General features: G+C 45.9%; 1 protein-coding gene and 3 pseudogenes across 1 annotated transcript; 1 reads left to right on the top strand and 3 right to left on the bottom strand.

The window, feature by feature from the left end:
- Positions 1 to 4490: 4490 nt before the first annotated feature.
- Positions 4491 to 4611, bottom strand: LOC136654481 (5S ribosomal RNA; annotated as a pseudogene).
- A 16543-nt stretch (positions 4612 to 21154) lies between these two features.
- LOC136654554 (5S ribosomal RNA) lies at positions 21155 to 21271 on the top strand (annotated as a pseudogene).
- A 6554-nt stretch (positions 21272 to 27825) lies between these two features.
- On the bottom strand, positions 27826 to 27945 carry LOC136654821 (5S ribosomal RNA; annotated as a pseudogene).
- A 7602-nt stretch (positions 27946 to 35547) lies between these two features.
- HAP1 (huntingtin associated protein 1) lies at positions 35548 to 62099 on the bottom strand. Its single transcript, XM_066627524.1, has 15 exons — positions 61961 to 62099; positions 54942 to 55018; positions 53635 to 53751; positions 50904 to 51004; positions 48689 to 48797; positions 46441 to 46519; positions 46047 to 46177; positions 44924 to 44998; positions 44375 to 44512; positions 43630 to 43700; positions 42723 to 42950; positions 41071 to 41369; positions 39834 to 40047; positions 38474 to 38587; positions 35548 to 36243 (listed from the first exon to the last, which is right to left on the bottom strand). Exons 1-15 carry the CDS (start codon positions 62097 to 62099, stop codon positions 35778 to 35780), a joined length of 2358 nt encoding a protein of 785 aa, XP_066483621.1. The 3' UTR covers positions 35548 to 35777.
- Positions 62100 to 72089: the final 9990 nt, after the last annotated feature.

Below are 72089 nucleotides of genomic sequence, written 5' to 3'. Positions count from 1 at the left end.
GGGTTACTCCTAACCACCGTGATTTTAGCATGTCACCCCCCAAGTGTGCATCACCCCCTCCTGTGCACGTCACCCAGTGCAGCCTGCACCCCCCCTAGCGACACCACTGGGGAGGAGATGCATCTAATATTTGCAGGAGGTCTGGTCTAGAGGGTTGAGCCTCCATTTGCCTGAAGATAACATCCGCAGGTCGCCAGTTCGAGGCCACCGGCACCGTGCGACCTTGAAGCAGCTGACAGGCTGAGCCGAGTTATTCCATCTGCTCTGAGCATGGGAGGATGGAGGCCAGAATGTGCGGCTAGATCAAGAAAGAAACACCTGAATGTTGTGGTTCTTGAAAGATAGAACCTTCTTTCAATTGTAAAAATCCCTATGGGGATTTAAATAGCCTGCCTATGTAAACCACCTTGAATAAAGTCTGAGGAGAAATCTGAGGACTAAGAAAGGCGGTATATAAATACCTGCATTATTATTATTTTTTTTTTATGTGCACAGAAATACATGCCCCTGAGCACCGTGACATAATTGTACAGCCTGTCATTCATCATTTACCATCAGTGAAACCTCTTTTTCAATAGTTATACATGTTAACATATTATATACGAGGGGTGTCCAAACTTGCTGAATGTAAGAGCCACATATGATAAGCTTCAGATATCTGAGTCACAGTATTTAAGAATGATTTAAATTCTTAAATATATTTACTCATCATGAGCATTAAACATACGTTTTAATCCAATGAACTCTCAGTTTATACCTGGTCAATTATAAAGCTTCAACAATGCTTATTGTTTACCTGTTATGTTAACTGTGATGCAAAAGGGAGCTCAGTCAACATATTTCCGCAAGCTGCACATTATATGTCAGAGAGTTGTATGTGGCCTGTGAGCCGTGGTTCGGCCACCCCATCATACACTATAGAGCAGTTGTGTTTTTGCTAGTACAGCACTCTTTCCTCTTTTAAATCATACAACCAAACCCAAGCTTGACGGAGAGTTCCAATCTTGCTTAGTTGTCCACGTACAAAACTCTACTATTCTGCTTCCTCTCTAGGGCCCTCACAATTTAAGAACATAAGAATATAAGAACAGCCCCACTGGATCAGGCCAGAGGCCCATCTAGTCCAGCTTCCTGTATCTCACAGCGGCCCCACCAAATGCCCCAGGGAGCACACCAGATAACAAGAGACCTCATCCTGGTGCCCTCCCTTGCACCTGGCATTCTGACATAGCCCATTTCTAAAATCAGGAGGTTGCGCATACACATCATGGCTTGTACCCCATAATGGATTTTTCCTCCAGAAACTTGTCCAATCCCTTTTTAAAGGCATCCAGGCCAGATGCCGTCACCACATCCTGTGGCAAACAGGGCTGACTGTGTTTTGAGCTGTAACTATTCTCTCATGGGCATGAGCAGATCCATTGTGAGATTAAACAAAGGGAGTGTGTTTCTGAAAGCCAATTGCAGGGGAGCAAGTGTGAGAGACAAAGCATACCTCAATTCCTGCTTGCCAACTTCCTAGAGGCAACAGGTAGGCCATTGGTGAACCACTGTGGGAAACAGAATTTTGGACTATTCCAATATTGAGAATTCCTTCCCCCAAATCTGGACCATTATGCAGAGAAGAACGTGAGTGAAACTGCCCTGCCTGCTCTGGTGTCTCCAGCCATCCACATAGGGATGTCACATTTTACTACAGGTTTCATACATAAAAATCAAACATGCGTCAGCCACTCCTACCAGATATTATTGCTTAAATCAGTGGCCCAATTTTGGTATATGCATTTGGGGAGCAGGTGACAGGAGGGAGTGCAGGTGGGCCAGCTGGCAGGGGAGATCGGGTAAACTTATGAACCTTTCATTTGATAGAACAGATGGAGAAGGGGTGGTGAGTATTACCCAGTCTGGTCCACTCTATTAAACATTCTAAAATATTTGGGGGGTGGTTTAAGGAAACAATCCTTGGCAGCACTAAAAATAAAAATATGGGGGAGGGCAGAGTGGGGCAAAATGCATGTCAGAGAGATGAATTTTTTCCCACGTTAAATTTCTAGAAGAAAAATGACATATTTCGCTTTAATGCTGTCATTCTGCATGTAATTGGAAATGAACCCCTGGGGAACTGCTCTTTTTACATAGTAATGCTTTGATGTATGGAGTATTGATTGATGTTAATAAGGAAAAGAAACTCTGAGTATTTGAAAAGTGCCCTTTCCTTCAAGTAACCTCAGGGACCCAGGAATGGGAAGGAGGGAGCTACTTGTCTGGGAGTGCTTGTCCCCTTAGGCACATGATCCCCAGGAAAATGTCTACAGTGAGCTTACCTCCTCAGTTCAGAAGCTGGAGTAGGATAGGCTAATGTAAATGAATGCTGCAAACAGTAGAAGTCAGAAACATTTTCAAAGCAAAGAGCCAAACCACATCAACATTCAGACCCAGTGGACAACAAAGAGCCTGAGAATGCCCAGTATACAACTTAAGATATATATGTTATTATAAGATAGTATGTATCTCTTCCTGATCATTGATGTGACGATGACTAATAGCATAAATAGAATACTCTACTTGAAGAATACCTTGAATGGGATGTCTATGGCTGCATGTTTTAACATGTTCTTTCTCCCTCTTGAGGTTTACCATATGGGCCTGCAAAGGATAAGCTCTTACCTTTTTTGGACCCTATCAGCAGGCCATTTTGGTCAATGTTCAATTTTTACTGCAGCTTCTTTCTTTTCTTTTCCTTGCGTGACCCTTCAGGTATTTTGTAGCAAATGCTGCCTTGTTCCCCTCCCAGAAAAGTCATTCTAAATTCCATTTGACTTTTAAGGACAGTCTCTCACTACAAAGAAGATGGTGAAGGCTGACCCACAAGCACTTGCAAGTCTCTCTACTCCATTTAAAAATGTCCTCCCTGATCATCTCTCTCCCTTTTGATATGCCATCTTTGCTGCTGGGGGGGTCCATGTCTTCTCAATCACCTCAGGCAGCTCCCACAGGTCAAAAAAGGTTGCTTTGAGCATCTGTGGGGGGGGGGGGGAGCTACACACTCTATAGAGCCATTTAAAGATGTAAAGTTGCATCTTGCATTCTCAGTAACCAGATTTCTAGAGTTGTTTTCATGTTATTCTACTTCCCTGCCCCCTAGCCATTATCTTGTCAATGTTTTCATTGACAAATTACAGTAATGTGAACAAGATAAGTGTACTGATGAGCCATTGTGGTATATCTCACATTCAGGAGTGTTGTTGAGGAAGAACAAGTGAGGACTTCTTGCTGATACTCTTACTCCTGCTGCAGGAGAGCTCAGTTGCTGTCTTTCAAAGGATCTTAGCAGAAAAAGAGATCAGGCTCAGCAGGAGGGAAACGGAGACATTTGCCTAGGGGCATACATTATAGGCCTTCTAGGCCAGCAGTCTCCAAACAGGAGACCGCTGCACACAAAAAACTCCTTTCTCATCCTGAGCAGCTCTTACCATTCCACTGCTCTGTTGCTTTGTTCTCCAGCCATGTAAGCACCCTGGGCAGTGGCCCAGACATCTTGATCCAAAGCCTGCTGGGACGTTGGGCCATTGACATGATTACCCAGAGCATCCCTATACCCACACAGCTGGAGAACAATGCAGCAGAGCAGCGGAACAATTTGGGTGAACACTGGATAGGGTTTGGCGAGTCCTGTTCTAGGCCATCATCCTTCCCGAGGGCTGCCTGAGTTCCGACGTGTAGTTCATGTTACATTAAGGCTGCACTCCTATGCCGTTGTACCTGGGAGTAAGCCCTTACTGAACACAATGGGGGTTACTTCTGAGTAAACATGCAAAGGCTAGCACTGTAATACGTCATTCATATTTCTCTGTGATATTCTTTAATCCCGTTTTCCAACATTCATACTTTTTTTTTTTTAATCTACTGCAACCCTCTTGAAGAATTTGGGATGAAATGAGCTAGAATTTTAGCTGGGGCATAATCTGTTGCACAGCAGGGGTGAGTGGCAGGAGAATAAAACACTTGAAGGAAAAAAAAACTCAAAGTTGATTTTGTTGTTGTACAGTCTTAGTAGGGCACGGCTATGGCAGTTTGGTTATGGGGGGTGTCACGACAAGCTCCTGTACTTCAAGATATACCAGTATTCATTGTTTTTAAGGATAGTTGTTTTAGGACTTGTTCCAAGATTATGATCATATGAAGAAGGTGGTAAAGTTCATTCTGCACTCTTACAGAGCACTCTTCAGCACCAGCCAGTCTGCTGATGCTACTGTGCAAGTACAAGGGAAGGCAAGCAGATAACTGCCACCTTCCTGGTCATTCTGGGGATACGGTAACTCTCTTTTGAAAAGAGCCATGTTTACTTCTCTACTGAGCCATAGTCTTCCTTGCCATTGGCTATAGACTCCTGGCATACAGCTTTCAGGGAGGAGTTACAGAGTCATATGTGTGTAGTTCAGACCTGGGTATATGGTTGGCAACCTTCAGTCTCGAAAGACTATGGTAGAAGCCTACAGCACCCGGTATTCCCAGGCGGTCTCCCATCCAAGTACTAACCAGGCCTGACCCTGCTTAGCTTCCAAGATCAGAGGAGATCAGGCATGTGCAGGGTAACAGTTGCTAATAGGGGAATTGGAAGTACACATGAGTGTCTCTGTTCTCAATTGTGAACTGTTGGAGGGCCTGTTACTCACATCATTTAAACAATGCTCAGTATTAAATACAGAACTGGAAAACTACTAGGCGTCATTACAGGATCTTATTATGCCATGAAGTCCTTTCAGAGTCAGGAGTGGGTATGACAAACATAACAAGAGTCCTACACATTACATTTCTGCAAAACAACTTGCCGTTCCTAATTCTTTTCAAAGCATTTTGGTGATTGCTTATATTGCTGCCTACAAAAGTCTTTCTTTCTCTTCCACCTACTCTTTCAATCATAAAAGGCAAGACCGACTGAGTTGCCCAGAAGTTTCTCATCAGAGAGCTTTCAAAATAGGGACAATCCATAACTGCAAATAGGTGGAAATGATAAAAATGCCTAGGTAACCCAAACAAGGCAAAAAGGAGAATTTTCTGTGACCACTGTAGGAACATAGTGTACTGTTAAGAGAGTGTTGGCTATCTTGATTCATCATCATGAATTGACCTTTTATTTTGGTTTGCCTAATCTGAAACCTGTCGAATGAACAGGCCTTAACAAAGGGGCTTACAGTTTCTTAATTACTACAAATGTCTCTCTGCCATGGCCAGTGGGAGAGGCAGAGAAACAATTTGTTGCAGTTGGACTAGGGGTGGGAGAAAGTTAAAGACTTGGGGGGGGGGAAGACTCAGTGACTCTCTATGGAAATTAGACTGAAACCTAACATTGGCCATAATTCTCCATGGACAGATACTGCCTTCTCCTTCCACCTTTGCATTGAAACCCTATATACTTTGCACTAGTGGAAACAGAAAGCTGGGGCGGCAGATTAGATGGATTGGCTAAAACCAGACTGCAGCCATTGCTGTGCTTTGGTGATATCAGATAGGATGAGTGGTTGTAGCCCCTGCTTGCTTCACTGGTAGATTTGTAAATCCACAACTGGTCCTAGAAATGCCTTTAAGTCCTCAGCAACTCATTGCAAGGAATCAGTCCCTGCTCAATGGATTTTCTTGGAACTTACTATTGCTCAGGGAAGCCCTTTTGAAAGAATACACTACTAACTAGGGCTTCTCCAAGCTCCAGTTAGGGCTGCAAGCTTGAATTGGTTTAGTCAGCATATCACCTAAAGGCGTGTCATCCTGTGGATCCAACAGATGATTAACAGTGCAAGCCTATGCACATAAACTCAGAAGAAAGTCTCATTACACCTACTCCCAGGTTGGTGTTTATAGGATTGCAGCGTAAAGTAGGTCTCAAGAACTGGAACATCCTGGTCCAAATCTGCTCTCCTCCCCAAGGGCCACCATCTGCTCCTCCACTTGCCTGCTGAGAAAGGAAGAGGAGGCATTTAGAAAGTGGTGTCTAGGGCAACAGAACCAAAGTGGCCAGCTGGTCACTTTTGATGGTTTGGGGGTGGGGGTGGGAATGACCCCCATTCTCAGAATTCTCAGGTTTTCCAAGGGGCAAACTAGGAGATGCATTTATTACATGATTGCAGCCTAAGTGCGTTAAAATTTTATTGTTATTAAAAACAATTAGCAGTTCTATGGAGCCTGATCTGGTCAGGAGCAGCACAAAGGGGAGAATTCTAATCCAAACTGGACACCCCTATGACGCCTATTTCCATTTGCCTCAGGAGGAAGTCTCCCATTGGCATCACGTCAGTGCACAGGGAATTAGGATCAAAACTAGCATTTATAGCATCAGTAATTCAGTGGCTGCTGGAAACCATAGCCTCGAGTCTGATGTCTCCCATATTCTCGTATACAAATGTGTACATGTTAAATCAATCAGACTGAAAGGCAGGCAATTACTCAAAACAACTCAATTGAGTAGGACTACTGCCTGCCTTTAACCCTTTAATCACAACTGTTTTACACACATGTACACAGATTAAAATGGTGAACAGTTCACCAAAAGCTATTCCTGCACGATTAAAATGAATGACAGAGATTATATGATTTCATATTACAAGATGAAGAAACTAATAAGAAAGGACTTTAAAAAAATTAGTTTTAAAAAAACAGAAGGCATAACTGAAGCTGAAGAAGTGCTGTCTTTTGGCATTTTGAGGGCCCCAGAAAGCCTTCTGGGGTTCAGGGAGGCCACAGCACCCTCCCTGTCCCTTAAAAGGCCTTGAAAACAGGCCCAAAAATAATGGTGGTGGAGGAAAGGTCGCAGTGCCACCCCCCCTGCAGGTGTCACCCAGAGCATTTGCCCCCAACCTCCCCCAGGTATGTCAGTGCCCTCCTCTCCACATTTCTTCTTCCTTTTCCAATCCAGGGAGCACAAGGAGAAGCAGGAGCACTGGAGGCAAATAGACTACCTGAAGCAAGCACTTCAGTTGGCCCCATAGATGGGCCGGACCAGAACTTAAAGCAGGAGTGCGAGTAGGCTCAACATAGGTCTTCAAAACAAAACCAGGTTTACTACAAGGACAACTTTGATAGCGATACTTCTCAGTTAGTTGAATCATATAATCTAGCAGTCCCCCACTCAATGATTTAAGCACTCACACTCCCCATATAGAATGATTAGGAATTGACTCTTATAACCCTTAGGGCTGCTTAACTCTTCCCCCTTTCAGTTAGCCCTTTGGGAGGGAAATGCAAAACCAAACTGCCCTTCCCACCTTTTTTTTTCTTCCAAATTTAAAGGTTTTGGAGGGAAACTCAAAGTTATATTTCTGAGTGTGTCACCAAGAAAGCATAAAGGGGTTTCTAATTTCCACAGGATCGCGCCACAGCCTTCCCCCTGTCTCCTGGCTGCCCCCGCCCCTTAAAGGGGCAGAGGCCAGGACCCAAAGGCTGGGGTGTCATGACGCCGCAGTTTGAATACTACTGGTATAGTATTTTGGGGGGAAAATTGTATTTTGAAAAAAGGAAATGAAGCAGGTAAGATAGTACACCAGTTTAAAGAGCAAAAAGAGAGGTGTATAATCCCACTGCCAAGAAAAAAAAAATCTCATACTGAAAGACACAATTGGAACAGAGAGTGAGTTAAAAGAAATTACTTTTCACTTTATGCTATTAGAAAAGTATTCAAGTTTTTAAAGACCGTATCAAGTGTGCCTAAGTTAATTGAAACAGACAAAGATATACTCAACAAATGTGTATCTTAGGAGGCAGTAGCTGGAGCAATTAAAAACCTCAAATGTCTTAATTACATTTAATTAAAAAGCCAAGGAAGTCTCCTGGTCCTGATGGATTTGCTATTAATTATAAATTAATTATATGCATTACGGTATTAAAATTATATTAATTTATAATTATAAAAACATTGGGGGTATTATAAACCAAACCATTGATGGAAGTGATGCGTGAAATCCTTCAAATGCAAGAGATGTCAGGATTGTGGCAAGTAGTACACAGCCCCAATAGTTTGACATCACATAATCACATTATTTGTTACTAAAGTCACAGAGACCGAGGAAGGTTGAACGTTGACTGGGTTTCTACTGGTAGATCTCTGGGCAATTTGCAATGGATTAGCAAGGGCTTCCAACACCCAATTGTTTAATGATAATAAGTAAAATTGCAAGTGTAAAAATTCTCTGCCATGACTAATGTGTTAATCGCATCTCTCTGTAGCTCAGTGAGTGGCAGTTGTCTTTGACCAGGACTTTGTGCAGCCCTGCTGGCTGGTGTACGGTTTTGTGATTTTTAATAACAGATGTGGATGTGTACTTGTATATTAATTAAGTAGCCCTGGTGTATGGCTCCTTGAATTGCTATAGATAATTGACTCTGCTTCTGAGCCACCCTGGGAAACACAGGGATTCATCACAGGGGCTTGGTCACAAGTAAATGTGCAGAGAACTGCAGCCTGCCAATACAATCCTAGGCTTGTCGACTGAAAAATAAGTCCCCATTGAGTTCAGTGGGATCTACTCCCAAGTAAATATATATAGGATTGCAGCTAGGGATGGGCAAGTCAAGCACGGCTTGAGTTGAGTCACGAGTCTCCACCCCAACTTCACTTGAAAGTGAGTCTTAAGAGGCAGAATTTTGAGTCACCCAGAGCGTTTTCACAACTCAAAGACGCAAGTCACAAGTCTTTCCCTTTAAAAACCAACCACAGCTCCATGGAAAAGACAGAGCTGCTGCCAGAGTGTGTGTGTGTGTGTGTGTCAGAGTTCTCTTTAACTGCTCCCCTGTTGTCCCTATTCCATCTGTAAACAAGGCAGGAGGAGGTGGGATGGACTACATGAGAACAGAAGCAGCAAGAGGGAGGTGGGTTCCACACAGCAGCTGCAAGACTTACCAGAACAACCCAACCCTTTGCAGCTCTACTCAGAAGTATCCCATTTGCACCTGTCATTCAATGTGGCTTCCTCCTCACAAGTAACAACAGAGCTCACAGGAGCCATGAGGTTGGAAAGTGTGATTGCTACAAACCTCCACCCCCTTCTGACAGATTCCTGTTCTGAGCTTTGTCTAGAGAACTTATGCCCACTTTACACTAGTTAGTTCCCCCAGCTTAACCACAGCTAGATCTAGTAGATTGCAAAAATTACCACTGTACCCCAGCACCAGCAGGAAGGAGACTAGTAGGTGGCTTGCCTGTAGGGTCATTCCTCCCAAGCAGCAGGCCTTTCAGGTACAGCAGCACCACCTCAGCTCCCCACCACTCAGTAGTCTCTGTTGAAATTAATTCAAACGGGTGCACTGATTACCAGTTTGTTATCCATTCTCCAGTCAGGGTGCCAGTCGGTGAGTTAATGTGCCAGGAAGTTGTTTGTTTACCAGTCCATGAGTTAGTGTGCCAGGAAGTCCATTAGCCAGAGAGTCAGTCCATGTGTCAGGCCAGTAAGACAACAGTCAGTCCATTTAGCCAGCAAGTCTCCTCCCTCTCCCTCCAACTATAATCCACAAACCCTCCCTGCATCAGGTGCTGCTTATAACCCTGGAGACCTCATTGCCTCTAGTGGTTGTAGCCCTGCAGCACACCATCTGCTGAAAGCCCAGGTCTTAACCCTGTATTCCCCAGAGCAAAGGGCCACTGCTGACACCACATTCTATCTCCTTGCCTTATCTTCCATGATTTCAATACACACACACACACACACACACACACACACACACACACACACACACACACACACACACACACCGATTTCTCACCCCCTTTCTCCCTCTCCCTGGGCTTCTCCAGTCAATTGTAAGGCAAGAACCCCCCTTGGGCTCCTCCTTCTGCCCTACCTAATCCAAAGCAAAAAAATCAGATGTCCTAACCTTCGTACAATGATCATGGGTTCCTTCAGAGATGGACAAGAGTGCCTGCTTCCTACTCCCTCCCCCCGCCTCCTGCTTCATGCAAAACATAAACCCTTCCATACCACTGCTTGCCCAGTCTGAATGATGGTTTTATGAAGTCTTTCATGCTGCAAACAAAGTAAGCAAGCACATCCAGACAGACAGACTCAAGTCTGCATGTCTCAAGTCTGCATGTCTCAAGTCCCCAAGTCTCAAGTCTTGGGGATCAAGTGCCAAGTCACAGCCCAATCCTATCCACACTTTCCTGGGAGTAAGTCCCTTTGACTCTAATGGGACTTACTTCTGAGTAGACATGCATAGGATTGGGCTGTGAGTGGCCTCAAACTAGAGTCAGTGCCCAGATTATCAATGTAGGTGACTCAAGTGTACATGAGTCAGCAAAAAAAACACGTTTTTGCGACTCAGGCTTGAGTCACCTGACTCGAGTTCCCATTCCTGATGGCAGCCCAAGTTTAATAAGATCTCAAATTGCAGAAATAGTATATGATGCGACCTAGCAGAGTTTACTCCATGAAAATGTATGGTCCTTTTAAGTATAGTATATGGATTTTTTTGAAGAAAGACAGTTTATTAATGTACTGTATGATGAGATTACCTTACAGCTATAAAGATCTCAGATAAACCATTTTGATTTGAATATTTGTAGATAAATGTTACATAGTGAAATTAAAAAGAGAGAATGTTCAATTAAGAGAACCATCTAAGTTTGAAACCTTATTTTAAGAAGAAACAAGGAAGGTAGCATAAAAGATTGCATTCGAACTGTACTTGAAACATCATAGGTGAAAAATTATATGGTTTTATATGCACAAAGTGTAGGGTATAATATTGGTTCCAAGAAGTGGGAATATCTATGGAAGGAAGGTAACAATTTAATTTTCGTCATGTGACACATTACAAGAGACTCGTTATAAGTTAATGAGATACTTGTATATAATACTCCAGAAAGCACAGGTATTTAAAATTATCAGGAACTTACAGCCATTTATGCTGGAAATGTAAAATGGAAGTAGGAACATTTCATCGCCTGGCAGTCTGCCCAGAAATTTAGGACAGAACTTAGAAGTGTGGTTTATAGGATTTCAGGCTTTTTAATATTTGATTCGATTCAGAAGGTTGAAAAATTAAGTTATGCAAATACGGATTAAGAGAAATGGACTATGAATGTGGTTGTTTTAGCAAGAATTTTATATGGTCAATACTGGAAAATAAATGTCTTGCCTGACGCAGAACTGGAACCTTATGCTTGCATGGGTCATTCAATGCCATATGCTAGCAATCATCCTTGTGGGTTTCACTCCATAGGTTAGACCCATCAGTTTCCCTATTCTGCCACCCTTTCTGGCACCCAAATGCCACTGCCAAATGGTGTGGCCTTGATTGTCCTCATGGCAGGATCAGGCCTGGCCCCCACCACACCAGAGGCAGCAAATGGCCTTGAGGTCCCAATTTTTCATGTTTGTGTGCAGGTGATCCCTCTGCCTTCCACTGCGTCCTTCATGTCTTCCTGCCAGGTTTTCCAAAGGCTGGCATAACCTTGGAAGCAAGTGGAAGAGAAAGGGAGGAAGATGAGTAGAATGGAGTGGCTAGAGCAACTTCTTCTCCACCCCAGGGAAAGAGATGAATGAGGCAGCAGCTGCTCACACAATGTAGCACAGTGTAGCTAACAGAGCAAGTGGCTGGGCTGGCTGGCCGAGAGGGCAAGCAGCTGAGTTAGGCTGGCAGATTTCCAAAGGTAGCGGGCAGGCACAGGGCACTCCCTCACCAGTCACCCACCCCTTACCACCCTGTCACCTGAAGTGACCACACCACCTCATGATGGCAAGGCTTCCTCTGCATTAACCTCTTCCTGTCCCCCGCAGGTCAGCAAGCGAGGAGAGGTGATTGATGTACACAACCAAGTCCAGCCGGTGACTGTCGCAGTTGCCTGCACAAGCGCCATCCACATGGTCCCTAACGTGTTGGTCCTGGCTCGCCCTATCATCCCCCGCAAAGAGACCCAGCCAAAGCTTAAATCTTTGCTCCGCCATCATCCACCACCTAAGAGATTTGAGCTCACCAGGTGAGTAGATCCCCCGTATCTACTGAACAGACTGAGATGCTATAGTACTTTCCTAGGTGTCCAAAAGTGGACAGAGTCACCAGGTATCTTATTTACAAGCAGAAGCACATTGCCTTTAACAGGCACAAATGCGCAATGCGACGAGACGTTTCACCTGTTGAAATCTCCTTGTTAGACCCCTGTTCATGAACTGAAGGCTCTGCCATCTTTTTTTGTGCTTTCCATCCCTCCAGTTCAGCTTGTAAGCTACTTTCTGGCACAAAGATGGAGAAGGCTCTTGGAAGACAGGCAGGCACTGGTAGGAAGAAAGCAGTGTCCTGACACTGCAAACATCCTCCAGGGTTTGGTTCAAATTAAGCCCTGTTTCCTGCTCCACTTGGAATTCTCATCTCCAGCCTTTCCCAGCTGTGTCCACAATCCATGTGGTTTGCTTTCTTCCTTATTGGGATGACCACCGACATTAGCCCTATTCACATTCTGTTCAATTTGTGCGCAGTCTCTGTATAGTGTATACAGCACCCCCTCACGTGCTCCAGCCCTGCCCCCTGTTTGCTGTGCAACTGGACCAACCCATTAAGAAGCTGGAAGGTTGAGGCTAGGAAACTGGCAATGTGCGCTGCGTGCTGCTTCTGACTTGTCGTGTCACATCTCCCATGATCGGAGGTGTTGGGCTGAGAATATAAATGCAGATGGTGGTCCTTGCTAAATGAGATTTGCCAGCAGGTGGGTCTTTACTGGAAAATGTGTCCCTCAGTGGTTGGAATGGGGAGGGATTCTTAGAGTCCCAGCCCTTCTCCTCTCCTTCCCCTCTCCTCTGGCATATTTACTTCTGAACCTCCATCCTGTTTTGTAAGTTTCAAGAGAAGGATCTTAAGACTCCAAACCACTGAGCGGACATAGATGTGGCGATGGCTACAGTACACCGTGTGGTTTTGCAGCCTTTACCAGTTTTGTGTCTGCCTATCTTTAAGTCCCGATAGCCCATACTTCCTGACATCTGTTGTTTGTTCTGCCACGGTTCCTCTTTCCTCAAGATGCAGTTTTCCTTATGCCTTTTGTTGATCGCTTCAGCCCTTGTAAAGTCTTTCATTCTCACCAGACACACATGCTATGGCAACATTTGCTCGATGTGTAGTTTTAGGGACTGTGCTTACAAACTGCTAGCGCAGAAAAATCACATTTCTCTAAGAAATGCAAGTTATGATCTGAGTTAAAGGTTACCAGAGCAAATACCATTGACCAAAATGCAAGGTACGTCTTGAGGCTTCACAGTCCTTTCAACCAGAGGTGACTCTATTTTTCTTAGAAACCAACATGTGGGGAGACAATCCAAAGTGGAACTGCAGAACATAGAGGAGAATTCATTTTTCTACCATGTGCTTTTCCCCCCCTGACAGCTGCTCCAGTGAGCAGGAGTTTACGCCTGAAGTGGTGATTTCACTAATACTAAGTATAGAGTATTGAGCAGTCTTAAATTATCACCCACCTTGTGTTCAATAAGGCTGCAATCCTATACAAACTTACCTGGGAGTTGATCCCACTGAATTCAGTGGGGCTGACTTCTGAGCAGATATGTATAAGATTGCATTGTAAGTTTCAGACCTATGAACCATTCAGATCCATTCTGGCCTAATACATGTGCTCATTTTCTCTTCTCTCTCCCCCCCCCCCCACTCCACTTCTAGGCTTCTACCTCTGCGTTTTGTCAAGATCTCAGTCCACAACCTAGAAAAGAAGCAGCTGAGATTCAAGCTGGCAAGTGGCCGCACCTTCTACTTGCAACTCAGCCCTCAGCCTGGCCAACAAGAGGACCTCTTCCCATTGTGGGTCAAAGTGGTGCAAATGTTGCGGCCACCCTCCCAAACACCATCTAGCTTACCATCAAAGGAGGCCATCAAAGACATTGGGGAACGTGAGGAAGTCCCAGTCCGCAAGCCACAGGTGTAGTTCCCTTCTGCTGGTATTAGTAATTCATTGTTATCGACCTAGCACTTTACAGAACTGAAGCACATAGTTATACATATTTTAATCACATCTTCATGTTGGATTACTTCTGTGCAGTCTGTGGGGGGGGTTGCTTTTGAAAAGTGCTTGAAAATTGCAACTCATGCAGAGTGCAGCAGTTACGTGTTTAGTAGCAATCCTTGCAGCATCTGCCTTTTATTTTGACCTCTATTTGGTGCCAGTTTGTTTCCAAGCCCGAACAGAAGTGCCGTGTTCAAAGAGGCAAGGGCAACTAGGTAAGAACACATACAGTTCTTATATAGGATCAATCTTAGGTGCCCTTGACAGTGGGAAAGAAATGAGGATATTTTGTTGCTTGTGGCAGAAAATCCAAATGGTGGTCGTTAGTGTCAACCTAAGTAGAGTCTTGGGAAATGGGAGCAGACAAATGGGACGCCGGAACAAAGTGAAGTCTTTCATTTCCAGAAGTACCAGGGATGCCCAGGTTATCTGGAAAGGAAGCTGGGCTTTCTTTGAGCTAGACCCTCAGCTGTTGTCAGTGCCAGCGTCCAGCCTTGCAGCACAAATGAAATGAGAGCTCCTGATTAGGTGCCACACCTCAGATTAGAAAGCAGAGCATGCCTCTCTCACAGAGTGCCACCTCAGAAGCGTACCAATACCTTTGTTTTTAGAAACGGGCAGCCCAATCCATGACAACTTCTGGCATGGTGATGCAGCAGCACTAACGCAATTTCCATTGAATCCCACGGGGAGTTTCCACCTCAGGAGGTCTCCTCCGGGTAAGGGAACATTTGTTCGCTTGTCCTGGGGGAAGCTGCTGCAGGCCCAGTGGGTTCCACATTAGAGTTCTGCGCCAACTCAGAACTGCACCAACAAGATTGCTGGCACAGGTCCATTGCTGGCACAAGTACAAAATTATGCAGGGGATGGACAGAGTGGATAGAGAGATGCTCTTTACACTCTCACATAACACCAGAACCAGGGGACATCTGCTAAAATTGAGTGTTGGGAGAGTTAGAAAAGACAAAAGAAAATATTTCTTTACTCAGCGTGTGGTCGGTCTGTGGAACTCTTTGCCACAGGATGTGGTGATGGCGACTGGCCTGGACACCTTTAAAAGGGGATTGGACACGTTTCTGGAGGAAAAATCCATTACGGGGTACAAGCCGTGATGTGTATGCGCAACCTCCTGATTTTAGAAATGGGCTATGTCAGAATGCCAGATGCAAAGGAGGGCACCAGGATGCAGGTCTCTTGTTATCTGGTGTGCTCCCTGGGGCATTTGGTGGGCCGCTGTGAGATACAGGAAGCTGGACTAGATGGGCCTATGGCCTGATCCAGCGGGGCTGTTCTTATGTTCTTATGTTATGTTCTTATGTTGACCCATGAAGGTGGATTACGCCCAGGATGGGGTCAGGATTTGACATAAGCCACTACCACCGAACCCACCAATCATCCCCATGTCCATTGCCACCCCGTTCCGCCACCCCACCCTGTTCTGGCCCTTTTCCACCAGCCTCCCAGCCCCTGTGCAGCCTTACATGAGGTGACGAGTGTCCGTTGCCTGTCACCTGGCCACTCACCACTTCCACCAGCAGCCAGGCTGCACTCCCACAGAATCACATTTGCAAGAATCGCAAAGTACGCTATGCCAGCAGAACGTGCATTCCGCCGGCAGAGCATGCGCTTAGGAGTGGCCCTGAGTCCTATGAAACATGATAGATCTGGTAGTTTGGATAAGCAACACTCTGGGTTCCTTACTGGGTTGCCATCTGGGACTGTTGTAAAGAGTACGGAGATAATGCGCTCGCAGTGCTGAGAAAATTTGATATGTGCACACTGCACAATTTGTTACCAGAACTACTCTTTGGTGCTAACCATCCCATTATCTGTCTGCCCCAGAGCCTCGCATTGTTCAACTTAGAAGAAGATAAAGACGACAAAGTGAGCATCCGAAGTGTGTACTTGGCTTCGGATGAACTCAACACCGATCTTAGGGCCAGGCAGAGTGTGGCCTTGTCCTTCAACCGCCCACTGAGTACCCAACCCCTAGTCTGCTACCCGGCTATCACTGATGGAAGGTCATCTGACTTGGCCAGTGTCCCAGCCTCTGCCTCAGATGATGCGGGGATAGAAGACCCTCTGCTTGCACCTTCCAGACAGAAAAGTGACAGCAGTGTAAAAGAGGAGTCGTCTGAGGACATCTCTGCTTCAAGGAGGTATGCATGATGGACTTGAGGGTGGTGGGAAGAGTGGGCGGGGTAGGGGAACTTAGGTTTGCATGGCAGGGTTCCAGTTTTAACAACTCAAAGCATAAGACCAGTATAGACAAGGGTAGATGTGGAGTAGCAGTGTGGCGTAGTGGTGAGAGCATCTGGTTCTTCAAATCCCTACCTGGGATTCACAGGGCAACCTTGGCCAATCGGTCTCTTAGCCTAATGAATCAACCTGTGAGTTTAAACTGAGATGGGTAAGAAGAAACACATATGCTTCTTGGAGAAGACCAGGAGGTGGGGGGAAGAGAGAGAGATCACCTAGCAGGGGACCACACCCGTAGACAGTTCTTTGTGTCAACTTTACGTGCAAGAGAGCCCCAAGTAGAACTCTAATGTGGAAGACCTGCTGGTGATGAGAGACTGTGTTCCAGAGGACACTGCAGGAACAGGCCAAAACAGCGCAGCGCTCATTCAGATTCACTTAAGGTTAAATGCTGCCAATCTCTAAGCCTGCTGTTTCCTGTCATCCCAGCAACATCTCCTTCAGAAACCTGGGATTCATGAATAGTGGAGTTCAGATGAGCCTGTAAACAACTCAGGGCCCAATCCTATCCAACTTTCCAGCTCCAGTGCAGCAGCAATGCAGCCCTGAGGTAAGAGAACAAATGTTCCCTTACCTTGAGGAGGCCTCTGTGACTGCCTCCCCACCATAGGCTGCAGCGCACACCCCATTGGCATGGCTGCACTGGCACTGGAAAATTGGATAGGATTGGGCCCTCAAGTTGTCTCCGGCTAAGTATTTGGAAACCTCTGCTTTACCCACTGAAAGTCCTTTCATCCTGCTAAGGCCAGATCCTCCTAAAGGCTGCTTAAAGTTTGTTTCCATGCATTGTTAAAACTTACCTTTCCCAGAATGCTAATTTGCATTATCTCTTCCACCTTCACAAGCATCAAATGTCCAGATAAACACTCAGAACTGAGGCTCAATTAAAGGGGATTTTCAGTGATATCTTTCACAGGAGGCACCTTCCCCAGCTTCATTCGCTTCCTTGACAGAGACAGCCTTGCTACAGTTATGAACAGGGGTGTCCAACTTGTTTCACCTAGTGGCACTGCTGAAAGGGCTGTGCTGGGAGAGCACGAATTATCATGGGGTCTTATGTTTGACACTCCTGCTGTAGAAGTTGGTATTAGCCTGCTTACAAACAGAACAGAATTGCAAACATTATCTCCTGATGGGGTGGTCTAGGTGCCTGGACCCCAAGGCAAAACATTAAATTTAAAACAAACCAGGATGTGTTTGAAAAGAAAGAAGCGATTACATAATGGATTAGAAAACAAAGGACATATGAGAGTGACTGCTCTGTGCTATAGGTCCGAGCTGAGCAATACTACAGCTTTTCACTCTTCGATTTGCAAGTACCAAATTTTGCACGTACCACATTTTCATATACCGTCACTACGGCCAGCTGTGCACAGTAGTGGATGGTTTGCCCCACAATTGTGGCCTCACTCTGCACCCTCTTCCCCAAACTGTGCCTCTCATGAAGGGCCAGGTGGTTTCACTGTCATATCTTTCAGCTGATTCACCATGGCCCCAACCTTCTCTACTTCCAGTAGCATCTGGTCAGGTAAGGTAATGCCATGTAGTAACCACAGTTAGGGTGCAATCCTAATCCACTTTCCAGCACCAAGGTAAGGGCAATACAGCTCCGATGTAAGGAACAAACATTCCCTTACATTGAGGAGGCCTCCATGAGTGCCCCTCCAACTGCAGGATGCAGCACATGCCCCATTGGCACAGCTATGTCAGAGTTGGAAAGCTGGTTAGGATTTGGGTCTTAGTACCATAGCCAAACTGTAAAAGTACCACTTGTTGAATTGCACTGACTTATTTGGGGAGATGAGGTCTCTTTAGTGTAAGCTGCTATATTCATGTGCAGTGGGGAGAGGCAATGTGGCCCAGGCACCCCCTCCTCTCTCTCTCTCTCTCTCTCTCCCCCCCCCCCCCAATAGCAAGGAAAAGGAGAAAATCTGTGAATGCAGGATTTATGGACTCTGGCAACATCTGATCTTTTATTTTATTTTAATGGTGTAAATTACAGATTTAGCAAGTGGCATTATAACCTACAATTGGTTAACCAGAATTATAATGTTTTAAGAGATACTGAAAATTAAATTTTAAAAATCCAGATCTGAATCTTTTGAAATTGGAAATGAAATACATTATATGATGTTTCATTTGGATTTCAAATTCAGTCTGTATCTTTGGGTCAAGAATACAGAACTAGGGCATTTCTAGACAAAGAAGCCCTGGGGGTTTGCTTTGTGGCAGGAAAGGCAAAGGCAGCTCTGCATCCTAAAGCAAATGTTGGAAGGTGACTCAGTTCTCCTAATGATGCCAAGATTAAGGAATTTCCCAATGGTGAAGGAGACATGAGATGACTTGATCAAGTAGAAGGGTTGGCTGATGAGACTTTTCTTATTTCAGAAGGCCCAGTAGGAGTCGCAGAGGGAGCAGAAGCAAATCATCTCGGAGAGGTAGGAGATGAAACGTAGCGCACTGAAAACCAACAAGAGATGTTGCTATTCTTTGCTTGCTTATCAGTGAACTCCCTATTCTCACCAATAACCAGCATTATCCCCACTTTTCTCCTGGACAATTCACTTCCTTTAGCTGCCTTATCCAAAACAGACTTCTGCAGGGCCACCTTCACTCATTAAGGGCATCCACATCTTCCGACATGTGCCCATCCATCCTTCCTCCCAATTTCAGCACTTAACATGTTCTCCATCTTTTCTTTTTTTCCTTACTGGGTCTTAATGGTGCGTGGTTATAGGGAAGTGGTCATGATGAGCCCTTGCACTTTAAAAACTTACCCCCTGGCCCTGATATGGGCTAATAATGCTGGCCTTACCAGGTAAATGTAAGAATTACATCAAGCTGAAACAAGCACAGTGCTTTACTTGCTTGAACAATGCTAAACAAATGCTGTGTATTACGTATTATTAACTGCATCTTTCCCCATAAATAGGCCTTGTCCGGCGATGTGGAGCCTCTAACCTCTGGGCCTTCTCATTTCCTTTTAGGGCGTTCTAAGAAACCCAGCAAGATCCTCTCCCTCATCACTTCCTGCTCCTGGGGGAGCCAGAGGAAGAAGAGCCGAGATCGGAAGTCCCGGAACAAACCCAAGAAACGCTGAGCCCATCAAAGGGGAACCCGAAACAGTTGAGCCTCTTCTCCACCAAACCATAAAAAGAAAACATGCTTGGTTTTAAAAGGAGCCTGCCATTTGGGGATCCAAGAATTGCAAGCCAGGCAAAGGTGGGGATGGGGAACGTGACATGTGGGTGGAGTTGAAGTCAAGGAGCATCACCAATTTAGGGGCCGCAGATAGACTAGCCCTATGCAAATCAGCAAAAAAAAAAGTGGCCCGGGCTGTGCCACTTCAGATAGTAAGGGGGGGTTAGGCCAGGCATGCTTCAGTGCTTCCCTACGCCAAACAATGTCCCAGCATGGAGAAAATGTTCAGGAGAAGGTGCGCAACCTGCAATGCTATTTTGCACATGAGTGCTCTTTTTCGGTGTGGAGGGAATATTTTTTGTTTAACTCATGGAGGAACTTTCAAGCAAGCAACTCCCCAACCTGCAATCTATAGTACAGCCAGGAAATGCGTTTGCACTGAATTCTGCTGGTCATGTAAATGGAGTCTGGTCACTTTTGCCCAAGGGAGCTAAATGTGGCATTCGTATTTTCTGTGTCCTCCTAACGGTGATGTACTAACCTGGATTTCATATGTTCATTTAGATCAGTAGATTTTAGTATACCCACTTTTCTGTGGACCATCATTTCAATCTCTAACAAGAGGGTGGCCTTAAGTTTCAGAAAACCTCCACTAGACATAAAAAAAGCATGTGTAGCATGAATTCTGAAAGCACAATCAGTGGGCAGCCAATGGGGTGGAAAGGTTCATGCCTGGAAAATACAGTTAAAGGTTGAAAGGGCAAATGCGAGAGGGAACAGGAAAGGGGCAGGCAGGAGGTAATGATACAGAAGGTCAGTTTAGATGACACTGTGTTGTCTGAAACAGGCCTATGTGACAAAGAATGTGCACACGTGTCCTGGACCCTTCCCTTGCTGTTGGATGAGGTTTGTTAAATTGGGTGGATGTAGGGTAGTTTTGTCTGAATTGCCCTCTCTGGGAGGCACCTGTTCTTAGGGCCTACCATGCAGTAAGGGTCCTGAGTATGCAAGTTCTGCAGTCCCTCCTAGTGCAGCATTCCACTTTATGTAATGGGGGCTGGACTAACACACACAAATGTGGGAAGTGGAGTAGGGCATCAGGAGTTAAAGTAGGGCTGACAGCGTGTGTAGAGAGGTGATCTGGACATGACCCCCCCCCCATACAATTAGGAAAAGTAAGTAGAAAAAAGACAGGGGCCAGACTGTGTGCCAGAAGTTCACACATCTGAAATTGCTTTGGGCTACTCAGACGTGGCCAGTTCATCAGTGAGACTCAAGGCCCAAACCTATCCAACTTTCTAGAGCATATGCAGCAGCAATGCAGCCCTGAGTTCAGGGAACAAACATTCTTTTACCTTGAGGAGGTCTCTGTGATTGCCCCCACACAGGATGCAGTGCACGTCCTGCTGGCACAGCTACACTGGTGCTGGAAAGTTGGATAGGATTAGGCCCTCAATGGTCCCAAAAGCCAGGCAACACTTGGAGGGACCCTCTGTCCCTCATCCCACTCTCTACCAACTTTGGGGCTACTACCACCACCCCACTCGCTCCTGTGCCATCTCATCGGCTAGCCTACCCACCTCCACTTTAAAATGCATGACAAGGTGAAGACCAGTGCCTCCTTTTTGCTAGTCCTTGCTCAGCTGCTCTTTTCAAATCACAGGAATGGGCAAGGCTGACCCAAGACCTCCTAGCAACTCCTGAGGTGATAAGAAAGGTAGCCCCTCCCCCTCCTGGTAGTGCCACCTCTATTCCCATCCCCCAGGCAGCAACTGTTACCCTGCACATGCCCGATCTCGTCTGATCTCGGAAGCTAAGCAGGGTCAGGCCTGGTTAGTACTTGGATGGGAGACCGCCTGGGAATACCGGGTGCTGTAGGCTTATACCATAGTCTTTTGAGACTGAAGGTTGCCAACCAACCAGATTCAAAAAGGAGGATATCCTCACCCACTGCTCCCCTGTCCTCACTTTCTCCTCTTTTATGTTCAATTGAATGGGAGGGTGAGAAGTGATGGAGGCAGGTGTCTGCCTCTCCACTCCATGTGCTCCCTAAGGCAACCCTTTTCAGTTGGCCTCATTTATGGGCTGGCCCTGGGAGCAGCAGCCTAGATGGGAAGGGGCCAGCATATGAAACAATGCCACTGCAGGGACAAGGGAAGCATTGTTGCCAGTGCAACAGCTCTGATGGTGGCCTGTGCTGTGGAGCAGCAGATCTAGGTGGAGCATCACTATCACCAGGGGTGCAACTATGGGTCAGGGTATCCAGGTATTTTTTTTTTTATTGGGAGGAGGCACAGGGCCTGGTCCCAGACAGCTTCCCTGTAAGCTGCGTAGCAGCTCAGCTGGAATCAAAGCCCTGTGCAGCTGAATCATATTGCCGCACACCACTGGCAATTGCATGGCCCAGAGATTGGCAATGACATCATCAGCAAGTGCTCTAGATGGCAACAGCTGTGCCACGTAGCCACCATAGGGCTCTGAGCATTGAGAAAAATAAAGAGAAGGAACCTTGGGCCCAGGTGACCAAAAGGCTTGGACCAGGCCTGCAGTCGAATGATGAAAGCCTCGTCCAGACCAGTCCAAGAAGTTAGAGCAGTGGGACTTCAGGGCAAAGGAAATGATGGGGTCAAGCTTAAGAGGAAATTGTTAAAACTTTGCTCACTAAATGACCATTAGAGGCCCACAACCAGAACCTTGGGGGGGGGGGGCACCTATTTCCAGAGGGCCAGCAACTGCTTCAGAGAAAGTGGTGAATGACAGTTTTAGGCAGAAAAAGTTGAAAATGACACAGATTGTGGGAGAAGCTGAGGCTAGACTTTCAGGGGAAGGGGCAAGTGCCAAGGAACAGGGCCTCTTAATGATCCATTGCCATCCTCAATGCCATCACGGTGGTCATGTGGTGGTAGTAAAATGACCCTCTTGGTTGAGGAAGACCTTCCACCATCCCTTTCTCCCATCTGTCAACATCTTCCTGAAACTATTTTTTCACATTTTTACACTGCCCTTCCTCCAAAGAGCTCAGGGCGGTGTACACAGCTGCTGCCCTCCTTTTGTCCTCACAACAACCCTGTGAAGTAGGTGAGGCTAAGAGACAGTGACTGGCCCCAGGTCACCCAGGAAGCTTCATGGCTGAGGGGGGATTTGAACCTGAATCTTCCAGGTCTAAGTCCACCTCCCAAACCACTACACCACCCTGGCTCTCTAGGCACCCCTTTCCAGTTTTGGCTACTACCTCCCTCAGCACTTTGGCCAAGGACTTGGCCACAGTTGCAAACAGACTAGCTACTACAGGTGTCCATTGGCAGTCTCCTAATGACCACATTTACCCTTTGGTTTTAAGACTCTTCTGGCCAAGGCTACCGCAGTTCTGCTATTTACTTCTTGGACGTGCTGTTCTTTCCCCTGAACCCCAGGGGGAATATCCTGCCTGGACAATCAATGGACCTAACTCACACTTTTGGTCTGGCCTCTGCTTAATGCATCCAGAGGCGCCGCGCCAATGATTAGTGGAGGCCCCTCATTTTCTCCGCGTGGGGCCACCTTCATTAAAGTTCTCGGAGGGATGCCAGGAACATTAGCATTCAATCCGCTTCATTCACCAAGGTTGCCAGATGGGGTTTGCCACTCTGCCACGGGCCCGTTAATTACCTCAGGCAGGACGAAGAGGGGCCTGTGAACCCCTGGCAAGCCGTGAAATTATCACTCAGATGAGATTAAGAGAGAAGGAAAGAACAAAGGAGGTGGGAGGGGGACCAAAAAGGAGATTTCATGACTGAGGAACTGAATGGCACTTTATACACCAAAAGACAAGTAGGTCCTCTCTGGCTGTTCAGTGATGCGTTAAGAGATCAGTGAATTCGTGAATTGAAAAGAATCTGAGAATCTTTCTCTCTTGTATGTCAGTTTTATTTATCATTTCTCAACCATGTTCCAATGTACAAAAGATTTTAACTCTCTGATGCAGAGGAAGATAATTACAATTGGTCTTCCAACTGCTTAAAAAAAAAAAGACACATGAAATCTCCAGCCCAATAGGCAGAACAAAACAAAATGTGTAGGCTCCGATCCTCCTCTAGCCTCACCTAAAATCAGTGGCCTGAGGTGGGGATTGCATTAAGAGACCCACTCAGTTAGATGAATAGGGCCCAGGTCAACGCTGCAGCATAGATCCAGTGGCTGGGTAGGCAGGTGTCTGCAGCCAGGTACAAACCTCCCTGTGCTGAATCAGAGTACATTTTCAGAAACATGAAATCTTCTCAACAGCCACAGCCATGATGTCCTTTTTCATAACATTTCACATTGCCTGTCGTATACTTGTCTTACTCCCAGGGTTTTGGGGTGCTCAGAGTTGTTGGTTCTGAACCCTAGAGCCCTCAAAGATCCCTGTTCGGTAGTACTGCCACCACCCTGTAAGAGCCAGTGCCTCAGTCCAGGGACACCGAGACCCTCTAGGCTTAACTATATCCCTTGTAGGCACTGAGCACTTTCTTTACTTAAAGTCTCAGTCCTCAAGTTACTAGTCCACAATGAGGATTTTTGGTAGCTTGCTGAATGGCTAGGCAGGATTCTGAACCTTTGTCCCCAACAGACAATGAACCAACATGATAAAATGATTTTTACTTTATTAAGTACATAGGGTTACTAAAAGTTACAAAAGGCAGCAAATGCTAGAGGCATAAAAACTTCTAGGAAACATAACAGCATAAAACAACAAAGCTAACTGGCTAACTCTATTATTCTCTAACTCTTACCTGGGTCAGCTTCTTTTGTAGATCCTCAAGCCAGTTACCTATAAGGCCACATGGTCCTGGCGGGGCAGGATGTGCACCCACCACCTATCTCACCAAGAGACAAAGACCAAAGACCCTGTCCTACAGAAGTGGGGCTGGATGCTCAACCTCTCAGCTCTTCCCTCCCCCCTGGAGATCTACAGCTGCATTCCATCCTTGATGGGCATCTTTCTGGCTGCCTAGGTGCTACATTATCACCTTCCATTGAGTAGCAGCTAGGAACTGCAAGCCACTTCTGTGTTACTGTTTTAGCTTGGTTCAGGCTTTACATGTTACTAGGCCTAAACTGTACATATTCATGACATTGCCCACTTCCCCACATGATAGGAAATTCCAGAGGCAGGCTGCCACAGAAACCATTCCTTGGTAAGGCCTGAGGACTGAAGACTTGTGGTCTTTGTGTTTACAAACAAAGCCGTGGTGTAGCTAGAGGGGGCGCAAAGCACCAAGTTTTGCAGGGAGCCTCCCTGCAGTGTGCAAGTGGCCCCTTCCCTTTGGAGCCATTCTGGACGGTGGGAGCAAAGCAGAGGCACTCTGCAAAACTTAGTGCTTTGCATCCCGCCTAGCTACACCACTGAAACCAAGCATGGTTTCTGCAAACAGAATGGCTTTGGAGCACTGTGACACCAAAGGGCACTTTTGCTTTGCAGGGGCACTTCTTGCATCAAACTCCTACAATGCCCATGAAAGTCATCTACTCACACTTGATAGCCAACATAATGTTATTGGGTAGCAGAAAAAGGGATAGATACTTACTATCTATCTAGGAGCCATCTCCTCAACTGGCTATGCAATATAAGCTGTGCGCTTGCAAGTCCACACGCACCCTCCCCCCCTTCCCCACCTTGCCCCATTTAGCCTAGGGTAGAAGAATCTTGGTATTACAGGTACCTTATCCCTTATCCAGACATCCAAAATCTTGAATATTCCAAAATCTAGACATTTTTGTCCAATACTTTTTCTGAAGAAAAAAACCCAAAAACTTTCTGAACTGTGAACAAGAAGATCTTGTGCTCATTCCCACAGACAGCGCAGGTACAGTCTGTAAGTTCTATTCTCTGTGGTGTGTACCTGATATTGCTGAAAAATGCCAGAGGCCAGCAGACACCCATATGGCTAATAGCGAAAAGAACAAGCATTTCTCATTATATTTATGCAATTATTCCTAAATCCAGACAAATCGGAAATCCAGACACCTTCCTGCTGCAAGTGCTCCAGATAACAGATACTCAGCCTGCATTTGGGGATGGAACACATCTGCTACCATCCACAATTTGGTTGTGCTCTTACTTTGGGGAGCTTGTCAGTAAAGACACCTGGTTTTGCCACCCCCTATTTGCTTTTTCCATCTCTTAGAACCTGCAGTTGGACAAAAAAAGTTCTGTGTTAACTCAATACGCTACCGTTTTGGACATTCCATGGTTGATACAAAGCTTTGAAACTGAGGTTCAGGTTGGGGGTGTGAATTTTAAACCGTTCCAGACCAAATGCCCGGAGACATGTGTCAAAACTTTTAATGACGTGGGCAGGTGGAACTTTTGTCTTCTGGTCCAGCTGAGACACTAACAAAATAGGTTTCAACCACTGGCCACAGAAACCTGCAATTTGGTGGAGCCGATCTTGCTCTGGGGTGCTCGCATAACATGTGTGTGTGTGAGTGCTTTTTGGAGAGATGAGGGAAGAGAAAGATCAATAGAAAAAAGGAGCTAGAGAGGTTATTTTTCAGTGAGACAGCACAAATTATAGTTACTGAACTGCCCCTCCCATCTGTGTGTTTGCACTGAGATGTGCTCCCCTCACATCCGGGCACATTAGGTTTTTTAAAAACTTCATTGTGGGGTGGTGGTGGTTTGTGGAAACTGCTGCTCTACAGTGCTGATAATATTAGTGTGTAATTTTATAATACTAAGTAGTATTAGCAGTGAGCGTGGACTGATGAACCACCTTCCACCCCTGTGGTGAAGCAGAACTACCCAGAGTTCCGGGAAGTGGGTGGGACGTGCAAGCACACAATGTTCTCACCCTACAAACGTGCAAAGAGGGGCAAGTATTGTCCAAACCGGTTCCTTGACTGTAAGATCTAAAATTAAAACTGCATCTCCATTTTGCTGCTTGACCTTAACTGTAGGCCTTAGATCTCATCACTGATCTTCACTTCCCCAAGGAGCTCCATTTCATACTTTAAAAATAATGCTTGATTGACTCCATTCTGACTAAAGGCCACCTGGCCATTTCGTGGCAACATTTAGCATAGCATGGTTAACTCCATCAAAACTTGGCTTGGAGAGTTCAGCACCTCTGTTCCACAGTCTGGTACTCAAGAGATATCAACTCTTGAATGGGCTTCAAAACCTCTAATGAGTTTCCATGTTCAAGGAATTAATCTGAGGCTTAGGGAAGTTGAAAGCAAATGAATGCCCTCTTGGCACAATCAGGGTTTGCTTGAATCTCTGCCATTCACAGGTCAAACCAGATCAGAGGTCTGCAATCTAGACCTTGGAGACAAATAAGGCTCAGCAGAAAGCAAATATGACTCTAGTGATTAATGTACACCTCTAGGCAAATGCCTGAGTTTGCCTGTTGCTCCTTTTTGGTTAAGGTCCTTTGAAAAGACAGCAACTGAGCTCTCCTGTGATGACATCCTTACTGCTGCTGTAGGAGAAGTCCTGGAATATTCTGCATCTTATCAACAACACTTGTGCATGGGAGATACATCACTAGGGCTCATCAGTACACATACCTTGTTCACGTTAACTGCCAATGGACACAGTGGCAAGATAATCGCTAGAGAGACAGGCAGGTAGAACTACATGAAAATTACCATTAGAAATCTGTTTACTGAGAATTCAAGGTGTAACTTTACATGTTTAAATGGGCCTGTGGAGAGCCTGTAGCCCCCCTTCAGATGCTCAAAGCAACTCTTTTTGGCCTGTGGGAGCTGCCTGAGGTGATTCAGATGGACCCCCCAGCAGCAAAGATAGAAATGCAAAAGGGGTAGACTTGACCAGTGACAATATTTTGAAATGGAGTGTTGAGACTGGCATGAGCTTGTGGATCAGACTAGATATCTTCACCATCTCCTTTGCAGTGAGAAACTGTCCTCAAAAGTCAAATGGAATTTAGAATAGCTTTTCTAGGAGGGGACAAGGCAGCATTTGCTACAAAATACCCTAAGGGCAGGGGTTCTCAAACTTTTTCGACTGGCAGCTCCCTTCATCTACTGGGCCACTGGCTGACACACCCCATTAGGGGTACAATCCTATATACATTGTATAGGTGGCCAGTTTTTTTGCCAGGATTCCGCGGCCCCCTTGGCTGGTTTCCGCAGCTCCCCAGGAAGCCACAGCTCATGGTTTGGGAACCACTGCCTTAAGGGTGATGCAAGGAAAATGAAGCCTTGTAAGAAGCTGCAGCAGAAACTGAACATGGACCAAAGCAGCCTCCTGGCAGGGTCTAAAAAAGGCCTTAAACCCCGCCTTTTCTGCAGGCCCATACGGCAAACCCCCAGGAAAAGAAAGCCTGCTGAAATAGGCAGATGTAGAAATTCTGTTCAAGGCGTTCTGTGAATTCAGTGTTCCCTTTGTGCCACTATTATTTTTCACATCAAATGGTTGGCAACCTTCAGTCTCGAAAGACTATGGTATAAGCCTACAGCACCCGGTATTCCTAAGCGGTCTCCCATCCAAGTACTAACCAGGCCTGACCCTGCTTAGCTTCCGAGATCAGACAAGATCGGGCATGTGCAGGGTAATAGTTGCTGCAATTATCAGGGATATTAAGATGTTTATTTTCAGTCATACAGGGCCTTCTCAGGCTGCCTATTTTGATGCCCACTGACTCTGCATGTTGATGTGGTTTGGCTCTTTGGCTTGAAAATGTTGCAGATTCCTGCATACTTAATAATAGACATTTAGATTACGCTTTTGGAGCATGCATAGCCCTTCACTTATATTACCTTGGTGTTGTCCTCACAACAGCCCTATGTAAGGTAAGCGTTATTATTATCCCCTTATGCCAGCTGGGGCTGAGATGGAGTAACTTCCCCAAGGCCACCTAGTAAGAATTAATGGTAGAGGCAAGATTTGAACCAGGCAAGCCCTAATTTCACAGCTCAGCGCCTTCACCACTGTACTGACTCTGGACACAGTTAGGGCTAGCGTGCTTTGATTCATTCTGTAAATAGCAAATAGATGAAGTCCATGGAATGGGTGGCTGCCCCTACAACAATCCTCTGCCCCTACAACAATCAGATCTGGAGCCCTAGACAAAAAAAACTCCCCAGGATCATGTAATCCTGTGAACAAGAAAAGGTTTGCTGGTCTTCCTAATTTCCTCGAGTGTCCATATATATATATATATATGGACAGCAGCATCAAGTGAGTTGAATGCATGGATCACACCACCACCACCAACCCAGAACAGTAGCTAGAAATTTCACATCCCATCAAACAACATTTTGTAATGCAGACTGTTCAGATAGATTATAGTCATCAAGTGAACGGCATTAAAGAGTAGATAGACAAAGGGTCCAGGTGTTTCTGAAATAGCCCCCAGTGACTTGCTAGAGACAAGGCTGGGGTGGGTGGAATACCCTGAAGTTTCTTACCAGCAGAGCCTCTGAGAGGGATTTTATCAGGGGGTACAAAAGTTCTTTGGGGCCTCTTCCCATAGGGGGAGGCAAAATAGGGTGGCAACAGCCATAATAATCTTTGGAGCCCAGGTCTACTGTGCAGTGTCAGCAGCTAGACACAGTAATACAGAAAACCAAGCACACTCCTAAGTCTCTCTAAAATCTTTTAAATATAGAAAATTAGTATCATTGCATTTAGGCTCATACTAGAATGGAAGTGTGTATCCTTTGATCCTTTGTGTATCAAAACTTACTTCTGCAGCTGTATCCCCGAGCTCCTATACACTCCTTCATGGTAAGCAGATCCACACGCCCAAGAGCTATTGTCGCAGGCCAGATTCCTCCCAGATTTGACACTGTGTTGAGGAGCGTCATGTATGCATTCCTCAGCTCAGTACATATGGCTTGCGACTGCAGCTGCTACTGTGTCCACAGTAGTCCGTCCCGTCCCCCCCAGCATCCCATGCGGGTCATGAGTTCTGGTGAGATTCGAAATGTTGGTTGGCATTCTTCAGTCTTGGAAGACTATGGTGTCACGCTCTGAATGGTGGTTCAGGAACAGAGTGTCCTCTCCAGTGCGCGAAGTCTGGGTAAAGTAGATATGGAGGATAGACTGTTACCCATGCAGCAAATCCCCCCTCCCCACGTCACTGAAATGGTCCAATGGAAAGGCAGATGCCAATACGGTTGGTTCCAGCGGCGTCGCAAGAGTTGCCAGAGCATGACTGTATACAGCCGTGAACTGCCTCAGGGACTCCGGCTCCGGATTTTGCCTCGAGGTTGACTCCTGAAGCCTTTTCCATAATGGAATGTAGCCACAAGGCAGTGGAGGTTTGGGACCAGAGTTTTCCTTCTCTCAGATGGCCCAAGGCTTCCTTCCCAGGCTAACGAGTCCCATCTACCCAGTGGAAATGTAAGATCCCATGAAATTTCTGGGGCCCTTCCTTTGGCTCCTGGGCCCCCTTTTTGCACCCAGGGCCCGGGAACAAATTACCCCCTTTACTCTCCTCTCATGGGGCCCTGCTTCCCAATATACATGAAGATTGTCCTCAACCTAAGCTGAACTCCCCACGATTAAGTTCAGGGCACAGGGCATTAAAAAAAAAATTAATAGGCTAGCTATAGAACGTGAGAGATGGAACTGAATAAGGGTGTACATTTCCTCATCCCTAAATCACAGTATAGCATTAGAAATGCTGCTTCCAGGCAATTTGGATGGCAGCCCATTTAGTCCTGGAATCACTGCCATGAATCTCTGCAGCCATCCAATGGAAAGATGTGGCAATTGCACCCCTTGTTTCCCCCTTGCCATCTTTTCCCCTCTTCCCATTAGAAATGATCCATCCACAAGCCCTTTTTCGCATTGCCTGTGATTGATGGAGCTTGCAGCGATTCCCGCTGCAGCACTTGCACAATTTGTCCACCAGGTGGCGAGTGCGTACCTGAGCCATCTGGTGGACAAATCCTGCATTGCTGCTTGCCCTCCTTGTAGTAGAGTAGCAGGTACTGTGGGGCGGGGGGGGGAAGAACCCAGATGGCTACAAACCAGGAAGTCCCATTCAAAAACAGATCAAGAAATGTACGGATATCTGAGCTTCCCAAAGGAGACATCGAGACAAAAGCAGCTAGTTTCGATATTTTGCAACTCGCATTCCGCACAGCAGAAAGACCTTCTGTACTTTTAACATCTGAATAACCTCTCTCTGGATGTTGACCAACAGAAGTGTAACAGGATGGAGCCTGAGGGGCACCTGCCCCAGGTGCTACACGGGGGGGGGGGGGCACAGACAGCATGCAAGGCAATCACTTCCGGATTCTCTCTGGAGGAGGTGGTGCTGGTGGCTTCACAACTCCCATTCCTTCACCTGTGGATGCTCCCCTCTGTGATGTCACTTCTGGGTTCTCCCAATTGTCATTTGACATCATGACATCACTGCCCAGGTACCAGGGCTTCTAGTTATGCCTCTGTTGACTGAGGACTGCTTCTCAGTCTGTTCTATGCATGCCCACTGAAGACGGTATGGAGGCTTGTGTTTGGAGGCCAGCAGCTCCAGAAATAAAGCCTTAGAGGCTGAAATTCTACCCTTAGCATAGTAAGCCATCTCCTGTCGTGCGCATGTGTCCCCTCTTGTTTTTCAAAAGGTTGTGTTCTATCCAATCCGGTCACATTTCCCTTAGCTACTAATAGGGCATCGGAGTTTCTTTTGTGCTGAAGGGCCTTAAGGGGAGATGAATTGGTTGCTCCTGTTGTTCTGTATTACTTATGTGCATTTTTCTTTGGTGCTACTTTTGTCATGCAGTTTTATTCTACTTGTTATTTTTGTTGCTCACTCCTTTTCTAGATCTTAAGGGACAGAAAAGCAGGAAATACCGTAAACATAAGAGCAAAGAGACTCTTTGCAGCATTTCTATAATCTAAATTAGGAAGAAGGATAAATCCAATATTTGTGTTTTTTTTCCTCCATAGCCCCTCTGTCAAGCAGGACAGGGTCAAGACTAATATAGTGAAGAGGATCAGGGAACATGAACCCTAGCCCTCCTCTAGGAAGAAAGGCTACTATCATTCCTCTGCTCAAAACTTTTTGTCATAGCTGGACATTCCACATAGGGCTGCATTTAGTTAAATAATTCATCTAAAGGGCCTCTTGCAGTGTAGGACATACATACAGCAGACTTCACCTCCCCTTTTGATACAGAAAGAGTGACATCCTAGGGCTGCAGAGGGGATTTGCATCAGGAGGGAAAAAAATCAGCAACTTCCATTTCCTTTATACATGGAAGCATTTTGCATTCAGTCAAGAATAACATTTCAGCCTAGTTTGAGTTCAGAGTTGGGAACTTGAGTCAGTGACTCAGGCTCAAGTTGCAAAAATGCATGATTTGGGGTGACTCATTGAATCTTGAGTCACACGCATATGGAAGACACTGAAAAAGACTGCAGTCACAGCCCCCTTGACTCGGAACTCGTCCCCAGCATGCTGAATTGAGCCTGCCTGTGTCTGGGTGTGCATCCTTACTCTTTTCGTGATGTGAAAAACATTGTGGGGCCATAATTCCTTGACATGAAAAACCTTGTGGGGCAGAAAAGTGTTGTTTACAATGAATGGGGGGGGGGGAGAGCCAGGACTGGGCTCTTTTCTTTTCTCTGGTAGGAAGGAAGGAATGGATTACACAGGCCAACACACATTTTGCTTCCTTAAACGTTACACCAATTCCTGGGTACATTTGGGGTGCCGATTCCAAAAATGGCATCCGTTTTGCCCTATCACGTCTAGTTTTGGAGACATGGCATAGCCTCCTTGGTGAATGGTTCAAGCAGCTTCCTCATGAGGAAGCTTACACAATGGCTTCCTCATGAGGAAGCTGCTTGAACCGTTCACTAATGAGGCTATACTATATCTCCAAAACTAGACGTGATAGGGCAAAACGGATGCCATTTTTGGAATCGGCACCCCAACTTCATATCAAACCACCATAAAGTTTGGGGAAAAAATTTTTCTGACCCTCAATGTTGTAGGCCTGTGTAATCATTGGACAATGAAATATTAGAATGCCCATGCTCTGATTGACGGAGAGCAAGAGGAGCCAAGGTGGGGGGAGCTGCCAAAGGGGGTTCTTACGATTGGCTTGAGAAGCCCAGGGAGGGGGAAGGAGGCAGGGATGGGGGGAAGGGGGTTCATAGGGATCACACTTTGCAACTCATTGAATGACTGGCTGCAGAGAGACTACTTCTGAGTAGGGCTGCAAAGGATCAGGTCATCCCGCAAGCCTCGAAGCTGCTGTGTGTGAGCCTCCTCCCTTTTGCAGCTTCTGTTGCAGCCCTCTCATAGTCCCTCCCACCCCTTCGCGCCTTGCTTACAGATGGGCAGGGACATCAGGGGAGTGTTCAAAGAGAGCTGACACACACACACACACACACACAGGCAGCTGCCATTTTTCCCATGGTGGGCTTTTTAAAAAGGGGGCAACCCAACTCAAGTCCATTAGAGTCACTAAAGGGTGACTTGGAAAGTGGCCCTGTTATGAATCTTTTTTCAGTCAAGTCGCAGGGGGAGATGACTCAGCCATGCACCGCAAGTCAAGCCACACTGGATTTTCCCATCCCTATTTGAACTGCATAATTCATAGGTTAATACAATAGGTCTGAAGAAAAGCTTTGTTTTAGATTCAGCAAACTCCTGTCACAGCAGACACCATTTTAGGTGACACCCAGAGAAAGAGCATGCACATTTAGCACTTACGAAAGATGCCCTTTCAGAGTATAGATGAACACATAAGCACTTGCTCCACTTGACCTTTCAGGAAGTACATCCCCGCCTCTTCTATTTCTTGATTAGTCTCTGTTTTTGGATTGCTTTAATTATACCAGTTTTAATTGTTTTAAGATGTTGTAATCTGCCCCAGGGTGTATGTGGAACTGTGAGTTGTAGAGTTTTAAATAAGTACAGGATGGAAGAGCCATTCCAACACCCAGATGTTACATTAATTCATCTCTGACAGCAGTTCCTTAGCGTTAGTGCCCCCTTGTGGTTCCCTTTGAGGTAGTATTTCATTTATTTGATAGGCAAACCCATTTGAGAACTTTGTTGAAAAGCAGTCCTACCTATAATCCCATATTGTCCTCTTCCGTTGCACCAGTTGCCTTACATGCTGTATAGGGACACCACAACTGTTGCTATGGTTTCATGCAGCTTCTGCTACTTCTATTACCACCCACTCCCCTGGGGGCTGGGGATAAGAATAGGCCCTCAGTTTGGCTGTACTTGTCGTAAGAGTTGACTAAACAGCCACCAGGTAGATGGGACTCGTTAGCCTGGGAAGGCAGCTCATCTGAGAGAAGGAAAATTCTGTTCCCAAACCTCCACTGCCTTGAGGCTACAGCCAGTTACGGAAAAGGCTTCAGGAGTCAACCTCGAGGCAAAATCCGGAGCCGGAGTCCCTGAGGCAGTTCATGGCTGAACACAGTCACGTTCTGGCAACTCCTGCGACGCCGCTGGAACCAACCGTATTGGCCTCTGCCTTTCCATTGGACCATTTCAGCAACGTGGAGAGGGGGGATTTGCTGCATGGGGAACAGCCTATCCTCCATACCTACTTTACCCAGGCTTCGCGCACTGGGGAGGACACTCTGTTCCAGAACCACCAGTCAGAGCGTGACACCATAGTCTTCCGAGACTGAAGGACTGCCAACAATTACCACCCACAACTCATGCCTCTAGTCTGAGGTCATATTGCCCATCAAAAACTTTACCCAACTCCCCCATCTTTGGCACAGTGGGATGGAGGAAGGAGGCAACAGCAAAGAGAAGGTACATTAGTTCAAATAAAGCAAGAGACCAAGTGGGCGGGAGCAGCAACATCAAATTCATTTCACCAAGAGTGACACAGAAAGAACAGGAACATATACAAGGGTCAAAATTGGTGACTGGTTCAAGCAAAGAGGGCTTCCTGGCTTTGGAAACAGGTGTGCAAATGACTTTGTGGTGCAGCAGACATGCAAAGGGGTGGAGATTCAGACTGGGCTGGGGGTTTAATTTAATATTTATAAATGGGAAAAGACAGGCTTCCTCTTAAAAAACAAAAAAGAGAGCAGGGCAGCTGTAGAAACCAGCCATGTAGCACCACTATATCTGCTCAACTCTGAACACCAAATGTCGGTGGTTAAAAAGGATGAGGGCCCAGCCTCAGCAAAAAGGAAACCCACACAGATTCAATGCGAGTTGGGAGGGTTGAGCCCATGGCAGCAATGGAATGGAGGCAGAGGATCATAAAGTGCAGGAAACTGTCAACAGTAATAGGGAAGTTTGACCCTCCCCCCACAATGACAGCTCCAGATATGGGGTGAAACCAGTTCTGGGTGACTAAGTACCAGAGAAGAAAAGCAAGGCTAACTGGGTCTGAAGAACTACAGATACAGGAAAGAGTAGCATGGACTCAACCGGAGCCTAGTCAGCCATCTCTACTTCCTTTCCTGGTGGGTTAGGACTGCATCTTTTTAAGAGAAAACCTTAACAGACCAATGAGGGACAGTAGGAGTTCCATGGCTGTTATCTGCCCAACTCTAAGAAAGTCCAAGATGGAGGCAGAAAGATTACTGGACACAAAACCCATTGCCCTGGCCACCACTCACACGGAAAGAGGCCAACCTCCCACACTAATCCCAGTTTATCCCGCTAATTACTTATGTGCAAGAGATTCCCCTAACCTCCAGAAAAAGGGGAAATTTTGAAACTTTTTTTTTTTTTAGAATTAACAGGGAAACCACTCAAGGGGGCCAATCCATGGTCTCATGAAAGTGAGCTTGTCTGACCTTTAAGAGTGGTCCTCACACTCTCCTTCAAACAGGCAATGCCAAAGCTCCATCTCCCCAAGCTTTGGCCCTCCTTATGAGGGTAGTGTAGGAGTTCTCCCCTACCCTCACTTTAGAGCTGTACATCACCAACCCCAGACAGGTGTCCTGCGCAGTCAACATGAGGATAAAGTAGGATCATACACACAGATGACAGAACAGGGGGCACCTCTTATACTACAAATACATGACTTAAAAAAAACAAAAACATTTACACACTGGTGCAACTCCAGCCTCTCATGCAAGTCTGGGAATTGCAACTTTGCAAAGGTAGTTCAAATCCTCTGATGACAACCTCTCAAGACCACAGAACCAGAATTCCCAGAGTTCCTGGAATCAGGGCGGAAAGAAGGCATGAGAGTTTCTGTAGACATGCCAATGTCAAAATGAAGAGTTCCCACCTTGCCTTATCCGCAGGATTTGGGGCACAACACCAAAGGAAGCTTTTTTATTTTTACAGGTAGAGCCCCTCGTCCCTAGAGTCCTCCATGTGCCCCAAACACTCGCCCGATGCTCCAGTCACATAGCTGACTTTGCCAGACAGCTCCAGAGGCAGCCCATATGAACATCCCACCCCCACTTCCTGATGCCCTACTAGCAGAGGGTGGAACTGCTGAGTCATGACAGGCAGTTCGTCCTCTGGGAGAGCCCCTGCAGGTGTGACGTTGCATATAAGGCTTCCCCTCTTTCCACCACCTTGTCCAGTCCCAGCCGCTGCAGTTTCTCCACCAAGTTCAAACTGAAGATGCTCTTCTTGCCCTTCTTGGCTTCCCTCTGCTGCAATGGACGTGATCCTGAGGCCCACTCAGCCAGGCTCCTCCAGTGCCACTGTGAAGCCAAGGAAGGAGGTGGCCAAGATGGGTCCTTCGAGTCTCCTGTGAAGCAGGGGAAGGTTGCAGCCGCCACTGACCCTGCTTCACTTTGAGCCAAAATGCCTCGCTCAGCCAGCAGAGTCACAAGTCCAAGAGGGGGATCCTGCTGCTGCTCTTCATGACTAGGCTGTTCCTGCAGGGGGGGCTGGGGAGGGAAAGGGGCACTCAGCCCTGCACTGGGCCCACAAGAGGGCACAACTGTATTATAAAGACTGAGGAGAAAGGAATGACAGAAAGCAAGAGAAAATCAGTGCATGAGAGATGGCCAGCATGGATACACAGCAGCACTCATGTAAGTACTGAACTGCATACAACAGTCCCACAAAGGTTTTCAGGAATACTTTCAGTGCCTTGGCAATATTTTGACATCTTTTCTGAAGAATTGTCTTAGGCAAGAGCTTCAACACAGTCACAGATGCAAAAGACGGCATCAGGCTCTCAGTTTTTGAACCAATGGCCAACGGCAGCACAAGAAAGAAAACAAGAACATAAGAGCCCCACTGGATCAGGCCAGAGGCCCATCTAGTCCAGCTTCCTGTATCTCACAGCGGCCCACCAAATGCCCCAAGGAGCACACCAGATAACAAGAGACCTGCATCCTGGTGCCCTCCCTTGCATCTGGCATTCTGATGTAGCCCATTTCTAAAATCAGGAGGTTGCGCATACGCATCATGGCTTGTAACCCGTAATGGATTTTTCCTCCAGAAACTTGTCCAATTCCCACTCAAGCTACTATTTGAAAAGGAGCCAAGGCTAAGACACGTAGACTCACAAGCAGTAGAAAAGTCCCAGTTTCTCATCTCTTTGTGTGTCCTACACATACTGTCAACAGACCTAAATGTACACATTAATCCAAAGACTCTCATTACAAAAAAAAAAAAGCCATTAGTTCATCTGGTTAGTTGTCAGTTTCTCTATCCCTCCTCCATGGAGAGCCCAAGCATTTCTGCATAATGCTGCAATATTAGTGCCTGTTAGTTGTAGAAAAGCAGATGAGTTAGTGGTAAAAGGTCTGGTTGGAGAAAAGGTTAGTCCGTGGGGGTTAACTCCGTGGCTCTCTCAGAGGCTGAATGTAGCTGCCCATCTCTGCCACAGCATGCATGCGTTTTGGAGTGCAGGTCAGTATGGAAAAAAAGCAAAAGCTTTCCCTGTATTTCAAGCAGCATGGTTGATTGTGTCAGTTTTAAAAGCTGTCTCATGATGGGGGTGGTGGCTTCATATTAAAGTAACCCAACTTCTATGGTTCACCTGTTGTATTGATCAGCATGCCCAACAAGCAAGTGCATTTGAGGCACCAGATAGTTTTTAGGAGTTCTCTTTCTGTTAAGGGCAACATTTTAACAGTTATGTGTTCCCTTGTTCAATTTGTCTGAATTGCAGTTCTCATACTAAAAGTCCTCTATGTCCTCCTAGAATCTAGGAGGAACTCTTCCTGTTTTCTCACCCTGTGAGCCATCCTGAATCCCCAGAACAGGACATTCAGTAGCCTTCAGCAACAACTTTACCTTGTTAAAAAAGCAATCAAAAGGCCTGAACTGAATCCATCCATGTCAGGAGGGCAGCTCATTCAGCCTCCAATTCTTGGAACCCCTGGCAGGAAGCTTCCCATTTTCCTACATTCTCAAAATCACTGCTGGCTGGGGGAAAAGAATGCAGCAAACTGACTTAAGAGCTCCACTGTATCAGGCACATCAGGAGTGGACTTTGGAAGCAGGGCTCCTTCATCTTGGAGCCTGCTCTTAACGGGAGAGCTACCTTTCTAGAATAAAACAATTGTCAGTTGGCTGCCAAGCAGGTAATTTCCTGATCAGGGCTCAGTTTGATCCAGAAAAAACCTTGTTCTTGGCTTCAGTTGCTGTTTGAGTGCCAGAGAGTTTAGTTACATAAACATGAGGTAAGAACAGTGCCCCTGAGCAGGTGAAGAGTGGCTTTCCTTCACCACTACATATAAAAGTCAGCACCTTGGATTAGAGGGTAGGACATCCAGGTCCAAGACTTCCTAGACAGCCCTGAAATATCTTTTTTGCTGAAAATTGAATGCACTTGTGAAGAACAAAAATTGTCTCCTAGTTCCACAGTTTCCATTAGTTGCTCCTCTAAGATACCTGAGAGGGGGGAGCGCCTTGAGATCTCTTTTCCCCAAACCAGCACTGTTTACAGGAGGGGGTGCTATTCTGCCCAGCTCTTCCCATGTAGGATTATGGGAAAGAGGCAGGAAGGCCTTTCTTACTTCAGAGCTGCCATCAATGCGCCAAGGGCTGCAGAAGAGGCCCATACCAGGAACAGCAGCACCTAGAAGTTAGGATCCAAAATGGGGAGGAGGGATGCAAGGAGACAAATTAACACCACATACACACACAGGGAAGTTTTCCCGTGGCAACAATGGGGGTCGCAGAAGCAGTCAGGATGGAGAATGAACAGAAGGGACCACAAGGTGCTTACCTGGGTGTCACCATGGTGACCTCGTTGCTAGGGTGCAAGATGCAACAGGTGGTGATGGTGAAAGTAGGTGGGGTCTGGGGCAGATTGTTAACGGAGTGAAAGACTGAAACGGACAGGAAAACGAAGGGTTAATGAGCGGAAGGGGAAACATGGAGACAGACACAAATGGATGCCTAGGTGTCTAAGGAGAGGCGGGGAGGCAACTTCTTGGTACACACATAAAACAAATTAAATCTTCACCCTTGACTTGAAGTGGTTTGTAGAAGCTTTACTGCTAGAAAGTTACCCTAAGGGACTTTATTTTGCAAAACGTCTCCCGTAACACAGTTGGTGAGCTCCTTCGTTAGACTAGAGCTGAGGTTGTGCATTGGACTCAACCTGCAGCACTTTATGCCCCGATAATTTACTGCCACACAAGTGGCAAACAAAGTGATGACAGCTTCTGGCCTTTACCTAAAAATGCAGCAACGGCTGTTTATAGCTAAAAAGTAAAGATCAGACACATTCATGAGGGAAAGGCTGCAACAGCCGCTATCTATGACAGCTAAATGGGATTGTTTTCCCTGGTTTATAGTACCACTATAAATTATTTCTGATGTGTTAGATACAAAAGAAAATAGATTACACGTACTCAAAGTGTAGTGCTTGAGCATTTTAAGCTTGAATATATCTGGGATGTGAAGTGGTTAGGAAACCTCAAACCACAGCTAATAGCTTCGGTTGGCTCAGAAACCAGCCAAAATCCACAAACGTGAAGGGTCACATACCCTGGACAGTTCACACATCACACAAGACGGCTTTCCTGCCTCTAAACAGAATGCAGCCAGTTTCCTTAAATACAAACTGCTTATAAATAAAGACTGTCATTCAGGATTCCCATAAAATTGGAGATCCTTAGTTGCTATCATTCAGAGCTATGATAGATTATATTCCTAATGCTAATCTTGTAGAGGCCCACAATTTGCATATTCCACATACCTACATGGACGGGGGGGGGGGGTGCAATTGGCTGACAAAGCTCAGAGCCACTAGCACAGTCCTTCTACCCAAGTCAGGTAAAGTGGCCTTACCCTACCCTACCCACAGACACATGCGCACACAACAGCCACTATTTTGCTAGGGGTGTTTACAGGCCACAGGACAGACTGACAAAACAAGCACTTGCCATGGGGAGCTGGTTCACAAAATGGCTGCCACAGGACTTCAGCCAAAGGAAGGAACTCCAGGATGCTGACTTAGACATTCCCAAACCACAGGGATGCTCCATGACTGCGAACAGGTTCTTCAGGCTGTCCAGGACCCCGCACACTCATCAACCAACGTACTGAAACAGGCATGCTCCCTACTGCACTCACCACTAGGCCTTTCCTTGGCTTTGGCAGGTGTTGAGGTAGCAAGGGCTGGGAATGAGTTTGCATCAACATCATCTTCCTCTAGGTCATTCAGGTTGTAGACCTCTTCCAGGTCTGTGTCAAGCTGCCGGAAATCTTTGGTAAGAACGCCAGGCCGTGGGTCCAGGATCCCAGCTAGGTGAGGCCGGGCTAGCTGCTGCCAGTGATGCAGGGTCATGGAGCCTAAGAAAGGAGATGGGTCATAGTGGCATTGATTGAATTATACTGAACTATGTTCCCAGGGTAAAGGATGAGTGGCCAACATGTAGCATGCTTGAATGAAAGCAAGAGAGCCTCTGGGTCTGCTATGGTAGTAAGGATTCCCCAAATATAGGACAGAAGTGGAGCATGTCTTGAAAGGCCAATTACCATTCTGGTTGAACCCACTCTAGGCCAATCAAGCAGGATTGATGCACTGCAGTTTCTCGACAGAGCCCATGCCACAGCTGATAGACACAGAAAATCTCAGAAGCAACACTGTGGCCCAGAATTGTTATCCCATCTTTCCACCCTGATGGACTAATCAAAGAGGGTGGAAAGCTGGGACTAATAACTGGGCACTGTCTCCACTGCATGAAGGATGCCTTCCCATTCTCATCCAAGACCTGCTTCAAATACATATTTTTACAGAGCATTTTTAATCCAGAAAAGAGAAACTTCTGGGTATCAAAACTCAGGAAGAAGCAAAGACACACAGTCAAGTCCTATGCACCCACCTGTTCTTCGACTCAGTAGAGTAGAGGTCTGCTGGCATGCTGCAATGCATCTGGAAGGGCTTAGTTTAAGGCATATCTGCCACAACAACTGGCCACCTCTGGATTGCAGTAGCCATGCTAAAGTGCTACTACTGGGTGCCTACGCATCACTGCCCTTCACGAGTACAAGCCACATATAAGTAGGGCAGGTCTTGTGTGGACTCAAGATTTCAATCATAAGTGCAGAAAGCACCCCCGGCTTTTTGCACTACCGGTATAAGATCCAAAGAGGGAAGTCAAGCCTCCCCCACTGTGATGGCATGAGCAGGATTATTTCATTGCAATAAGATTTTATTACCAGATCTCATTTTCTAGGCATTTAACTTAAATGGTAGGCAATACACCAATTCAGATGGTAGATTAAATTACGCAAAGTATGAAGAGATGCATGCCCCAAAATTACTTTCTCCCCAATTAGCTCCCTGGTTCCCAGCTCCCCTTCCCCACCCACCTTCCAACGGCTTGATGATCTGGAGTTTATCGGGGAAAAAGGAGAAAGAGCCTAGCGAGAAGCCAGAGCCGCAGGAGCTGCCGGAGTAGTTGGTGCCAGTAGACGTGATGCTTTCATTGGGGGTGAGGAAGCCACTCGAGTCCTCCGTGTCCGGGGCCAGGCGCCTCAGCTTGTGTTCCCGCTCCGTTTCAAAGAACGAATGGTCAGTGCTGTGCTTCTCCTGGCGGTCTGACAAGCACTGTATCGCTGCTTCCAGGTCATGCCGACCAGGGGTGCCTGGTGCACCAGCCTCACCCCGGCTAAAATAAACAAAGCAGAGAGATATTATTACAGGATCATTGGCATACATGGCACTTGACAGAACTATCAAGCAAAAGACAAGCCCTTGCCTCAGGGAATTCACAATCCAACGTTAGATTTTTTTTGGGGGGTGCAGACACACACACACACACACACACACACACACACAGAGAGGGAGGGAGGGAGGGAGGGAGGGAACAAGGGATAAACCAATACCACGGGCATTTACTTAAGCTTCAATCCAGAGAGAGAAACCAATACAACTCTGTCCTTCAACAGGCACACTGTGACCAGATTCATAGCCAGAAATCATATGGAATGAGGGGCAGGAAAAACCAGATTGTGATGTATTTACATCTTGATGTTTTGCAATTTTTTTTTTAGTTCTCTCCCATTAAGGGCCCAGTCCAACCAACTTTCCAGCACCCATGCAGCTGCAACGCAGCCCCAAGGTAAGGGAACAAATGTTCCCATAGTTTGAGGAGGCCTCTGTGACTGCCTCCCCACCACAGGATTGGCAGTGCATGGCCCATTAGCATGGCTATGCTGGCACTGGAAAATTGGATAGGGTTGGACCCCAAATAAGTTTAACAGATGGAAAAACCAGTACTTAAATGTCAAGTGGAAAGTACTCAACTGCCATCAAATAATGCCTTTGCGGTCATTGGCCAGAATATTGGAAGCAAGCTTACTTGTTACGGAGAAAGAGGGTTAGAGATCGGCCTGCAGAGATCAGATTTTGCATTTCAAAATGAACTAGAGACTTAGGGCTTGGTTCAGTCCTGCTTTGGTAGAGCTACACTCACAGGTTGGGACTGGTCAAGGACTGAGGTTTTCTCCCCTCCTTGGAATTGTCCTCTCAATATATGGGTACACAGGCGTTGCACTGTACCAGCCAATACTCTGAGCAGAAAATCTAAGCTCTTCCCTGACAGGTACCTTCTGATTTCTCAAAGTCCCAGCTTACAAGAGTTGTAGAGGTGTTTGAGAATTGTGTTATTTTACTCAGAAGTAAGCCTGTTGTGTTCAGTAAGACTTTGGCTGTAAACCTATCTTACTCACCAGAAGCAAACACCTCTACTCATACACAGAGCATGAAAAAGGTCAGATGGAGAGGTTTATGGGCAATGAACAGCAGCCTTCTGCTCTGATTCGAGCCCATGCATAACCTTGTGTGAGCCAAAGAGGAAAGGATGGATTTCCAGTTGAGGATCCCTCCCCATAGCTGTGCTGGCCTGACCTTTAAGCACCAATCTGCAGCCATGAAGCCATTCTCTTTCTGGGAAGCCAAGACTAACTTTGCAGGCCCTGTACAGGATATCCCACCTCCTCCATATGTCAAGGATACTCACCAGGCATTATCCAGAACTTCAGCAGCCCTACTGTCCTGCCCCTCCAGGCCTGATGCAATCAGGCTTCCAGACCCATAGCAGCTGGTGCGGGGGGTGCTTAAGCGGCTGCAGCCCACTGAGGATGGCCTAGGGGAGCCTGGAGGAAGGCTCAGTGGAGACACTGCCCGGGACCTGGCTTTCACTGCCTGGTTCACAGCCTTCACCGTCTCAAAGACGCGCAGGTAGTTCCTGAGAACAAGGACAGGAGGGGAGACTGAGGTCAGTAGTGGAGGGAGGGGGGGTTGGCCTCACCTTGATCCCCCCTTCTCAGAAAAAGGACCCAAAAGAACCAAAGTACAGAAATTCCCCAAATGAGGCTGAGTTGTCCTAAAACCCCACCCTTCAAACTCATAGATCAATCCAAATCTGTGAACTCCACTCCCCTGAAGCCCATTCCAAAACTAGCTTCATCCCACTCCCCCCCCCTTTACTGCTTCTAAAATTCACCTTTGCTTCCCAGGCATACACACACAACACCCAGGCTTCTGCCCCAGGGATCTGGGCACATCTTCACCCACTTTCTGGAAATCTTCTGTTCCTACTAAAATTGAACGTTTGAAAAGATGGGACCTAATTAAACTGGTGCAATTAATAGCATATTTGGAGGCCAAATGCAGAGGTTTTTTTTTAAAGCATCGGAGACCAGCTATTCCGTTTTCAGGAAATACAGATAATGCAAAGATGAGTTCTAGAGCAAAGTATTTTCAATTTGGTATATTTATCCAGTGCGTTTGAATGTATGCTGAATATGCACTTGAAGGTGTCATTTCTAATTGGGTTATATATAGAATTGCACACACACACCCCTCCCGTTAGCACCTCCATGACTCTACCCACCCCACCCTGGACTAACTGGCATTCTACTCACTTGTGCTCTGAAGGACCAGAGCTGTCTGTCCCTTTTTTCATCGTTCCCTTGATCTCTGCAGCCAGAGAATCCTGCAACAAAAAGCAACCGTGTCTTGTCTAGCAACCAGAGACAGGAACCCACTTGGGCCCTGTTCTCCTTTCCTGTTCTTGCTCCAGTGCAGTTTCCCCAGGTGAAAGCCAGCAGTAGTGTCACCCCTGATAAAATCCTTGCCAGTCAACAAGTCCATGCCAATGACAGCTCTGAGATGATACTGTGCCACTGCTCAGGCTCCCATCGAATTTCTGATTTGGGATTGGTGGGTGGGAGGAAAGATAAGCTGCGTTCATTCAGTGCTCACTCTGCACATGCACAGAGACTATTACTAATTACACGCTCTACAGAAGAGCCCTGCACTCATGACTACATTCTTATGGCTTAGCCTTGGTCTCAAAGTCCTTGGGCATGCCCTCCCTTATAACTAATTTAGCCCTCGTCCCCTCTCGCACTAGGGACTAAAAGTCTAACATACAACACAATAGGCAACTATTGTGGTGACAAGGATGTTAAGGAAACCATCAATCTATCCTCCTCAGTGATGGGGACAGGGGAAAAATGGATCACACACAAGATTAATGGGCAACAAAGTTTAATAACCAAATTCCACCACACCCTCCAAGCCAAGTATTATCTTGCACAGATCAATGTTAAATAAATTCCAGGCATTCTTCCCCCCCCCAACCTTTTCCAGCTGTGTCGTCCTTACCAGGGGCAGGAAAGTGGGGGAGCTGTGGCGATTGATGGTGCTGTTGGGAAGACTGCGGTTCCGGAGGTTCTTGATCTCCTCTTGTGCTTCATGCAACATTGCTCCACACTCAGCATATTTCTCCTGCAAATCCTGGAGCTGGAGGAACATTGCAGGATGAGAGAGGAAGGAAGGACAGATACATCTCACCTGTTCAGGTCAACCTGAGAAACCATTTGAACTGACTGGATGTCCGATAGGAGCTCCTATAGGACTGCATTACTCAAATGGTTTTGCAATCCACAATCTTGCAGCAATTCACATGTTCATTATATGTTCTCAGAAATCCCATTAACTGTACTCTCCTGACAAGATGTAGCTAGAGATCTCCAAAAGAGAATGCTCTGCACTCTAACCAAACTAGAACTCTAAGGGTGAGGCAACGGTCTGTGGGAACGCAGACTGGGATAAAACTGGTATAGGTCACATGGGCATCCCAAAGCTCTCTGCTATCCTCTGTGCTGCATAGGCAGAAACCCTGTCCTTCTCTGGCTGTTCAAGAAGACACACCTCTGTGCGTAGCTGCTGTTGGACCTCCCTGGCAGCAGTGAGATGTTGCTGTAACTCCTCCCCTTCTGAGGCATACTGAAAGCAAAAATAAGGATTTACGTCACCAAGCGGATCTTCTGCCTTTGGCACAATTAATCTGCAGGGTTAGTGTTTGGAGTTCTGGGTCTCGGCACATCACATGCAGTTTTGCCTACTTCTGTTTTCGGGACTGGCTTAGTGGTTTTCCCCCCTCAACATTTGTCTAAGAGATTTTGGGAACCAGAATGAAAAGGTGGCAAAGCCTTCCTGATATATTTACAACCTCCTTTGTAAACGTAGCTTGCACCTGTTGATTTTCACCCAAGGGATTTCCAAACTCAAGGCAAAACCAAAACAGTGTCTTCCCTGGGAACAATCTGCAGCCTTTTTAAGAATGCCCAAAACTGGGTACATGAGGCAGGCATCTCACTCCACCTCATGACAGGGTCCTGCCTTCTGTTACCATAATGCTAAATATTGGGTGTGTACCTTTGAAAGACAAGTGCAATGGTAAAAAAGCATTGCAATAGAGAAGGAACCAGTGGTGCACTGTTACCCATGTACCCCTCTCAACAATTTGCATCCCTACCAGAGCCCATCACAACGGAAAGCTGCCTGGCTTGGGAGAAACAGGGTTCAACAGCAGGGCTGGACCATCCATGCACCAACTGAGGACCATCAGCACCAACTGAGGTTCTGGCAGCAGATTTGCTGGGTCACCCATCTCCATCTGTCCATTCACCTCCACTAACTCCCTGTATTGGGAAAGGATGAAGAAGTAGAGGGGAGAGTATACTCTAGAATGTCTTGATGCTCTCGCCTACCACTCTCCTCTCTTGCACACCTCCTCTTTCACTCCATCTCCTTTTTCCAATCCAGGTTACAGGAGGAGGAGAGGCTGGCACACCACAAGGTACTCCAGAGCATGCTATCTTGAATGCTAGGGGGGTCTTGGACTGGTTCAAAAAATCTTCCTACAAGTTTCGAGGCCCTACCTGGCCCAGTACCAAGGCTGCCCTTCATGCTATTTTAAGAGTCTCATTTGGGGGCAGGAATCAACTCTTGTGGCTTGCTGGACAAAGGAACCCCAGTTCTCTCTGCTTACCGAGCGGCACTTCTGCTGTAGTTCCACAACCTGAGCCAGGAGCTGACTGATCTCCTCCTGTTGTCGAACTGAATCCTCTGCCTTCCGGGCAAGCTCTTCAGACAGCAGGACAACCTCCCGGCTAGCATCAGCTATGAGAGAATCATCAAACTGTTACTGCCCAGCTGAAAGTTGAAAGGAAACCACCAGCCAGAGGTCCCTGCTGTGCCACGGGGTGTCCTGTGTGCCGAAAGCTGTGGTCTAAACCTGCTGCCGCACCCTATCCTCAAACATATAGGTTCTCTGTCCCACATTTCTCAAGAATCCCTAATTTAAGGCATTGCTTAGAGGACTCACAGTTTGGACATTCCCAACGCCCTCCCCCCCAATCACTCCCTCCCCATTAAGAACTTACAAAATTGCTCCACGCAGTCAATCATCAGCTTCTGTTCCTGCTCCTCATATTGACTGGTTTCAGAGGCGATGGTTGTGACCTTTGGCAGAGAGAAACATACATTGACCACTAGATTTTATTATGTACATCATTTTGGGAATGTGTGGGGGGAAAAATAGCAGCTCTCCAGACATAACAAGCCGCTCTCTAAAACCTAGAGCGCCTTGGGTATAGCAAATCTGCATTGTCAGGGCCACTCTATAGACTGTAGTTCTAATGCCAAAAGCGTGGTTTACTATGTGAACAGCTGTCCTGAAACCTGGGCACCAACTAACTCCATGGGCCATTTGACAGAGCTGCAGCATAATATACAAAACCTAAAGCAAGATGAAGCATTTGAAGGGCATAAATGTTCCATCTCCATTTCTGAAAGAAGTCCAAGAGTAGGCGCTGATGGCCAGAGCTGGCAGCGAGGTCAGCTAGGTGGGGCGCTGATCAAGGGCTTGCCATCTGGCATAAGTCCCAAGACCAGTAGTAGCATCCAATGTTCCATCAAAGAGCAGGCAGCAAGCACGATGGGAGGGAGGATAGTACTTTCCTCCAAGGTCCCCAACCACCTGCACTGCCAATGGGACAGTATGAGGAAGACAATCCATCAGTTACCCAACCCATGTGATTCCTTCCTGCAGACATTAAAGGAGCAACGTGAGAGGCAGCTATGCTGCAGTGGCTCTCACACTGCTCCAGTAATATTTTGTTTTACAGTATTTTGTTTCTTTAGGCTAAGAGCACTGGGAGATTTCTGGTGTCTTATATCCATGTATTTCAAACCTCTCCAAGCATTACAAGTTTTATCCACGAATTAACAAATCTACCAACAGAGCATAGTGGAAGCAGGTCTATGCTTGCAGTGGGCAAAACAACCACTGACCCCGCATCACATTCTGCAAGAACTCAACCATCACCTAAGATGCTCCCATCTTCAGCCAGCTCACAACGATGCCATTCTTGCTCTCTCCAAATTCACACTGAGTCAACTCCCTTCTGGTTGCATTTTCCCCTCCCCTGAACTGATGGGTATTATAATCCGCAGGCCCTGGAGTCATTAAATCCATATTCAGATCTTAGGTCCTAATCACGCTTCAGGTTTGACAGCCAAAGTCATAGCAATAGGTTCATGTAGGCTAATTTAGACAGACTCATATGAAATCTGTCTTACACACTCTTCCCATCCATGCCACATGGACTTAAAAGTACACTTTTACACAGGCCGACACACATTGTCATAAAAGTTAGACCTATTATTGAGTATATTTGGGGTGCTGAATCAAAAAACGACATCAGTTTTACCCGATCAGCTCTAGTTTTTTTAATATATATTTTATTTATTTAGTTATTTATTTATTTATTACAGATACAGGAAAGGAAATAGGTTTTACTTAGGGTAAGTACAACACAGGTTACACATAAGGGTTTGGCCCTAGATTCCAACATACATCATTCAGTTAATGAAAAAAACACAATAATCATCAGTACAAAGGCTATCATATTTATCAATATAAAAAATTGACTTTAACGAAACACTCAATATTGTTTAACTAAATTTGTCTACCCAATCGTAAAAAAATCCAATATTTTCTTACTCTATCTAAATCTCTTTCATTCTTTCTGTTAGAACTTCCATTTCTGCTACTTCATAAATTTTGTCTATTAAATTTTCTTTAGTTGGCACATCTATAGATTTCCATTTTTGCGCAAACAATATTCTTGCCGCTGTAACAATATGTACAATAAGGTGTTTCTTAGATTGGTCTTTAATTTCTGATGTCTGATCAGCTCTAGTTTTGAGGGTATAGCATAGCCACCTTACACGCCAATTCAAGAAGCTTCCTCATGAGGAAGCTAAGGCATCAGCTTCCTCACAAGGAAGCTGCTTGAATCCGCATATAAGGTGGCTATGTTTTACCCCCAGAACTAGAGCTGATCCGGTAAAACTGACGCCATTTTTTCATTCAGCATCCCAAAAATATCTTAAATTTGTTCAAACATCCTTGGTAACTAAAAAAAGGTTTTTTGTAGGCCTGTGTTTCAGAAAAGACTGACAAGCCTACCTTGTTGGGAAATGTCTTCAAGCCAGTCCTTTGACCAAATATCAGATGAACTCATCCACTATCAATTCATAGTCCCATAAGCCTCTATCCCCTCATTCTTCCTAGCAACACACCCAGTTCCGCTACATGCAAGCTACAGAGCATGACTCAGTCCTTACCTCTATGCGCAGTTTCTGGTTCTCCTCTTCCAGCCCTTTCAGCTTCTGCTGTAGGGCATCATACTGAAAGCACTGCTGCAGAGAGAGGGCGGATTCATTCCTTCTCAGCCTATTGGAAGAGGCAGGTTATGAGAAGAGTGCAGCAAATGCAGGGGGTGTGGAGGAAGGCAGAACAGGGACGTATTTTTGGTTTCCTGAATCAGTGCTTCATTTCTAAAATGATGAAGTGCTGTGGCTCAGTTATGTCTGGAGGCCAGATGTTATCCTCTTTACTGCAAACCTTTCACACCTTACTCCCAGATGTTTGGGGTTAGATGAAGTTGCTCACTGGCAAGAGAGACTTTACATGTTTCACAGAACTCTATTATGTTAAGTAACCCTGTTACTTAAGGGTTCTCTGCAACACAATATTCAGCATAGATGACAACATGAGGCAAGTGGTATTGTAGCTACAGTTTTGAAATTGGATCAGGAAGAGCCAAGTTCAAACCCCCCCTCAGCCATTAATAAAACCTAGATGTTTCCTATCTTAATGCAACTCCCAAGGCCGTTGAGAGAATAAAGTGGTATAAACTTTACCCAATACCCCTGCTAATTGGGTAAGAGGCACTTTTTCAAGTGGGTGCTACTTTTTTAGGAGGGGGAGAGTAACTGGCCCACCTCACCCCGGCAGTGTCTGTTCTAGTGGCTGTCTGCTGGTATTCATTTGCATCTTTTTAGATTGTGAGCCCTTTTGGGACAGGGAGCCATTTAGTTATTTGATTTTTCTTTGTAAACCGCTTTGTGAACTTTTATTTGAAAAGCGGTATATAAATACTGTTATTAATAATAATAATAATAACTGCCCTGATCTCCTTGGAGGGATACAACATGCAGATGTGACAGAGGCCTTGCCATCTATGGCCATCAGGGTTGAGCACCTGCTGGAGCCTATGTGCAAGCAGGGAGCCCACCACTGAGACAACTCGTCAGAATGGCTGCTAGAGACAGCCATTTGTTCAACCTTGCGCGCATTTCCTACTGTGTGTATAGGTGATACAATCTTATGCAGGCCAAAGGGATTCAAATGCTGTGGCACTTCCTCTCCTCTCTCCACATTTGAATCACAGAGTTGAAAGGGACCCAAAAAGTCATCTTGTTCAATCCCCATTGTAGCAGGAAATCCTCTTGGAGCATCTCCAGCAGGTACCCGCTGGGCCTCTGCTTGGAGATAACCAGACAGACACACACAGGGACTTGTTGATATGGCCAAGCCTGCATGTGGCAAGGCATAGCTGTGAGAGCCAAGACAGACAAGGGGAGAGGGGAAGACACTTGTCAGCCTCCTTGTTCAAGTCTAATCATCTGATCTTTCCATTTACTACAGTTGCTTCCAGCTCAGAACTCAAGACCCTCTGCTTGTACCCCACATGTACAGTAGAAAAAACTGTGGGGAAGGAGAGGCTCCAGGCTAGAGCCTTTACGACCTGGTTGTGCTTCCCTTTCGCTTGCCCCATTTCCGTCCTCTTCAGACAATTCTAAGACAAGCCAAATCAGTAGCAGGCACCTGTACTGGACAGTCCTGGTCCAGGAGCACATCTGGACCTTTAGGGGGAGTGCAGCCATCCTGAGGACAGGTTGAAAAGCCTTGCTGTGGTCATAAGACACACCAAAACACCTTCTTCTTACAAGTGCAGAATTCATGAAGGAGCCTCCAGGTAGGTTTGTTTCCTCCTCTTCCCCCCCCCCCATCCTTACATCATGTTTCCACTGTGTGGCCATTTGCATGGGCTGGGCAGTCAGTTCTGTTCCTTAGGGGGCCTTGGTACGCGGGTGATCAATGTCCTTAAAGAACATGGCACACGGTTGATAGAGAGAGCAACCTTAACCTAACCCAAGGATTCCCAATCTGCAAGTCACTACGGCCTGGAGGCATCGCAGGAGAAAGACCTTGGCATGAGCCTAAAATAGATGCAAGAGACTTGGCACAGCAGGCAAGTTGCTGTGCATGAAAACCATGCTCTTGGATAAGCCCTCCATCCCGCCCTGGCCCCCTTACCACTATTTTTAGGCTCCATTCAGCCTCACAACCCAGAAATAAATGGCCAGTAACATCATCACAAGATGCGTTTTGTATCACTGCCATTTACTTCAGGGTTCCAGTGCTAAGGAAGGGCATCTCTGGCGGGGTAAATTTGGGAAGCGCTGCCCTAACCCCCTACTTCTCTATACTTACGGGGTGGAAGCTGCAGAGGTCGGCTCACTGTCCTCTGTGCTGTTGGTGTAGAGATGCAGAAGATCATCCCGCATGGAAATCTCATGTCGCAGCTGAGCTATCTTGGAGAAGAGAGGGGGAAGGCCACTTAACACACTCAAGTTTTACATGCCCCACTTTACCCAGTTTAATTGTCCAGGCCTTTCAGTTCAGCTGATATTTTATTGATGCTGTTATGAATGCTTTAAGATGCTTTCAGAGGACTAGGATTTTAACAGCTGAGGTTTTAAGCAGTGTTAAGAACATCTTAGTTTTACTGTGTTTTATTATTTTAGCAAGTATTTTTGCTCTGTTCTGCTGTTTGTTACTTAATTTTGTAGTTCTTAAGCCTATTATTTGTAAGCTGCCTTGACACTTTATTGATGAAACGGGATATAAATCAATCTCATGCACTGAGGAGCAGGACGCTCACTGGTTCACATGTTCTGGGGCTGAAGCCAGATTCAGATTAAAGTTAAGGGACGACAGAAACACATGCTTGGGGTGGGGACAGCAACTGGGCAAGACAAGCTGGGAGGAAGACCAAATAGAATAGCGCCAAAAGGTCATTTGAGCGAAAGGGTGGTGAAAAACCACCAATGAACTCCTTGCCCCTTCATCTTGTTCAAAGCAAGAAGATCTCCTAATGGAGACATCCCACACACAGGATCTAGGTAGGTAGACCAGGGGGGTCTCAAAACTTTTCAACCACAGGGCTGCATCAGATATCTTAACATGGTGTTGAGGGTTAGATGTGGCCTGAGGGCAAGGGTTTGAAGACCCTGAGGTAGACAGAAAGGAAAAAGTCATGATGCAAATGGTGAAACTGGTCACATATATAACGCTACACCAGCCTTCAGAGAATCTACCTTTAACTATCACTTCCAGCAGAATTTTTTTACTGCACACTCACAAACAAAAAACATCTTGCATATACTATTCCTTTAAAATGACACATCAGCAATAACGACACCACACTGAGTCCAAGGGAGGCATCGGATAATTACTGAGAGCCAATTAAAAGGTTATCAGTGGATGACTTTGTATTTTTCCCTTCGATACTATTATCTTTGCAAAACTGTTTTGTTAACTGATGTCCTTGATTTGCTCTCTGCTATCTTTGTTCAGTTTGCCTACCTCAGCAATTTTCAAGCTTTCTGCTGTCACTGAATCCTCCCTACAGACTTGTCTGCTGTAGAAGCCCCACACATTCCAGGTATTTCTGGAGCATATTCTTGGGGGGGGGGGGGGGCGCATGAATAGTCTACATGGGGCATTGGCCTGGACCTCATTGTTGCCCTGCATGAAGCCTTACTCTTACAAATAGCTGACGAGACATTAATGAGTATATAGACAGTAGCACACCAAGGAATAGCTATAGTTCAGTGACAGAGTACAGACTTCACAAGATGATCCTAGGATCAAACCTTGGGATCTCCAGGTAAAGCTAGGGAACACCATGTCAGAAACCCTGGAGAACTGCTATCGGTCATCACAGACAATTCTGGGTTAGATGGACCAAGTGCCTGACTTACACAGTGTTACAGACAGCTTCATAGGAATCAATACTCTGCCATCAAGCACCAGTTCCTCCCCTCTGTTTAGAACTGTAAGTAGGAACTCAGGTAATTGAGTGTTTCTCCACACATAGAGGAAGATGAGTACTGGGGGGAGAAGCTGTTCTGAGAAGCTTGTCCACTACTAATGATCTGAGAAGATCATCCAACAGTCCTCAAATAGGGCAAATTACAGGGACAGCTACCCTATTACAATGAGGCATAGATGATATCCCTGTAATTGTCTTACCTGAGGGATGTCAGAAGGTTCAGGTCAGTCTGATGTTTGACAATAGCTTTCCAAATCCGACACAACTGCTGCTATCTTTGACTGGATTCCCCATCTGCTTCTTTCCCACCCAACTGGGTCTAGATTTAGGGCTAAGCAAAACATTCCATGACTTCCATGCAGGCCTAATTCAGCCAAGCTTTAAGGAAACATTACATATTTGCTCATTATGGGCAATGGCTTCTGATTTCCCTAAACATTGTGGAGTTTCTTTCTGTCACCTCCTACTTCAATTCTGCTATTTTTATTGTAATTGTAAAATAATCCACGCACAGAGATAATAACCATTTTCAGGACTGACGTCACTAATGCTCTGTATATTAATTAGACACAAGATGTTTAAGTCTCTTGAATTTTGCAGCTTGCATATCTAAAGCACTCCCACACCGACCAAGCTGAATTAAAATATAGCTGGCTGTATTTTGACTGGCTTGACTGCCAGGACTCTGCATTGAATCATGTGCATTTTGCTTTAAGTGTGTGAACACTGGTGAATCCACCGCCCTCTTTACATGTGATTGGTGCAGACCAGGTTTAAACAGGACACCTTGAATACAGGGCTTCAAGTAACTTTAACAGATCATCCTCTAACCTCACAAATCAAGCCAATCTAAGGTAATTAAAGAAACACACATCCAGGCTTTCCTTAATGACTCCAACAGTGAAGCTCTTAGCAATATCTCTAAGTACCCCCATTCATGTACTTAACTAACCTTTGCCCCCTACCAGAAAAATCTTCCCAATATCCAACCAAAGTCTTTTAACTTCTTTCCCTGGGTGGCGGCAGCAGCAGCCTTGCCTCTCTAACCTCCTCAACGCCACCCTTCAAGCTCTTGGAAGATGCTTTCCATAGAAGGGGCTCACTCACCTCCTCTTTAGCTAATTCTAGCTGTTCTTCTAGGAGTTCATTGCGCTCCGACAGGCGCCGGTTCTGCTTTAGTAATGACTGCCCGATGCGGGCTGCTAACTCCAAGTCATGCTCTTTCTGTGGCAAGAGAGAAGATACAGGGTAGTAATGAGAATGATGCATAAGAACATAAGAACAGCCCCACTGGATCAGACCATAGGCCCATCTAGTCCAGCTTCCTGCATCTCACAGCGGCCCACCAAATGCCCCAAGGAGCACACCAGATAACAAGAGACCTGCATCCTGGTGCCCTCCCTTGCATCTGGCATTCTGACATAGCCCATTTCTAAAATCAGGAGGTCGCACATACACATCATGGCTTGTAACCCGTAATGGATTTTTCCTCCAGAAACTTGTCCAATCCCCTTTTAAAGGCATCCAGGCCAGATGCCGTCACCACATCCTGCGGCAAGGAGTTCCACAGACCGGCCACACGCTGAGTAAAGAAATATTTTCTTTTGTCTGTCCTATCTCTCCCAACACTCAATTTTAGTGGATGTCCCCTGGTTCTGGTGTTATGTGAGAGTGTAAAGAGCATCTCTCTATCCACTTTATCCTTCCCTTGCATAATTTTGTATGTCTCAATCATGTCCCCCCTCAGGCATCTCTTTTCTAGGCTGAAGAGGCCCAAAAGCCGTAGCCTTTACTATAAGGAAGGTGCCCCAGCCCAGTAATCATCTTAGTCGCTCTCTTTTGCACCTTTTCCATACCCACCCCCTCAGACCTCTCATTTACTACACACCCTGCTACCTGAATAAATTTGCTCTTCATTCTGCAACACCCACTCCATATCATCTCATTCATTCCCTTCCTGTGTAAGCCCACACCAAACTGAGATGCTAACAGAATTGTTCCTGCCCAGTGAACAGCAGACACCTCCGGTGTTACACCTGTAATTAAATCCAGACCAGTATTTAGAATACTGGGAAAGTTACAGACTATTAGTTTCAGGATTTATATTACAACAAGGAGGCAATGAGGACCCAAAAAGCAAAAGGACCATCTTTAGAGAAAGAACCTCAGCAAGAAACTCCGCATTTTGTTAAAATTATTCTGTATAAATTCTCATTTTCAAAAGTTCCTGGAACTCTGCTACACCTTGGACCTCCTGTTTGGCTGCCTGTGAAGCCAGAAACTGCCATTGCTTTTATTCCATGGCACAGTGCATTCAATACAAATTATTATTTAAATATGCTTATACACAGGTTTTCAACAAAAATTCAAAGCAATCCACAGAGCAGGATGAAAAATTAGCAGTGGAAGGATACCTCTTCTAGCAGGGTGGTAACAGCATCTATGTCATGGTAGGTCTTGGTGATCCTGCCAACCCGTTCAGAACAAAGCACTATGGGAAAAACAGAGATGTTATTTATGCAGTTCGGTAAGGTGTTAAAAGAAAAACAACTCCAGGCTGCATTCCTGGCAATGAAGTGTCAAAATACATTACCAAACTAAGCAAAATCTTCTACCAAGCAAACTTTAGTTCTGTGACCTGTATCAATTATACATTTTAAGGAAAGTTCATGGAAATGTGTTAATGCTGCTTCAGTTAATCATAAGAAGGAACAGCGGGAATTTTACAGAGCACATACACACGCTACAGTGATCACTGGGCATCTTCCACGCAATTTAAAATGCACTTTTGTAGTTACAAGGAATAAAAAAAATCATTTATTTTTCATGAAAGCCAAGGCACACAGAATATTGAATTCTGTGATCAAATGTCAAGGAGCACACATAGGCATGGGCTAACTATATATTCCAATTCTCCTGTGGATTCTCAAAAAGTGCTGGGATTTTCCCAAGTTCATTATGATATATTGAGCAATTGACCAATCATGCATAAGTGCCCTTGGTCTGTCTTCCAACTGCACCTTGGCCTATGTGTTCAGATACCCACTACTACAGGCAAACTTATGTACCTCAAATGGTGGCTTGCTGTCTATGGAAATCCATGTTGCCATAACTAGTTTATCAGTAGGAAGCCACAGCAAACTTGCTCTCTTAATTTTCTTAAGGCTGCTCAATGAGTTGACCAAACTGAGATTTGAATTCAGAATCACAAGTTCTAGAATCCAGCAGCTGGGAGATGGTGCTTCACAAACAATTTTCGTATCTTCCATATCTGTAGTTCAACAATTTTATCTACGCAAGCCAGAATGCAAATTTAATTGAAGACTGTTATTTATTTTATTTATTTATCCACATTTTTATGCTGCCCTTCCTCCAAAGAGCTCAGGGCGGTTTACACAGCTGCTCCTCCCCTCCTTCTTGTCCTCACAACAACCCTGTCAGGTAGGTGAGGCTGAGAGAAAGTGACTGGCCCAAGGTCACCCAGGAAGCTTTGTGGCTGAGGGGAGATTTGAACCTGGATCATCCAGGTCTAAGTCCACTTCCCAAACCACTACACCACCCTGGCTCTCCATGCTTTCCAGGTCACATTAACAACTTTAAGCAGTATGGGAAAAGGTGGAAAAGTGTTTTTAAAGGCATTGTGAAAATCTCTCGCTCTAGTTTCAGGGCTAAGCTGAAAGTGTAAATTGCATTTATTAAACTTGCTTCTTGGCAGGAGTAACATTCCATTCTGATGCAAGGAGCATATTGGGAAGAGGGGGAGAGGGAGAGAGAAACAACTTGTCACAAGCAGGGAAGAAAGAAGTGGAAAACAGTCAGATTCATATTGGATTGGAAGAGACATTTCCGGTGCACAAACACTACCCCATGCAATCAACCTTGCCCAGTTTAGCCTTTCTCCAAGGACAATGTCAGTTCTAATCAAATCTGCTTCTCCTTCTTTCTCCCCCCACCTCCTTAGGTGGAGCTCCTTAGCCAAGGATCAGGTTGGCTTATGCTCTCTCTATGTTTGTGCGTGCGTAACAAGAGGCAATGAAATTTAATGAGCAAATTCACATATAATTCAAAAAAATCAGATATTTTCCTAATACATGCATGCCCCACTGCATCCTTTGAAGCATCAACAACTGCTCATATTTCCCAAAGATTTTCAGGATAAGTCAATTTTTAGGTTGAAATCACATCCCAAATTCTCATGCTGAATCATTTGTAAAACTGAAGCTAACCTAAATCTTCAAGTCAGATGCGGCGAGGTAGGTAGATCAAAGGTTTTACAGTACAGTAGCATCAGATATGTGTTGCTCTGACCCATCAAAGCGGACTGTATGCAATTTTTTTCTTTGCGGAAACATTACTGGTGGGTTTCTCCAGCTCTGAGAAAATGCGACTGACGTCCCCCCTCACTGCCGGTACCAAGAATTGCTTTATTGCTAGAGAAAAGCTAAAATTTACTTTAAGGCAAGTTTAATACAAACAGCTAAGTAATCATCCCACAATCCAGCAGCTCCCACGAAGTTCTTAAGAGTCTATCAACCATATGTGGCACGAAAACATAAAATTCTTTGGTTTGGTCCACCGGGACCAAACGCAACCATCTCAGAAATAGCTCTGCCTCAAATTCCTTGTGGGCCTTTGACACTGTAACTGTTCCAATAGAGAGCGCTGAAGCACTTTGCCTTCCTATTAGCTGAAATCTTCTTTTGATTTCCAGCTGAAAAAAGAAATTTGATTCTCAAGAGTTAGAACAAGGGGTTCTGGAGAGTGGAAGCTCCTGCTTTCTATCCAAAGCCATGACCCCGCGCAAAGCCTTCTGCTTGCATCAGTTTCTTCTCCTCTCCCTAGTGATGAAGGCCACAGCTTGCTGTCAGATTAGTAAACATTGTCTGTTGCCATACGGAGCTAAACCTGGCTATTCCTGGGCACTGTCTGATGCGCAAGAAGTAGGTTAGCAGGAGACTATTGCAGATGACATGAAATCCCATTATGCTGTCCTTGGACGCAAATGTTATGCAATCGACTCAAGCCTCCCCAAAGCAGTTATGACGCCCCCACCTCCTATCAGCCAGGAGAACATTCTGTCCTTTTCCACCCAATTGCCCCCCCTTTCCAGACAACATGCCGACCAGCACGTACACGCCTCAGAGAGCCGCCATGACAGTCCTCTAGTCCGCATGCCTACTCCCCCTACTCCATAGGGAACCCCTCTGGCACCTCATCATCCAACTGAACCATAATTGGAAATAATTAGAGCGTGAATTCCAGCAGAGCAGTGATAAACAACCCAACTGCGCACACGCAGATTTCATTCACCTAAGCTGTTCCCTGCACAACCCTGTTGAACATGGAAGGCACTCCTCCCCACTTCCCTACACAAAAAACTAACAGGTATTGAAGTCAAAATGTTAACACACCTCATCTTTGGAGTCTGAAAACCAAAACTGAAGATAGATGCTCCCTTTGAAACACAGCAATGATTTTGAAATCAAGAGCTCTGACCTACCTTACAGGGATGTTGTAAGGATTTTTATTCCTGTTATATCCTACCCTTTCACCAAAGGGCTTTACGACACATATGAGGGTCATCCTCTTTTATTTTATTCTCACAACCACTCTGCGATAAGTTCAGACAGTCAGCTTCATGGCTGGGGGGAGGGGTTGAAGCCCATTTCCCCAATTCTAATCCAACCTTCTGGTTCAATCCTAGGCCAACATTACACCATACTGGCTCTTACTGAACACTGCTGCAAATGTAGCACTCTGAAGGCTTAGGAAAACAGTTTTTGAAGAGATTGGCACTTGTTCACATATCCTCACGTAGATTTAGGTAGCTTTTTTAACAAAAGGCCATGGTTACTCATCCGTCCAGCAGTGACCCTTCATAAGTTTCCTTTAGGAAATATATTAACCAGACTACAAGATAGTTTGTGGTCTGGTCTAATCAGTTTCATCACTTCACCTGCACACAAAAGATTTGGGAAAGCAGCTGCACTTTGGAAGACAGGGTGAATTGGCTCTTTCCCCTGAAGTGAGGTTTGACTGCCACACAATGACCCTAATCCCATGATAGCATACAGTGGTCAAATGCTATCACTAGGCAAGAACAGTACTAGTGTGGTGATATAAGGCAAGTCACTCCTGTTGCACCACAGAATAATCCTGTAAACTCAGAGTAGGGGCAGTTAGATACTTGGATAATTTTGAGCCATGCTCAAAACCTGCCCACCTCTCAACCCTCTCAAGGATGTTGAGAAGAGCAACTAGGCCAGAAACAAACTATCGAGCCCTTTCTCACACTAAAAGTGTGACATTACAAATGATTAATGAACACCATTGATTTGACCCACTTCAGTCACAGTCTGAAGTCACGTGCTTTGGATCATGAAGTCCTTTTAGCTTTGTATGGCTCTTAATAATGGAACTGTGGAGTTTAGGTGACAAGACAGAGTGCAAATTCAGCACCCACCTCTACCCTTGGTGGAATCCTCTACCCAACATGCTTTTGCTCTCCTCTTCCAAGGTGACCCCAAATCATCAACAACGTAACAGAACAGATAATTCCATGTACCTTAAGCAAGTCAGATCATATTAGGCCCAAAAACAGCAGAAGAAAAAGTCTCAAACCAAACCCAAGGTCAATGATCTGCAGATTATTTTCTCCACCTATGTGTAGCATTAAATTAGACTCTATGCATGAAGAAAAATGCAACTTCCCAATCTTTGCAAAAAGGAGATTTCCAACCCACCAGTCTCCTGCCTCCCATTGTGACTGACCCCTAATACTGCAGGAGGATGAGAAGGAGTCATCCTCCAGATAAACACCCATGGTCTTAAATCCATGATATTAGCAATAAGTAAAATAAATGGCTGCTATCTGATAGTAAACTCCAGTGAGGCAGGGAGCACATATGGGGAGGTGAATGAAAGATCCTGATCCCTTTTGTAGCCAGACTGTCTACCTCATGCTTGGCACATTAAACAAAGCGCTGAGACACAATGACTGGAACAAAAGGAGAAAACAAGAAACTAGGACTGGTTGGATGAAAGCCTAAGTATTTGCCAACACCCCCTAAAGAAACAGGTATGCACGCTAACTGGCCAATCCCATGAAAATAAAGTCTGAAAGTGTCTTTACCAGTTTGCTTTATTTTGATTTTTAAAGTTTGTATTCTACTTTCCCACAAATATGGCCAAAGCACAAACATGGAGCAACCAATTTCACTGCCATAAAGACAATCAAATCAAAATAAATAATTAAACTATTAACACACTCTGAAGAATGGTACACACGGCCAAGTTATCTCAGTATGTGAAAGCTCATTTGATCAGCTTCGAGGGCTCCAGGACATTGTGGTACCTACCAAGCCATGAAACACTTTCAAACACCTCAAAGACCCACAAAGTTACATGCAGTTGGGTCACCTGTGATGACTAAGAATCTGCTCCTAGGCAACTAAGCAAGGAAATATAAGTTGGTTCTCTTTTAGGGTACCATGACTAACTCAAAATGGACAATCCCACTTCAGTAAAGCACCATGAAATAAATGTTCCAGAAGAACATAACCGTTCACACAAGCCTGGGTGACACTCAGAGTCTATAACATAAAATTGATAGCACTTAATGCAATTCAGACAGTTTTTTCCCCGCCATCACCTGACAACCTCAAGCCAGACTTCTCAATGGAGAAGTTCCTACTCTCAGGTGAGAGTAAAGTAGTGGTGAATTCAGCCCTATGAACTTCTGTCTTCCCTCTGCACACAAAGCCATTTCACACACTACACACCAATACACTTGGGTTTATTCCCAAGCATAAGCTTCAAATGCTGATTAGTTTTAACTTGCATGACACATTTTCAAAACTGTTTGTCACATCATACACAACTAAAAAAACTCATAAACAGTGAAGCCCAGAGTTCCTACAAATAAATGCCTCAATTTTTAACAACAAATTGAACATTCCTCACATCAATGTGAATTGCCCTACACTTAGAAAACTATTATTCTTCATACATATAATCAGGGAGCATTTTAACTGGATCAAAACCTTATTTCTAAAATAGTTTTCTCTTTCTATAAGCCAGGAAACAAGCCAACCACTTCCCAGGATGAAATCAACCATTTCCCTGTACATTACCCAGGACAACCTCACACCACCATCATCATCACCAGCAACTATTTCTGAATGGCTATTAATGAAAATGGTCAAACATCTTCTTTTGCATTTTGGAAGAAAGGTGGCCCTCTAAAACAGCCACTTGGCAGCAATAGAAGCTTTACTCCTGGGGCAAGAAGCAAGCCTAGAAGCCTAACAGGCTTTACAAGTACAATATCCTGAACCCTAAGTTTATTAAGAAAGACTTGAAAACAGTGTTTGTCCCTTGTTCCCTCACCTCCCCCTCCCCATGTGAACATCCTGAACTGTCCAGTTTTGTCCCAATCTTCACAAGAGACTGCCAATAATCCTAAATGTCATCATTGCTAGTATAAACAAAAAACTTTGCATGAAATTGTGGGTCCCAGAGATGACTGTTTTCTTTTTCCAGTTTTTTTTTTTTTTGGGGGGGGGGGAAGATAGAAAATTAATACACACGAAGTAAGATTCTTTCTGCAGTTCTGAGACACGAGTAAGATCTAAATATCTTCACAGAATCAGAACACTCTACAAAGACCATGCAGCCTAACAAGGCTGAACCATTTTCCTATGGAGAGTCAAAATTTCTCCTGGTTCCTTTGCCTTCGCTCCAAGACTGTGAAGGAAAGCAGAAGGCTTATATATAACACCCCTGTGTTCTTTCCTCAGCCCCAGGTGGGGAGTGGTGCCTTAAGGTTAGAGCAACCTCTTGGAAATGGCAACATCTTAAGTGCATTCTGATGTCTACAAGTTCTGGAAATATGGTCAAGCAAGCAAGCTGGTTTTATCGCATAAAGACAGTGGCAGGACTGATGACCAGAAATAAAAGAGGTGATGCTACTCCAAGCATCAGTATTAAGTGATGGAGGTGGCAGCAGCCACCTGCTGAGTTCTGTGCATCAGACAGATGTCAAAGCCACAGCAGCAGGGCCAGGTGGGAAGAAGGGAGCAACCCAAGGTAAAACAATCTACACTCCCCAGTACCCTCCTGGAAGAAACAGGGTAACAGACAACAACAACAAGCTTGGCCTGGATGCTCTGCAGGCCCACTTCTGGTGGGTCCACTGCAGGTATCAAGACAGACTTTCCAGCCACCAGAAACCCATCTCAGTAGCCAGGTGAGAAGGATCAAAAGCCAGCCCAGACCAGCATCAGTGCAACAGACATGGGGGGGGGCTGCTACCCCCCTCCCCCACTAATAAACTCACAAGAGGAAGAAAAAGACAGCTGAAGGTCAAGGGCAAGAAAAAGGCAGACCTCCCCCCTCTTTCCACCCCTGCCCCCCAGGCCCCCCCTTTCCTTACCCTCCTCCAACTCCTGGGATATCAAGTCTGCGTTATCAGCCAGCTCAGTATTCCCATTGACTTCATCGTAAGGAGCAGGGCTGGTCCAGAACTCCATCCCCTGCGAGCCCAGCAGGTCCTCTACCTCGGTGGGCAACATGAAGCTACGGGGGGGGGGGGGAGAGAGAGGCGCGCACAGCCTCGCTCCAGCCCCAACCAGGCGCAAGCCAAGCTCTAGCCGAGCAGCATCCCACCTGCAACCTCTCCCCGCGCAGCCTGGCAATGCAGCTTCTCTGAGCCCCCATCCACACCTATTTATAGAGTCTGCCCTCCACCTGCTGGGGGAACGGCCCACTTGCACTTCCAGAGTGGGGGGGGGGTCTTTCCAAAAGGGGGAATTGGAAAAATCATGCACCCCCCCCCCATACACTCACAGACCATCTCAGCAGAGGGGAAAAAGAAAACACTGTTGCAGAGAAGGTATCAGTTGGAAATAAAAGGCCGCCTTGGGAGCAGTGAAAGGAGGCTAACTATAGGGTTGGAGGTTTGAGAATGGTTAGTCTCCCCCCCCTTGTGATACTGCAGAATGGTCCATCCCAGCTCCAGCTTTATGCAGTATTTCTGAATGGCAGGGTGGGTTAGTGTGACTCCTGTGATTACACTCACTTTCTCTGGATTGAGTTGACATGACTGATACCGCTTCCTGGTTTCCTGTGCTACAAGCATTACTCTGTAGTCTGTGGAACTCCTTGCCACAGGGTGTGGTGATGGCATCTGGCCTTTAAAAGGGGATCTGACAGATTTTTGGAGGAAAAGTCAATTACGGGTTACAAGCAGCCTCTTGATTTTGGAGGTGGGCTACCTCAGAAGGCCAGATGCAAGTCTCCTGTTGTCTTGTGTGCTCCCTGAGGCATCTTTGGTTACTGTGAGACATAGGAAGCTGGACTAGATGGACCTTTGGCCTGATCCAGCGGGGCTCTTCTTATGTTCACTACCGGGGCGGGGGAGACTTTCTACGCCACCCATAGTAATGCATGGGGTGTGTGTGTGTGTGTGTGTGTGGAAAGGCATCTTATAAGACTACAGTTTAATGACTCGGGCCAGAGATATTAAAAGTGAGTTGAAGGGGTAACTGTGTTCTTCTGACATAAACAGATTGCTAGTCTTTTTAACTACTTTTGGGACAGCAGGGTTAAAAGGCGCATGATTGAGACATACAAAATTATGCAGGGGATGCATAGAGGGATCCGTCACACAATACCAGAACCAGGGGACGTCCACTCAAATTGAGTGTCAGGAGAGTTAGAAACAGACAAAAGAAAATATTTCTTTACCCAGCATGTAATTAGTCTGTGGAACTTCTTGCCACAAGATGTGGTGATGGCATCTGACCCATGCATGGGAAGGATAAAGTGGAGAGACGCTCTTTACACTCTCACATAACACCAGAACCAGGGGACATCCACTAAAATTGAGTGTTGGGAGAGTTAGGGCAGACAAAAGAAAATATTTCTTTACCCAGCATGTAATTAGTCTGTGGAACTCCTTGCCGCAGGATGTGGTGATGGCATCTGGCCTGGATGCCTTTAAAAGGGGATTGGACAAGTTTCTGGAGGAAAAATCCATTGTGGGTTACAAGCCATGATGTGTATGTGCCACCTCCTGATTTTAGAAATGGGCTATGGCAGAATGCCAAATGCAAGGCAGGGCACCAGGATGAGGTCTCTTGTTATCAGGAGTGCTCCCTGGGGCATTTGGTGGGCCACTGTGACATACAGGGAACTGGACTAGATGGGCCTATGGCCTGATCCAGTGGGGCTGTTCTTATGTTCTTAGATGCCTTTAAAAAGGAATTGGACAATTTTCTGGAGGAAAAGTTCATCACAGGTTACAAGCCATGATGGTTATGTACAAGCCTCCTGATTTCAGAAGTAGGCTATCTCAGAAGGCCAGATGCAAGGCAGGGTACCAGGATGCAGGTCTCTTGTCTTGTGTGTTCTGTGAGGCATCTGGTGGGTCACTGTGAGATACAGGAAGCTGGACTAGATGAGCCTTTGGTCTGATCCAGCGGGATTCTTCTTATGTTCTTATGTTAGGGTTGCCAACTGCTCAGCAAAAAAATGTCCTGATTTTTTTAATTTTTTTTTTACATTGCACTGGCTTGATTGGCAGAAATCCACATGGGAAGATTTTAGTGAAGATAAGCATTATTACCAGCTAATGTCTGCAGATCAAGCTGATTTTGAAGGCACAGGAACACATGCTGGTAAAACAGTTTGGAACCCTAAGATTGATGTACCTGTGGGGGCAGGCAGTACTTCACATATGTTTATCAAACCAAAGTGTGGCAGATGGTAACTCTGAGAAAGGTTTGCAATCTGCATTAGATAAATAAGGCATCAGCCATGCATTCTAAAAAGAGAGAGATCAGATTTCCATAGAAGCTTTATGAGAAGTTGGGAGTAAAATAGTGCCCTGTGGCCTGATTGTGAATTTCCTGTGGTATATTCTAAGGATGGTTATAGGAAACCGTACTGTAATTGATCCTAAGGGATTAAAAGATGAGGGAAATGTCCAAAGAGCGAAACATATCTAGGATATCTAGGAAGAACAGATATCCTAATCCATATCCATATCTAGGATATCTAGGAAGAATAATATAAACACCACACTGGCCTGCTACACAAGACTAGAAAAGAGTTGTGTTGAGCTATTTCACCGCAATATGTTGTGCAAAGCTACAGCAGACTCTCATCAAGGACCTAGCTTTGGTCAGCTACAATTTCTTAGCCAACCCAGTGTTGTCATCTCCAGGAGACTGGCTGAACTGATGTTGTCTAAATGGAGTTCACAAAATTCTGTGTTGGCTCAAGACCAGGCCAGCCTGCCACTTGATGACTTATACATCAACCTCACTCTTCTGGCAGCCCCACAGTTCTAGCAGACAGACAGTGTGTGACAAGGTTTCAAAGAGCCCTGAATAATTTAAACTGGGCCTTTAATAATGGACAAGGTTTTTGCTTATGGGATGGAGCTTTCGCCAAGGGCAGGGGAGGGCAGCAGAGCAGAAGACGGCAGCTTGAGCACAACAGCATATGCTTTAGATGGAAGCAGAAATATTGACAGGACTGAATTCTCTCTCTTTCTCCCCCCCCCCCATGAATTTGGAGGTGCAGGCAGGGTTGCCAGGAGGACTCCTGAGTGTTTAACAGCTATGTGACAAGCCGGAAGTGGGTTGGCTTGAGATTTGCTAGTGTCTGAGGCTGCAAATTTGATGCCATCCCACACCTCTCTAATTAACCTCTAATTTTCCAGAAAGTATTCTTTCACAAGTTAAACTGAAATAAACAAGAGCTTCACAAAATGCTGCCATGTTCTTGCACAACCCCCATTCATTCCAACGGGCCTTGCGCAAGAGAACTTTCTGGAGGATTGCTGCGCCCTAATGGGTCAACTACATCCACCTCTCTCTCTGTCACCACATCACATTTGCCTTGCAGCAGAGTTGACTTTGGGGCAGAGTCTCCACCAGCAGATACAGAACCATATCGGAGTGTTGGTCACCACAACTCACCCAAGGAAGCACAAGGACAGGCATGGCTGAAAAGGCTATAGATAGACATAAATATGGATAGACAGAAGGCACAAAGGAGGGCAATCCTCTTCCAGAATTAGCTGTTCTGTTTTGGTGTGCCTCAGTACAACCTGATTAGCCCCCTAGAGCTCTTGACAAAGGAAGATTAGTCGGAGGGTTTGGTTTGCGTGCCCTGGACCAAAGCATGTCTTCTTGTTCTTCCAATGCTCACTTTCTTCCACACCACCACCCCTCCATTGACCCCTAAGAAAAAAAGCATGATGGTACATGTGAATGAGAAGGACAAGTCTATGAGGAATAGCAATAGAGCAGGAGCAGAGCCAACGCTGTCCACACAGAAAGTCCCAGCTGAGCCTCACCAGTCTCTCAGGAAACAGGACTGGGCAAGACATCAGACAGTCAGAGTAGACAGCACTGGGCAACACAGGGAATGGTCTGGCTCAGTAAGGCAGATTCAAATGTTTACAGAACAGCTGGAGGGGGTGCAGGTCAGGTTTAACGGATAATCACACATATTGTACATTTGCCGCATAATCATGCGTAGTTGTGTAAGAGAGGCAGAGATAATGGTGTGGGTTTTGGGGGGAGGAACACCACTGGGGAGGGCTAGCATTAATGTCTCTTCAGTTGGTTCCAGCTGATCCCTTTCCAAATCAGTTTACCCTGTGATCAGAATATGAAATGCTCCTTCCCCTGAAGACCACTGAACATTTTTTAAAAATGATTTTTATTTTTATTTGTGCAGATAGTTTTCCCAGTCTTCCTGGGGCTGACACCTGTATGGGAACAGAGCCTACCCAACCCATTAAGCAGTACAGGTGACTGCTTGGGGTCAGTGATGTACCTATGGGCGGGGGATCCACGGGTACAAGTTACCCCAGGTGGCGTGGCTGGGGGGGCGCCACCACCACCCCAGCTGTGCTGCCCCAAGGGCTGCCCGTGTCCGCTGCCTCCCCCCAAAGACATTCTGAGGGCTAGAGAGGCCACACGCAGCGTTCCTGGCCCTCAGAAGCCCTTATAAGGCCTCCAGAGGGCTTTAAAAATCACTTCCAGTTTTTGACTGAAACTCAGAAGTGGCACTTTAAGGCCCTCCAGAGGCCTTAGAAGGGGGTGACACCTCCAGGCATGCCCCCCCAGGAACCACAGTGGCCAGGACCACCACTGCTTGGGGTATCAGAACATAAGAGGTGCTGGGCTACTTTGAAAACACTTATGTGGGAACAATGTCCCTTCTGTGCTCCCATACCTTGGAAAACTCTGGGGAAAGACAAGGGTGTGCCACCACACATGGAACCCATGTTCCATTTACTTATGAGGTAGCAGGAAAGGGATCTCCTTGAAGAGGGAGTACAGTTCCCCCCTGCCACCACCCATTCAGCTTTTAAAAGATGTGCAGTCTGGGCAGCACAATTAATTTTCACGTAGGATAGCAACAAAGCTTGATCCAACTCTGATCTTGGAGACAAAGCATCAGCCATTCTGGCCACTCTAGCAACAACAGCAGCTGGAAAAAGTACCAACACAATCACATAAACTGCTGCACCCATAATCAGAAAGTTGTTTTTGAATAAGCTTTTTCCGCCTTAAAACGTGCCCAAGAACAGGTCTGCACTGTTAGCATGAATACAGAAAATGATGCATGAACAGATCCTGAAACTATGGGAAGGAAACACTGGTTCTAGGACAGGGGGGTGGCTAACCTTTCAACTTTAGGGCTCCTGGACCTATAACGACTGTGTAGAAGAGGAAATTTCAGCAAGTGCAGCTTGTCTATGGTTCACCACCCCTGTTCTAGGATGTCAAGTCTCCAACAAGTTGGGAGCTAATCCAAATACAAATCACCCCAGGAACTGAGAGTTGGGTCTAGTTCTCACTCGGGTGGGAAACCTGTGTCAAAGCGGTACCACTTCAGGCTGCAGGGAAGAGCTTAAATGATTGTGTGCCCTTTCATATAAAAAAGTCCCTCCACATAAAAAAAAAACAACACCAGATGTCAGGGAAACATGCATGCTTGCTGAGTGCAGAGAGCTGAATGCAGCAGACAGCTGAATGAGAGGTGCTGCTCATCCCAACATCCTTTAGAGACAGACCCACTTCGTAACTTATCTGAGTCTCTCTTGGAGTCAGGAACGCAAGAGAAGCTAGGTTGGGAGCATGAATAGGGCAGTAAGAGGATACCACAGCTCACAAATAGCAGGGATGTTCTACAGGAGTCCGGAAATCTCCTGGGCCAACCTTGTTAAGACAAGATTAGCTCCTAATGACCTTGTAGTGGTGGGGTGAGGAAGTAAGAAGAATGCAGATTTAGGGCCACCAACAGAGCTGTCAGCAAGGCTTTATTTTAGCAGCAGGGGGATTCAGCCCTACATTACCTTAAGTGCATATGAAGATTATTTCTGAGCATGTGCAAGGTACCTTTCCTTCAAACAGAAAGTCTTTTAATAATTGTATTTTTTTATTTCAGGAGTTAAGCACTGCATGTTCCCACAGGTACAACAGGGGTGGAGACAGCGGAAAAGAGCCAACAGAACAATCCTATGCATGGCTACTGAGAAATTCCCACTGTCTTCAATGAGGCTTATTCCCAGGACAGTATGTGTATTGTACTAAAGGCAGTTAAAAGGGAGAAAGTTCCATTCAATGTTCTGAGACTTAGTTCTGAGTAAATATACATAGGTTTGTGCTGTAAGGGCCCAATCCTAAACTGGGCCAGCACCAGTGCTGGGTGTTGCAAACGTGCTGTACGGCATGTCTGGAACACCCTGCAAGGAATCAGTGCTGGCCCAACACCAGTCGGTGCTGAACCCAGAGTTGGCTGGATGCCGCCCAGAGCTAGGTAAGAGCTCCAGGTGGAGGTGAGGATCTTGGGGGTGGCAGGGGGGGCAGGGCAGGGGGGGGAGGAACCGGGGTGGGAGGGGGATGGGACCGGTGGAGCTCTGTTCCGCTGGATCCTGAACTCTATGTCAGGTCAGAAGGCCCAACATGGTGTATCTCAAGTCTGTGCCAGCAAAATAGCTGGCACAGACTTGAGAAGCCCCAATGCAGGGCTTGGGGCCTCCTCTGAGGAGACTTCGTGCTGCTTCCCAGAGCCCACTGAATACAGTGGTAGCTGCTTTGGCCCTGCTGCTTCAGTAAGCACCGGGAAGCTCAGCATCGGGCCGCCTGTCTCCCTCACTTATAAGACATCAGAAAGGCAAGAAATCACTTGACCCCATCACATTGTGAGCTCAGGCTCACAGATTACACTACCTGAAAGTAGAGGGGGAAGAAGGAAAGTGGGGGCAAGCTGGATTTATTGTGTGAAGGAAATCAAAACCCCAAGCTAATATGGTTCCGGTTGGCGACCTTCAGTCTCAAAAGACTATGGTATAAGCCTACAGCCCCTGGTATTCCCCGGCAGTCTCCCATCCAAGTATTAACCAGGCCTGACCCTGCTTAGCTTCTGAGATCAGACAAGATCAGGCATCTGCAGGGTTCCATGATACATTGATTCTTTATCATTTTGAATTTTCTCCCGGTGTCGCACCCACACACTACTGGGTTTGCAGTGCAAGGAGAAGAGAGAGCAATTAGGCAGATAACTACCTCTTAGCCCTAAGAAGCAGTGGAAAAACATTTCGAAAGGAATACCATACAGTGGAACTTTGTCAATTTCACCTGCTTTCAGATTTAGGCATAAAATGGACAAGGACTGTTTTTTAATGGAAAAAAAAAAGTACACTGCAGCATTCCAGAGGGTAAAGGCACAACCATCTACTAATTTTATAAAGCAAGGAAAAGTGTGTGAAATGGTGAGCACATTACTGCGGGGGAAGGGAGCAGCTTTGTTGGTGCCTGCCATATTTAGTTTGTTTAAAGGGGGCAGGATGCTGGGTGAGCTCTTCCAAGCATGGGTAGCACCATGGAGGAGAGAGCACAGTGGTAGAGCATGTGGATTGCATACATAGGGTCTCGCATTCCGTTTCCAAATGAGAGAATCACAGATAATATGGCTGGAAAAGGCCTGAGATCAGGGAGAGCCATTACCAGCCAGAGAAGAAAAGGCAGGGACAGATGGATCGGTGGGCTGACTTGGTATGTCAGCTTCATACGCTCACTCAGTGCCTAAAGACTGAAAAAAAACCAACATTCTAAAAGTTTTACAGATTAACATGGACTGGAAATGGGTAGGGGGTGCCTCATTTGGCACCAGTATCATCACACGCCCCATCCAACAGCTTTAATGACAGTCACAGAACCATGCTGCACATTACGGCCCCACTCCACTTTCACAAGCCCCACTCCTGTTCCTTTTAGTCAATAGCAGAAGTTCAGCAGGTGAAGCTTAATCTCCATACCAGGAAATGTTTCACTGCTAAATTCTGAATTCCAGACTTCCACAGCAAAGGCCTGTGGTTGCAGCCCTGTTCCAGACAGCATGTATAGCTACAATGGATCTGCATTGTTAGCTGAGGATCAGTGTTCATAGCAGCAACAAAACACCTGCAGTGTGAATGCTGGAAAACAAATACTGTACAATTTCCCAACAAAAGAAACTCTGCTTGAAGGAACTATGGTCAAGTCTGCTTTGATGCCTCTCCATAGCTTTGCACAGTATGGAAATAAACTTTATCATTTGCTAATGCCTATATATCAAGGTGCGGTTGGTTTATATCAGGGGTGTCCAAACCCCGGCCCTGGGGTCACTTGCAGCCCTCAAGGACACCCAATGCGGCCCTCAGGGACATGCCAGTCTCCAATGAGCCTCTGGCCCTCTTGTAACTTGCTGGAGCCCGCACTGGCTTGACGCAACTGCTCTCAGCATGAGGGCGACTGTTTGACCTCTCACATTGGCTGTGGGATGAGGGCTCCCCTCCACTGCTTGCTCTTTCACGTCTGTGATGCAGTAGCAGCAGCAAAGAAAAAGCCAGCCTTGCTTTGTGCAAGGCCTTTTATAGGCCTTGAGCTATTGCAAGACCTTCATTCATTCATATAAGTTCCATATCTAGTATATTAATTTATGTAAATTTGTTCAAATTTTAAATGTAAATTAATTCTTCCCCCCCCCCCCCGGCTCCCGACACAGTGTCAGAGAGATGATGTGGCCCTCCTGCCAAAAACTTTGGACACCCCTGGTCTGTATGTTGAAGGTTCAGGAAAGAGGTCTGGAGAAAAAACAGGTGACAACTATACCTATGCTAGATTCAGCTTCTTCAGATAATTTTCATTAAAACAAAAATAGAATCTGCTTAGAAGCGGATTTCTAGTCCTTATAGCCATGGGCTATAGCCAAAGACAGTGAATGCTGACTACGCACCAATTAAATTAATGTGACTTTAGTTAGTCACGACAAATTTGTCCCATGGAGTTCAGAGGTGCTTAATAAGGATTCACAGTACTGTACACTCTATGCATGTCTACTCAGAAGCCCCATTCCATTCAATGGGACTCCCGCCCCCCATGTAAGTGGGTTTAGGATTGTGGCCTTTGTTTGTTAGGATACAGAAATGTGCTTGAAAATGTGTGCGCAAATTAAATGTGCTATGCCAATGATAAATAAGATTTAGGCTGCAATCCTAACCACACTTTCCTGAGAGTAAGCCCCATTGAACAAAATAGGACTTACTTCTGAGTAGACCTGGTTAGGATTGCGCCCTTAGAAGTCTTGCAACAGGTTATCCTATAGTCTGGAGACAATAAACTGGTTTAGTATAGCAGTTAAGAGCATGAGTTAAGAAGTTCCCTGCTCAATCTCAGTTCAGCCACATTCACTGGGAGTGGGGAGCCCTTAGCAAGCCACTGTCTCATAGTCCCCTCCATCATAACATGGTGGTGTTAATAATAGCCTACCTTATATGGTTGTTGTAAGAACTGCCTAAAATAATGAATGTAAATGGGCTGTGAAAACTGAGGAAAAGGTGTTACATAATACAGTATGTTGGCAACCTTCAGTCTCGAAAGACTATGGTATCGCGCTCTGAATGGTGGTTCTGGAACAGCGTCTAGTGTGGCTGAAAAATGTGGCTAGTGTGGCTGAAATAATACAGTACTACTACCATTATTCACAGTTTTCTTCACATTGTGCTCTGGGATTACTTACAGAAATACTCCAGGGTTTCCTCAATCTGCTGTGGTGTAAGGTGGCTGGCAGTGTCAGAGGTCACAAGAGGTGTGTGAATCCAATCACTGTGGTCATAGCCAAACACCGTGTCTGCTCGAAGCTGGTACAGAGGCAGCTGCTCCCCCAGTAGGCTGATGATTTCCACCTCAGGGACATTAGTGCTATTACAGAGCTCTGTAGGGGATGGCATAGGGGAGGGGTGGGAGCAAAGAAACAGGGAAATATGTCAGATAGGGAAGGGGGAGTTGGGGGTCTTCAGCTTGGATCTACCTCAGATCCTACCTTACCTGGACTTGGTGGACAATGACCTTTTGTGCCCGATGGTGGCTCTGCAGATAAGGCCTTTCTGGAGTTCCTTTTCAGTTAATGTTGTGGAAGACTACACCAGGAGGACTTTGAGGATACATTTTCCATTAGTCCAAACCTATGGGTATTTTCCGATTCCACAGCCACAC

This window comes from Tiliqua scincoides, chromosome 5 (assembly GCF_035046505.1).
Source record: "Tiliqua scincoides isolate rTilSci1 chromosome 5, rTilSci1.hap2, whole genome shotgun sequence".
Lineage (NCBI taxonomy): Eukaryota > Metazoa > Chordata > Lepidosauria > Squamata > Scincidae > Tiliqua > Tiliqua scincoides.
The sequence above is the reverse complement of the archived record's forward strand: the minus strand, read 5'-3'. Positions and strand labels throughout refer to the sequence as shown.

What these genes read in the sequence shown, in the direction of transcription:
- HAP1 (XM_066627524.1), bottom strand. Translation starts at nt 62,099, where the DNA reads ATGTTGCCCACCGAGGTAGAGGACCTGCTGGGCTCGCAGGGGATGGAG. An exon ending in TCTGGTCCTTCAGAGCACAA is followed by an intron (nt 42,951 to 43,629) that starts GTGAGTAGAATG and finishes CCTTGTTCTCAG; the next exon opens with GAACTACCTGCGCGTCTTTG. An exon ending in GAAGTTCTGGATAATGCCTG is followed by an intron (nt 41,370 to 42,722) that starts GTGAGTATCCTT and finishes TGTTTATTTTAG; the next exon opens with CCGGGGTGAGGCTGGTGCAC.